At 35.1% G+C, this 72,089-nt stretch overlaps 2 protein-coding genes and 1 long non-coding RNA gene across 3 annotated transcripts; all 3 read right to left on the bottom strand.

Annotated features, from left to right (window-relative positions):
- Positions 1 to 16,450: 16,450 nt before the first annotated feature.
- On the bottom strand, positions 16,451 to 20,303 carry LOC148780106 (uncharacterized). The gene is made up of 2 exons (XR_016043161.1): positions 18,650 to 20,303; positions 16,451 to 16,829 (listed from the first exon to the last, which is right to left on the bottom strand). It is a non-coding gene; the product is annotated as an uncharacterized LOC148780106 (long non-coding RNA).
- A 1,142-nt stretch (positions 20,304 to 21,445) lies between these two features.
- On the bottom strand, positions 21,446 to 22,553 carry LOC18424928 (DNA-directed RNA polymerases IV and V subunit 4). The gene is made up of 4 exons (XM_020661795.2): positions 22,422 to 22,553; positions 22,219 to 22,296; positions 21,970 to 22,003; positions 21,446 to 21,878 (listed from the first exon to the last, which is right to left on the bottom strand). The coding sequence occupies exons 1-4, from the start codon at positions 22,544 to 22,546 to the stop codon at positions 21,774 to 21,776; spliced, it is 342 nt and encodes a 113-aa protein (XP_020517454.2). The 5' UTR covers positions 22,547 to 22,553; the 3' UTR covers positions 21,446 to 21,773.
- Positions 22,554 to 35,241: 12,688 nt separating this feature from the next.
- On the bottom strand, positions 35,242 to 50,291 carry LOC148780105 (chitin elicitor receptor kinase 1-like). The gene is made up of 6 exons (XM_088850549.1): positions 50,082 to 50,291; positions 43,184 to 43,306; positions 38,460 to 38,549; positions 37,038 to 37,131; positions 35,469 to 35,560; positions 35,242 to 35,337 (listed from the first exon to the last, which is right to left on the bottom strand). The coding sequence occupies exons 1-6, from the start codon at positions 50,289 to 50,291 to the stop codon at positions 35,242 to 35,244; spliced, it is 705 nt and encodes a 234-aa protein (XP_088706675.1).
- Between the last annotated feature and the right edge of the window lie 21,798 nt (positions 50,292 to 72,089).

Raw genomic sequence — 72,089 nt, 5'->3', positions numbered from 1 at the left:
CTCTTGCCGAGCTCGAGTGGTCCCAAGTTGAGGTCAAACTCGGGGTTCTTAAAAAAAAATTAGAAAAAATTACGTACGGATCGGGAAAAAGCTCTGGAAATACGATATGCTTTGTATATACCTCGAAATTACAATTAAAATAAGTCAAAACAACTTTTTTTTGACAAAATTACCCCTTAGTCTGAGGATACTCAAGCTGCATTTTAATTTTAATTTTTTATTTTAATTTTCACTGGCAGGGCAGTGCCCTAAGGTTTGGGGTACTCCCTGGCGGTCCAAGGTTCGAATCCTTGGACCGCTCTTTCTTTCTTATTTTTTCAGAGAAATAGCAATTTGAGGATGCCATCCACGGATTTCTTACTATTTGAGAAAAATAGCGCCATCTTCGAACCGCTCTTTATTACTTATGTTTTAGAAAAATAGCGGTCCGAGGATGCCTTCATCGGACCGCTATTTATTTCTTATTTTTTGATAAATAGCGGTCCGATGATGCAATTCTTGGATCGCTCTTTCTTTCTTATTTTTTGAGACAAACAATGGTCTAAGGATGCAAACCTCGAACCGCTCTTTCTTTTTTATTTTTTGAGAAAACTAGCAATCCGATGATGCCATCCTCATACTGCTTTATTTCTTATTTTTTAAGATAAACAAATAGTCCGAGGATGGGGACCTCGGAATGCTAAGCATTGGTCTGAGAATACGAACCTCGGACCAATTGGGAACTTCCCTTAAAGCTTAGGGCATTGCCCTACTAACAAAAAGAGCTTAAAAAATAATAATTAAAAAATGATTTGTGGATGGAATCCTTAGACCGGAGGGTAATTTTGTAAAAAATAAAAGGTCGTGTTGACCGACCTTAATTGTCATTTCATGGTATATATAGAGCATACCATATTTTCAAAACTTTTTCCAGTATATATGTAGAAAACTCAAAATAATATAAAAAAACAAAAAGATAAAATTGTACCATGTTTAATTTTTCTATTGTTTTGGCAAATATTGGAAAGTATTTTGTCCATGAAAAGTTATTTATATTTTCTTAATATTTTTGAAATTTTTTTAGAATACCCCCTGTCACAAACTCATTCTTAAAAATCTATCTTTTTTTTACTATTTTTGCCACAATTAGTTGCGTTTTGTTAATCTTTACTTTGCACGTATCCTTCCTATTTTTTGAAATTTTTGTACTTTTTATTTATTTTTTAATAGTTTTCAGCTGCTATGGTGCTCGGCCCCACTTAGGCCGAGTTACTCGGACTCGGGTGAGGACTTAGCTGAGCATGGGCCGTGTAATCCGGCCGAGCCGACTTTTGGAACACTTTTTTAAACATGGAACCGAGGATTGAAAAGTTAGGCTTTACAAATATTTAAAAAAAGAAAAAATTTATATAGACCCGAGGTTCTAAATATTCAAATTAGAGCATACATCGAAAATTTCACTAGAAGAGGATATTTTGATGCTCAAATATGCTCAAATTGATCATGTCGACATCAAGATACATGGACATAATGGATTTGCAGATTTTGGAAATAGTGAAAACCCACTTAACAAAAAAACACCGTCAAATGATATATGAGAGCAGTGGTTTAAAAAATGGATCGATGTCCCGGATCGAGCACCCAAAAAACCCATCTGGACCATTGAATCGATGTTTCGGATCGGGAATCAGGTGGAATCGGTAATTTTTGTCCCAAAAAATCTCTAAAAAATCACTAAAAATCTCTAAAAATAGCGTTATTTTATTTTCTAAAAGAATTTAGGAGTGGTGCATTACGTAATTTCATTACTTTGTAAAAATAGGTGATTACTGAAATGTTGTTTTTCTATTTGGATGTCTGTATAATTAAATTAAATAAATTAATAAATAAAATATAAGACTTGGTTATCATTGTAATTAATATAATTATTAATTACAATATTATAATAGACATGATTCAAAACATAAGGGTATGACCCTCACAAATAAATAAATCTAATATATAATAATTAGTGTGGATAGAAATATAGAATTTAGAAATATAAATTTATAATAATATTTTAATAAAATTAAAAAATAAATAAATAAATTCATACTTGCAATGTGAGGTAACTAGTTACACACACGTCCATATTATAAGATTAAAAAAGTTAATTTCCCACATAAATTAGTATCACATCAAAATATCAAACATTTATTAATTCGTTTTACGAATCCAAATTTATTACAACCTAACTAACTATAATAATATATATTGAAATTGAAGTGGTTGGTTTATAATTTTATATTTTATAATTATTTTACTATACAAATGAAAATATAAAATGTCTTATAATATCATCTAATTTAAAAAGTCTTATTTACAATTATAAGAAAAAATAATACACTACAAAATTTATAATATAAATAAATTAATAAATAATATTTAGTTATTAATAAATTAAAAAATTCATATTAGCAATGTAGGATAATTGATAAAGCAACTTGAAATAAATTCTAAAGTAGTATGAGTTAATGTTATTTTTCTCTCTTAAAATATCCTCTAAACTAATTTTTTTTAATATTCAATATACTATAATTAGTAATTTTTTTTATTTTTTTAATATCGTATGAGCTAGTACTAATTTTTAATCCTAAGTAACTAATTAATTAATAATAATCATATAATAAAATAATCCCATGAGATAATAGCCTAATAGAGTTTCTATGTTTTGTTTGGGGTAAGTAAATTTAAACTTTTTTGGTGAAAGATAGAGGTGATGGGCACCCAATTATTATTTTTAATAAATTTTTTCCTTTTTTTATCGTCTGATTTAATTTATACCATTGGGCGTACACCCTTCTTACTCTTGATGGTCGTACACCGTTGTGCGTACACCATCGCGCGTACCCAATCGCAATCCAATTTGTTGTTCTAAACATGTTTTAAATGCTCACTAAATAACCGCTAATGAGCGTGTTAATTAATGATCCTATTGAGATGATGTTTTGAAGCTCATGAAATTTTCGATCGTTGTAATTGAATTTAGACGCTCATTTAATACGCTAGCGGCTCTTTGTAAGTTGAATAAATGCACGAATTGTCCCAAATTACTCAACGGAAGCCTAAATTAGCCATATAAAACCCTAGACCCATGCCACTGAAACGGTTCCTTGTCGGTACATTTCTTGGTTCTTGGGGGAGAAGCGTACAACAACACGTCTAGCGCGTTGTGTCGAACACGTAAGCGGAAGACTAAGTTCCACCTTGCGATCGATAAAGAGGTTGTGGTAGTTGGATATTTTTACTCTCAATTCAAAATCTGACCGATTTTGATTTGGTTCAAATAATTGGGAATCGGTTTGTTTTGATTCGATCGATTTTGATTTGGTTCAAATAATTCGGAATCGTTTTGTTTCGATTTTGATCGAGTGTTTATGATTTTCAATTCAAATAGGTTGATTTTGATTCGATTCAAATCGGTCGATTTTGATTCGATTCAAATCGTTCGATTTTGATTCGGATCAGGTAAATTTATACACACCGCATAAGAAAGATTATTAGATTAAAAATAATGTTAGATTATTTCGGGATGGGAAAGATGATGGTGGGGCCTATAAAAATAATGTTAGATTATTTCGGGATGGGAAAGAGGTTGGTGGGGCCTAAAGAGATTATTAGATTAAGTGGGAGATTAGCAACCTTTGGGCTAGGGATGGGAAAAGAGGTTGTGGAGGTCCTATTCGTGATTCCCAATTCAAATCGGCCAATTTTGATTTAGTTCAAATAATTCAGAATCGGTTTTTTTTTATTCGGTCGATTCGGATCGAGTGTTTATGATTCTCAATTCAGATCGGTCGATTTTGATTCGGTTCAAATCGGTCGATTTTGATTCGATTCAAATCGGTCGATTTTGATTCGAATCGAGTGAATTTTTACACACTGCATAACAAAGAATATTAGATTAAAAATAATGTTAGATAATTTCGGGAAGGGAAAGAGGTTGGTGAAGCCTATAAAAATAATGTTAGAATATTTCAGGATGGGAAAGAGGTTGGTGGGGCCTAAAGAGATTATTAGATTAAGCGGGAGATTAAGAACCTTTGGGCTTGGGATGGAAAAAAAGGTTGTGGTGGTCCGATTCTTGATTCCCAATTCAAATCGGTCGATTTTGATTTGGTTCAAATAATTCGGAATCGGTTTGTTTTGATTCGGATCGAGTGTTTATGATTCTCAATACAGATCGATTGATTTTGATTCGGTTCAAATCGATCGACTTTGATTCGATTCAAATCGGTCGACTTTGATTCGGATCGAGTGAATTTTTACACACTGCATAAGAAAGATTATTAGATTAAAAATAATGTTAGATTATTTCGGGATGGGAAAGAGGTTGGTGGGGCCTATAAAAATAATGTTAGAGTATTTCGGGAAGGGAAAGAGGTTGGTGGGGCCTAAAGAGAATATTAGATTAAGCGAGAGACGAAGAACCTTTGGGCTTGGGATGGGAAAAGAGGTTGTGGTGGTCCGATTCTTGATTCCCAATCCAAATCGGTCGATTTTGATTTGGTTCAAATAATTCGGAATCGGTTTGTTGTGATTCAGTCGATTCGGATCGGGTGTTTATGATTCTCATGTCAGATCGGTTGATTTTGATTCGGTTCAAATCGGTCGATTTTGATTCGATTCAAATCGGTCGATTTTGATTCGGATAGGGTGAATTTTTACACACTGCATAAGAAAGATTATTAGATTAAAAATAATGTTAGATTATTTCGGGATGGGAAAGAGGTTGGTGAGACCTATGAAAATAATGTTAGATTATTTCGGGATGGGAAAGAGGTTGGTGGGGCCTAAAGAGATTATTAGATTAAGCGGGAGATTAAGAACCTTTGGGCTTGGGATGGGAAAAGAGGTTTTGGTGGTCGGATTCTTGATTCCACATTCAAATCGATTTTGATTTGGTTTAAGTAATTCGGAATCAGTTTTTTTTGATTCGGTCGATTTGGATCGGGTGTTTATTATTCTCAATTCAGATCGGTTGATTTTGATTCGGTTCAAATCGGTCGATTTTGATTCGATTCAAATCGGTCGATTTTGATTCGAATCGGGTGAATTTTTACACACTGCATAAAAAAGATTATTAGATTAAAAATAATGTTAGATTATTTCGGGATGGGAAAGAGGATGGTGGGGCCTATAAAAATAATGTTAGAATATTTCAGGATGGGAAAGAGGTTGGTGGTGCCTAAAGAGATTATTAGATTGAGCGGGAGATTAAGAACCTTTGGGCTTGGGATGGGAAAAGAGGTTGTGGTAGTCCGATTCTTGATTCCCAATTCAAATCGATCGATTTTGATTTGGTTCAAATAATCAGGAATCGGTTTGGTTTGATTCGGTCTATTTGGATCGGGTGTTTATGATTATCAATTCAGATCGGTTGATTTTTATTCGGTTCAAATCGATTGATTTTGATTCGATTCAAATCAGTCGATTTTGATTCGTATCGGGTGAATTTTTACATACGGCATAAGAAAGATTATTAGATTAAAAATAATGTTAGATTATTTCGAGATGGGAAAGAGGTTGGTGGGGCCTATAAAAAAAATGGTAGATTATTTCGGGACGGGAAAGAGGTTGGTGGGGCCTAAAGAGAATATTAGATTAAGCAGAAGATTAAGAACCATTGGGCTTGGGATGGAAAAAGAGTTTGTGGTGGTCCGATTCTTGATTCACAATTCAAATCGGCCGATTTTGATTCGGTTCAAATAATTCGGAATCGGTTTGTTTTGATTCGGCCGATTCGGATCGGTCGTTTATGATTCTCAATTCAGATCCGTTGATTTTGATTCAGTTCAAATCGGTCGATTTTGATTCGATTCAAATCGGGTGAATTTTTAAACTTTGCATAAGAAAGATTATTAGATTAAAAATAATGTTAGATTATTTCGGGATGGGAAAGAGGTTGGTGGGGCCTATAAAAATAATGTTAGATTATTTCGGGATGGGAAAGAGGTTGGTAGGGCCTATAAAAATAATGTTAGATTTTTTCGGGATGGGAAAGAGGTTGGTGGGGCCTAAAGAGAATATTAGATTAAGCGGAAGATTAAGAACCTTTGGGCTTGGGATGGGAAAAGAGGTTGTGGTGGTCCGATTCTTGATTCCCAATTCAAATCGGTCGATTTTGATTTGGTTCAAATAATTCGAAATCGCTTTGTTTTTATTCGGTCGATTCGGATCGGGCGTTTATGATTCGTTATTCAGATCGATTGATTTTGATTCGATTCAAATCAGTCGATTTTGATTCGATTCAAATCGGTCGATTTTGATTCGAATCGGGTGATTTTTTACACACTGCATAAGAAAGATTATTAGATTAAAAATAATGTTAGATTATTTCGGGATGGAAAAGAGGTTGGTGGGGCCTAAAGAGATTATTAGATTAAGCGGGAGATTAAGAACTATTGGGCTTGGGATGGGAAAAGAGGTTGTGGTGGTCCGATTCTTGATTCCCAATTCAAATCGGTCGATTTTGATTTGGTTCAAATAATTCGGAATCGGTTTGTTTTGATTCGGTCAATTCGGATCGGGTGTTTATGATTTTCAATTCAGATCGGTTGATTTTGATTCGGTTCAAATCGGTCGATTTTGATTCGATTAAAATCGGCCGATTTTGATTCGGATCGGGTGAATTTTTACACACTGCATAAGAAAGATTATTAGATTAAAAATAATGTTAGATTATTTCGGGATGGGAAAGTGGTTGTTGGGGCCTAGAAAAATAATGTTAGATTATTTCGGGATGGGAAAGAGGTTGGTGGGGCTTAAAGAGATTATTAGATTAAGCGGGAGATTAAGAACCTTTGGGCTTGGGATGGGAAAAGAGGTTGTGGTGGTCCGATTCTTGATTCCCAATTCAAATCGGTCGATTTTGATTTGGTTCAAATAATTCGAAATCGGTTTGTTTTGATTTGGTCGATTCGGATCGAGTGTTTATGATTCTCAATTTAGATGGGTTGATTTCGATTCGGTTCAAATCGGTCGATTTTGATTCGATTCAAATTGGTCGATTTTGATTCGGATCGGGTGAATTTTTACACACTGCATAAGAAAGATTATTAGATTAAAAATAATGTTAGATTATTTCGAGATGGGAAAGAGGTTGATGGGGCCTATAAAAATAATGTTAGATTATTTCGGGATGGGAAAGAGGTTGGTGGGGCCTAAAGAGATTATTAGATTAAGCGGGAGATTAAGAACCTTTGGGCTTGGGATGGGAAAAGAGGTTGTGGTGGTCCGATTCTTAATTCCCAATTCAAATCGGTCGATTTTGATTTGGTTCAAATAAGTCGGAATCGGTTTGTTTTGATTCGGTCGATTCGGATCGGGTGTTTATGATTCTCAATTCAGATCGGTTGATTTTGATTCGGTTTAAATCGGTCGATTTTGATTCGATTCAAATCGGTCGATTTTGATTCGGATCAGGTGAATTTTTACACACTGCATAAGAAAGATTATTAGATTAAAAATAATGTTAGATTATTTCGAGATGGGAAAGAGGTTGGTGGGGTCTATAAAAATAATGTTAGATTATTTCGGGATGGGAAAGAGGTTGGTGGGGCCTAAAGAGAGATATATTTCGGGATTCGGATCCGAACAAGTCCAATGAAATGGAACTTGTTCACTTCAAGTCTGAACCATAGTTAACTGGGAGCGTCCAATTAGGGTGGCGCTCGCTCCAGAACCTAGCACTCAGTAGCCAAGATTTGGATCGCTGTAGGCGATCCTTGATTCCCAATTCAAATCGGTCGATTTTGATCCGTATCGGGTGAATTTTTATACACTGTATGAGAGAGATTATTAGATTAAAAATAGTTTTAGATTATTTGGGGATGGGAAAGAGGTTGGTGGGTCCTACAGGACATATTTCGGGATTCGGATCGGTGAGTTTTAATTTCCCGCATTTCATTGGACTTGTTCAGATGTGAACAAGTCCCAACCATAGTTATCGAGAGCACCCAACTAGGGTGGCGCTCGCTCCAAAACCCGGATCAGTGAGTTTTAATTTCCTGCATTTCATTGGACTTGTTCAGAAGTGAACAAGTCCCAACCATAGTTACCGGGAGCGCCCAACTAGGGTGGCACTCATCCCCAAACCCTGGCACTCAGTAGCCAGGATTCGGATCACCATAGGCGATCCCTGATTCCCAATTCAAATCGGCTGATTTTGATCCGGATTGGGTGAATTTTTAAACGCTGTCTGAGAGATTATTAGATAAAAAATAATGTTATTTTCCCGCATTTCATTAGACTTTGTGATGGGAAAGAGGTTGGTGGGGCCTACAGGATTATCAATTAATGCGGACAAACTTGATTCTCACGGAGCCCGAGATATTTCGGGATTCAGATCGACTGATTCTGATTCAAATCGGTGAGTTTTTAATTTCCTGCATTTCATTGGACTTGTTCAAAAGTAAAAAGTCCCATAGTTACCGGGAGCACCCAACTAGGGTGGCGCTCGCTCCGGAACCCTGACACTCTATAGCCAGGATCTGGATTGTTGTAGGCGATCCCTGATTCGGATCGGTGAGTTTTTAAACACTATATGAGAGATTATTAGATTAAAAATAATGTTATTTTCCCTCATTTCATTGGACTTTATGGTGGGAAAGAGGTTGGTGGGGTCTATAGGATTATAAATTAATGCGGACAAACTCGGTTCTCACGGAGCCCGACATATTGCAGGATTCGGATCGGCAGATTTTGATCCGGATCGGTGAGTTTTTAATTTCCCCCATTTCATTGGACTTGTTCAGAAGTGAACAAGTCCCAACAATAGTTACCGGAAGCGCCCAACTAGGGTGGCGCTCACTCCGGAACCCTAACGCTCTGTAGCCGGGATTCGGAACGTTGTAGGCGATCCCTGATTCAGATCGGCCGATTCTGATCTGGATCGATGAGTTTTTAAACACAATATGAGAGATTATTAGATTAAAAAATAATGTTTTATTAGATTAAAAATAAAGTTATTTTCCTGCACTTCATTGGACTTGTTCCGAAGTCCCAACCATAGTTATTGGGAAAGCCCAACTAGGGTGGCGCTCTAGCTCTAAAACCCAGCTCTGGCACTCCGTAGTAGGGATCTCGATTGGAACTCGTTCCTTACTTTTTGGGAGCTCACTCCTATTTTTAGGATTCTTGATCCCGCTGACAACGGAGCACGCTCCCGATATTGCACGACATGTGTTCCTTAAATTTTAGGATCTTGTTCTTGAATAAATTAGATCCCCGCTCCTAGAGTTTTAGAAGTGCAATCCCAACATTTCCGAAACTCCATCCCTATTTTTCGAAACATCCTAAAATAAAATTCTTAAATAAAATTAATTTTAAAAATAAAATAATTATATTTTAAGCTAAATTTTTCTAAAAGTGGAGTTCTACCATGGGAGTGTGGACTAATCATGCACAGAATGTGATCCTTCCCTGGATGGAGCTCGATCCTTTCCAAATAGGAACACGATCATTCTTAGATGGGGGCGCGATCCTGTTATCGATGGGAGCACGATCCTACTGAATATGAGAACACGATCTTATTTGACATGAAAAGTGTTCCCATTAAATAGGGATCTCGATACCGATGTATTGGGAACGCGCCCCCTACTCATATAGGATCTCAATTGGGTACTTTTACCCTCACCGGATCTCGCTCCCTTGAGCTGCGAAGCTTTGGGTAGACGTCGCTCTGACACTCCAGCTCCCAAAACCGGAGCCACTCCCGCTTATGATAACTATGGCCTTATTGGAAAAAATACGGTCCAACGGCCGAAGCGGAAGCAAAATAAAATAACTGAAAATCGAGTATCATACCTGAGTGCTCGCACAACAATTTTGGTGAACAAATGTGGAGTGGAATGATCAACTCACATAGGCACGTTCGACAACTACTAGAGTTACCGAAATCAATTCCACACCGTAAATCCTAAGAGAGGTGGAAACTCATGAACACTTCGATAGATGCGATAGGAGCAGTCCAAATTTGACTCTCACGCACAACTCTTTATCACTCAGGGCCGGATCTCTATTTAGATCTTAAATGGGAAGAAGATTATACTCTCTCTTATACTTTTTCTCCGTCTCTCAAGAGGAGTTCCCACACCTTTCTTGTGTGTGTTGCAGTATATATGGAGACTTCCACCCCTCCCCCTTTCATAATGAGAGAAAATGCTCTCTCATGAAGAGATGTGACCTCATGAAGAGGTATAACCTCATGAAGAGATGTAACCCCATGAAGAGGTGTAACCTTTCCCCACCTCCTTTCATGTTGTAAGTCAAACATGCAGTGAGTGAGGTCCACTTGGGTGTTCCCTCACACTAAGGATACACCGACCCTCATGTCTACATCTCTCACTCATCCCATATGTGGGAGGGTTATGTGCCCAAACAAGAGTTGTCACATATTATCGCATCATGAGTATTCTTTCATACAAAGGGAAAAATGTGGTGTGTGACCTACTGTAGCGAACATTATGTTAGAGAGAACCATACCAAGTTTCCAACCAACTGGCATGGAACACCTCATCTGTCAAATACCTGCAAAACAAAAAATTGTTCCACTTACCAAAGACCTGATTTGACCACACCGGACTAAGTTCTTAACTAATCCCTCATGAGCCCATCTTAAAAGATTACTTAGCCCATTCATACACAATCACTGTCAATGTGCACGTAATGTGTATTGTTTTCTTGTGGTACCAAAACAAAGTGTGATATCAAATGGTCTTCCTTTACAACATACATTATTCTACTCTGTCCCTGACCATTGTCTCAGCAATGTCCCATACGGGCCTCATACTTGACCCTAAGGAGTACATTCTAAAGTGAATGATCGAAATAAAGTTTCCTAATGCAGTGTAAGGTCCATAAGGGCATCACGGGTCACTTACTTATTAGTCTCACACAGTGGCAAAAAAAAAAGAACATGATCTTCTTTTTCCACACGAATAGATGTTTAGGTCACTTATATAATACATGTGGTATGAATCACACGTCATGGTGGATCACATCAAATGTGTATCGGAATCAACGCCATGCAGATTATAATCATTTCACAACGATGCAACTGGTCGCCACCTAGCACCCCACAATCACATCCATGTGTCAACTTGAACATCCTTGATGTTCATCCCTGGCTACTTACAGGCTACTTGACCTTCGGGATGTCAATTTGAACTGATTATGTCAATTCTCTTATGGAATCTCATCTCAAACACTTGGTTGAGGCGATAAATACACCACGTGTATATCTCATCCTCCAATATCCCAGAAATTGAGGGTAGCTCATGCGAGTAGTGAGCTTTGGCCTGCCGATAAATTAAATGTTAATCTCGCATTATTATGCTCCCTGTGTATTAAAGTGTACAAACCATCCATAAAATAAAATCCATATTTAATTATAGCAGGGTACCAAGTGTAACATAAACTCATAGGGTCCTGAGTCCTATAGTTCTTACATGAGTCTGATGTGCGGTCCTGACAATTGTCTTAATCATAGGAGCCACCACCATTTTAGTTGTAGGAATATGAGTTAGTACCACATGTTCATGTGCAGTAATATCTTGAATATAATGATCTCTAACATCAATATGTTTTTAACTTTCCGTGGTACTTTGGATCTTTTGCAAAAGCAAGTGTTGTTGTATTATCACAAAATACAGTGACAGGCTCATTACTAGTTGTGATGACACCTAAGTTCCTTAGGAATCTTCTCAACCATACAACTTCTTGTATTGCTCCACTACAAGCAATGTATTCAGACTCCATTGTGGAGAGAGCAACACAAGACTGCTTCTTGCTACACCATGAGACTGCATCGCCTCTTAGCAAGAAGACATAACCTGAAGTCGATTTACGCTCATCTAGGTCTGCTGCCTAATCAGCATCACTGTATCCTTATAACCGCAAATTGGTTCCTTGAAAACATCACATCTGACTTGAGGTTCATTGAAGGTATTAAAAAATCATCTTCACTGTTTGCCAATGACCTTGTCCTGGGTTATTCTGGTATCGGCTAACATAATCCACTGCATAAGCAATATCTGGACATGTGCAGAGCATCGCGTATATCAAACTACTAACTGCACTTGCATATAGAACACGAGACATTTTGCTCCTCTCAACATCTGTCTGCGGACACATGTCAAGACTTATAGTATGCCCTTTCTCAACTAGAGTATATATGGGTTTCGAGTCTTGCATACAGAATCGCTCAAGAATCCTTTAGATATATGTTTCTTGTGACATAGTAAGAAACCTTGAAGAGCAATTTCAATGTATCTTAACACCGAGTATGTAACTCGCCTCACCCCTGTCCTTCTTCTCAAATTTGGAGAATAACCACTCATTCGTAGCAACAAGTGGCTTTAGATCATTCCCAGCTAATAAATTATCGTCAACATACAAAGACAATATCTTGATACTTTTCTTATACTTCTTAATGTAAACACAATAGTCTTCTTGAAGCATTTCAAAATTATAAGTCATTATAGCCCTATGAAATTTGATATACCATTGTCTTGATGACTGTTTGAGACCATATATAGACTTCTTGAGCTTGCACATTTTGCGCTCAAGGCCAGAGGCTACAAAACCTTTAGGTTGCTCTATATAAATCTCTTCCATCAAGTTGCCATTTAGAAAATCAGTCTTTACATCCATTTGAAAAAGTTCCAGGTCCATATGTGTGACGATTGCTAGGATTAGGCGAATCAATGTCATTCTTACCACCGGAGAGAATGTTTCACCGTAGTCCAGTCCCTCAACTTGGGTGAACCCTTTCACCACTAAACGGGCTTTATACTTATATATAGTTCCATCTGCCTTTCTCTTGATTTTCAAGACTCACTTGTTTCTAATTGATCTTCTATTAGGCGGCAGATCCACAAGTTCCCAGACTTGATTCTGCTCCATAGAACTAAGTTCATCTTTCATAGCAGACATCCACTGGTCCACAACAGGAGAATTCAAGGCCTCTTGGAATGAGCTAAGTTCATTAGCATCACGTGAAATGCACGTGAGACTCTTTACTTCAATGTGTCTACGAGGAACTTTCCCATATTGACTTTTTTGAAGTTCAACCAGCGATCCACTCTCAATAGGTATCTCTAGTATGGTCGGTGACTCAATATGGGTTATATGTTCATTCTCAACCAGTGGCTCACTCTCACTATCATTGATAATCATGGGAAGACTCCCACCATTACCCTCAAGTGAAAGAGCTATCTCAACGTCTGTATGAGATTCAGGCTCTTCATAGAGCTCTTCAGACATATGAGACCGCTTCTTGTTAGGGAATTTTGTCTCTATAAAATATACATTGCGAGATTATATTACTTTCATCCCACCACCATCATGTTCTTAACAGAACACATATCCCTTCGAGTGCTCAGAATATCTGATAAAAATGCATTCGAGAGACCACCTGTCTAGTTTCCCTATCAATTAAGAAGGGATATGAACATGTGTAGCTGACCCTCAAGGACGTAAATGAAAAAGATCTGGCTTTCTACTTGTCCATAACTCATAAAGCGTATTGAGAACGGATTTTGATGGCACTCTGTTTAATACATATATCGCAGTGAGGAGTGCATCTCCCCAAATTGATATTGGGAAGTTGGCTTGAGCCATCATAGACGTCATCATGTCCAACAGAGTACGATTCCTTCTTTTTGAAACACCATTTTATCTTCGGATTCCCTTGTTCTCACAAAGCTTCTTAAATTGATCAAATAAGTATTTTTACCCTCGATCAGTACGAAGAACGTTAATTCTTCTGTTCAACTGATTTTCAACCTCTAGCATAAAATGGTGAAAGGAATCGATTGCTTGCAATTTATGCGAGATTAGTTAGGTATACATATCCATAGCGAGAATAATCATCGTATGTAATAGAAGAGGTGGAAAAGGATGACGATGTCATATAGGTAGAAGGAAGGGAAAAATTAATATCCAAAATAAATAAGTCATTAAAAATCTGGCCATAACAGTGAAAACCATATGGAAATGTAAAAGTAATATAATTAAGCAAGAAACTAATTAAGCAAGCGTCTCTAACTAGACATAGAATTGAAAGCAAACTTTTTCTCATTCCAGGAGCATAGAGGACGGCATGGAGACGTCCACTTTGAAATCAAAATTGGTAAGTTCCAACCCTTAGCACATCCTCTGATGTGTAATTCCACATGAAGATCTTCTGACTTCTAACCAGTAAAGTTTGGAGCTCAACGAACCCTTCTTGATCCTTTGCTATATGCATTGTCGCTCATGAATCCACAATCCACCTAGTAAATTGTGAATGAGCAACAAGTACCTGAGAGCAAGCATTTGCATAGCTAGGGAAATTAGTTCGTATCTTTCTAGGTTCAGGACATTCATATGCATAATGGTCATTCTTCTCGCAATTGTAGCAAGTTATTTCTGATTTGTCTTTTGTGCGTCTCCCACGTCTATGCCTGACCTTTTTTCTTTTCCTCAGCCTATTTCTTTGGTTGTTCCTTCCTTTGAGGTGCCCCATTTCTAAACTTACCTCAAGGTTTACGGCCTCGAGGCCTACTGGATTCGGCAATTAGAGCGATTCCAGCTTTAGAAGATGAGCGGAACTTAGCCTCTATCTCAAGGTGATGAGAAACTTGGGAAAAAGTTGTTACAACTTCACATTATGCAACATCAATGACTTTATGTTTTTCTAAGATTCTAGAAGAGACCTAAGCAATTTGAGCATCTATTGCTCGTGACTGAGTTTGTTTCCAGCTGCCTCTAGGTTATGTATCATTTGAGACATTTTTCAGACATGGTTTGCCATCGACACATTTGGAGGCATTTTGTGTATCTCAAAAGCCATAGATAAGGCTCGTAATCGAGCAAGGAAAGTGCCAGCATACTTCTGCTGAAGTGCATCTCACATAGCCTTTGCCGTGGTGAATCCCTCGAATTCACGAATGAGGTCATCAACCATGGCACTTAGCAAAGTCAAGCGAGTGGTACGGTCAACATTGTCCCATGCCTCATATTCACGGACAAGTTCTTCAGTGGCACCTTGTTAAGGTTTTAGCTTAATGGTAGTTAGGTGTTCAAGTGTACATTGCTCATTTAGAAGGTATTGCATTTTCCTATGCCACATAGGAAAATTATTTCCATTCAACTTTTCACCTTTAGTGAGATCCGCAATCATATTTTTAGAAGTCATTCTAAGTCTAAACAACAAAATTGCACCAATTAATATGGATATCACATGGTTTGTTTGGTACATGATGGCACTTAGATTATCATTTTTACGTTTGCTAATTGTCTTGCTACTTGAAAAAACTTGACATTTAAAATTCTTGATATGAAAATTTCATGTGGCCACATTGAACTCTTGCTTTTAATCAATACCAAATTTCTTTCTTGGATCTAGTATCTCAAATAACTCACAATTTGCAAGCGGTACACATTTCTATAAGCACTCCTACAAAAAATAAAAAATAAAATACCCTTTTTATGTGGCCTTGACATATAAAAAAAAAGAGTAAAACCCACACAGCTTAGCATATGAGGCCTATCAAGATTAGTTAGCCATGATGCCCCAACTTGCATAACCCATGCATAAAGCGAATACGACTATGAAGATTGCATAGTGCACATGCTTATGGTTTTAATACAACCATTATGTACACTTTGCAACATCATAGGCCAACCACAGCCAAGCCTTCACGAGTAAAGTGGGAATGGTTATGCAAGCACAATCGGAAACCCGACTTCACGATGGCTCTGATACGAATATTGAAAAATAAAATAACCAAAAATCGGATATCATACCTGAGCGCTCGCACAACAATTTGGTAAACAAATGTGGAGATAAATGATCAACTCACGTAGGCACATTTGACAACTGCTAGAGTTGCCGAAATCAATTCCACACACAACTCTTTATCACTTAGGGCTGGATCTCTACTTAGATCTCAAATGGAAAGCGGATTATACTCTCTCTCACACTTTTTTTCTGTCTCTCAAGAGGAGCTCTCACACCTTTCTTGTGTGTGTTGTAGTATATGTGGAGACCTCCACCCCTCCCCATTTTATAATGAGAGAACGTGCCCTCTCATGAAGAGGTGTAACCCCATGAAGATGTGTAACATTTCCCCACCTCCCTTCATGTTGTAAGTCAAACATGAAAGGAGTCTGGTCTACTTGGATGTTCCCTCACACTAGGGATGCACCCTCATGTCTACAGGTCCAAAGGCCCACAGAACAAACCCTTCTACTTAATTGCAGAGTAATTGCTTTCAAGAAACAGGAAAAACATCTACTGATCAAGGAAAAAGGAAAGTATACTATACACCTATAGTGTATGATTTATGATACAACAGATCATCCAACTCCATTTCCCTAAATGGACAGTGGTGATTAACTGTAGTATGATGAACATTCACATAGTAATGTTGATCTCTTACAACCATTTAAGGCATAAACACATGTGTTCTCTCATATATCACAAATGATGTATGTAATACAACAAAAATAAGAATCCATTAAGCAATTCAACATATCTCTGGATAAAGGATCAGCCATCTATTGGGGCAATGCTTGCCATCAACGTCAGCTATTTGATAAAGCTTAACATCTAAATGGTCCCGGTCTTACAACAAAACCTGATATGGACCATCCATTGGGATGGTATGGGTTTAGAGTTTAGACTAAGAGAAAGCATCCCATTCACTGTTCAGGATATGAAAACTATACATGAAATATACAAAATGTGCAGTTTCAATACCAAAAAACCTTCTTAATGCGATCTCATTCGTGAGCCATCTTTGGTAAGCTTCGGTGCTGCAAGTCTGATATCAAAAGTTCACAAGTATAAGGTGGCATACAAAAGAATTGCAAACTCATACCAAATGAGTACATGCACATGTGCAATGGAAGGGAGGGAGAGAGAGACCTTTGAACTACATAAAGAATTGCAAACTATATAAAAAATGCATCAAAAAAATATGAACTCCGTTTTCTAGAAGAACCTTTGACAGCCAAAGATTATTTATGTATCCACCAGAAAAAAGGACAAAAACAGAGTCCAAGACGAGTGTTTTAAAATAAAGAATGCGGCCAAAAGAGCTGGGGGCTGATGCAGCTCGATGCGGCCCTGATGCGGGTGCATCATCGCGATGCGTTCAATAAATATAAAATAAATCTTAAAAAAATCTAAAAATATAGATTAATGCAAAGAAAAAATAGGGAGGTGATATATGTGATAATAAGTATTTAATTTATTCATTAACTCCAAAAGCATTTGCTGTCGAAGATTCTGTATCCACTATCCCTTGATAGAAACTAGAAACTTGAAACTAGTAGCTTCATAAAACATTCAATAATCAACTACCATAAGCACAAATCTGCAACCACAAACTTTAAAATTACAAAATACTACAAACTAAAAGTCCATGAAGATTAAAGAGTTTAAAAGCCAAGCTCAAGAAGAGTCAATACAATCATCATCATTTATCAAGTCTTGAAAAACTTCAACAAAAAAAATTGAAGAACCAAGCATCAAATCAACATCCACAAGATATAAATAAAAAATCACGCATCAACAAATGGACAAATCGAAGAACTTCAACAAATAAAATTTCTGCCCAAAATATTTTTTTTGATTCAATCGCTCCAATCAATGTTGTTATATTCGCTTCGCTCGGATGAAGCAACCGAAGTCTTCGGATTTCCTCCTATCACCGAAGCGAAGCGAATAGCAGCTATAATTTCAACGTACACCAAGTACCACCTCGCCCCACATGACCCGATCCCTCTCAATTTGTCATTCCGAATAGCACCTTGCCCCATCTCTCATCTTTATAAAATTCGACTACTGTCCTCTTTTACTTTTATTAAAAGAAAATAAATTTTTACCAAGCCACCTCTTCGTCATGTACATCCTCACGTACATCCTCACAGCATAAAATAAATTGAATGTATTTATTATCTTTATGTTTTAGTTTTTGATTTTTTTATTTTGATTTTGCTTATTATTTTAATGTGTTTGTTTATATAAATGTATATTTAATTTCTATTTATATTAAATTTAAAAAAATCCGAAATCTTCCTCCGAATTGGCCGAAGCACGGAATTACTTTATTTCCAAATCGAATCTAACAACATTGGATCCAATAAAAGCCACGGATGTGGCTAAAAAATGATTTTTCCCCAATTTAAAGGTCAAAATGACTTTATTACCGCTGCCTGAGGGGTTCAATATCTAAAAAATTGGCCGACAGATTATGTGGCCCGATGCGTTCAATGCGGAGAGATGTGCGCATCTCTCCAAACCACATATGCGGGCATATGCAAGGCGCTGGGCAGCGCATAGCGCTTGATGCGGACGCATATGCAGCGATGCGGCCGCATTTTAAAACACCGTCTAAGATCTAAAAAAACATCATCTAACAACTAGGTTTTTGCAATCTCATAAAATCACAGCATGATGCGGACATAGTGTGCAAGTCTCCCATGTGAAAATGAAGAAAGCAATAAACCTAGCTGGAAAACAAGATGAATCCTGCTAAATGTAAATATACACCATATTTCCAAGTGAGGTCAGTCAGACAAGCATAACCACATAGCAGATAACTTTTAAACCACAACAAATGGGAAGATTTTATTTTACCAGGGATCTTGAAGGGAGCCCTGTTGGGAACTTTCTATCTCTGCAAGGTCAGACAACATTTTACTGACTGATCCACGACTCACATGTTTCTTTGCCTGTTAACAATTAAAAAATTATGATTAAAGAAAAACAGACAAGAAGATTCACATAAGAAAGTGGTGAGTTTAGTTTTGTTGCAAAAGATTGACATGGACAAAAATAAATACGTTGAATATAATCAGGGAAGGGTTGTTTAACTTAATATTTGGCAAATAAAAAAGTTTAATGACTGATCCTTGGCTCAGGACTTACTCTGGTTCTGAGCTATACTGGCAAAATGAGTACTTTAAATATTTCCAGAAAAACATCTAAACCATACACCAGTAACTTTTCTGATTTCAAGGATAAGATTTTACATTTCACAAATCACAGTTATGCAGGGTTGATTTTTTTGGGACAGGGTCACAGGCACAATTCAAAATCAGTCACGTTATTGTATTGCATCCCCTCCACCAAAGGGTACAGAAAACCGGTACAGCTTGCCAAAATTCTCCACTATTCAGAGACCACCTTAGAGTATTTTCATCTCATGATCCCCAGTGCTATTGTTACTCGCTTCCGTAAACGATCACAAATTTTGTAACTTCACTATCAACTGCATTCTAGTTTGAACTTCGAAAATGTTATCTTCTCGGAAAACACAAGGGCCATATGGAATAATAAACTTCTTTTAAAAACAAAGCACTTGGTTTTCTCATCCAGCTAAAATGTAATTGCCCAAACTTTTAAATTATTTCTGCAGTAATTTGGGTCAAATCAATTGCTATCTCCTATAAATGATTTCATATTTCCTAAGAGAAAAAGTAAAAACCATGCAAGTCCACCACCGAATTGTCTTTTCCAAGCTTGAAGCCTCTCTTGACACCCAACCGCAGACCTCAGCCAAAAACTCTGCTAAATTTGTCCACAAAAGCACCATGCCTACTTCACTGGAAGAACCCATTCCTGTTCCTGATCAATTTTGCATGTGCCCTGTAAAATACCCCCAAATTTGAGAGATGTATAAGAAAGCAAGGGCTTTTTTAGGACAGCTGAAGAGTTCGATCTATCTAGTGACCTTCAACAATGGGATTCGTGAAAGAGGTTCAAATTGCAGGGCCAAGGGCTTTTGTGGTTTCCAAATCGCCATTAAGAAAGAGCCCCTGAGATAGGAGCGCATTGGTTGCAGAGAGCTCTGGGTTAGAGAGAGACTGAGATAGAGGGCTCTGAATTGGAGAGAGAGTGAAAGAGCTGTGGGACAGAGAGAGAGTTGTGTTAGAGAGAGAAAGTTCTTAGAGAGATAAGAGAGTATGAGACTGAACAGAGAGAGAGCCACCACCAAACTGTGTGCATTTTGTGGATGAAAAGAAGAAGAGGGTTAGATCTCTTTTTTTTCAATCCATGGTTTGGCCCTCTAACCATACGATTGTCATGCGACATTGGGCATTCACAAATGCCATATATTGTTAAACCGCCTTTTTATTTTAACCATGGTTTGAACCTCTAAAAATGGTCTGAAGTGGCAACCCAAACATGCCCTAAAGCATAGGTCAATAGAGAATAATCAATAAATATATAGGTAAAGATACAGAGAAATATAAGAGAGACAAGGATATTCATCCAAATTTGCTAACCTTGGACCGACCATCCATCATTAAATGGGATTTTGAAACCATTATATTTAGAACTTTCTTTTTCTGTTGAAATATAACATACATGGATTTGCATCAATATTTCTTTTTTTTTGATTGACATGCATATAAGACTTTCTTTTTCTTTTTTTGTTTTTTTTTGGGGGGTTTAAGAATCTCTTTTCCCCATTGCGAAAATTATTGCTATTGTGATAATATCATTGAAAACTTTTATTGGGATATTATCAGCTTGGTCTTTTTGTCGGATATTTATTGAAATTTTACTGGAAATTCAATATATTGAAATAGCATACTAATATTTCTTATGGAAGTATACCTTCCAACCGACCCCAAATTGTTGGAAAAAAGCTTTTGATGGTGATGATGGAAGTATACCTTTCCCATAAAAAAATTTATATAAGACTTTCACGCGTTCTCTTAGGTATGATTACTTTTCAAATTTCAAAATTTTGAGATAACTTTAAACTTCTTCCAAAAATTTAGCCTCCAAAAAATGATAAAAAATAGGATTTTGATGGAAAATAATTATGTAAGGGTGAGGCCCTAAACAATCAAATAAGGTGCACATCACATATTCAGTAGAAGAGGATGTTTTGATACCCAAAAATCCTCAAATCGATCATCTCGACCTTAAGATGTATAGACGTGAGAAAAATGGATTTCAAGTCTTGAAAATAGTGTATCTTGTCGTACTTTTTTCGGACCGTTAATTTTCAATATTTTCAAATTTTCATAGATATGCCCGATCTGCCCTATTTTTGAAGCTTTAAATTTCTTAATTAGAGATGAAAATAATTTTCAAGCCATCATAAAGATTTCTAGTATTGAAACATCTTTCAACATTACTTTCACCTTACTAACTATGATTGTTTAGGGCCTAGGCCCTATACAAACCACACCCTTCTGAGATGCCTTTTAGCCATATGATATACAACTAAGTAAATTGGCTATTTTTTAGTTCAGTTTTTTCGAAACTTAATTTTTGAAATGCTATATATTGTTATTGTAGATCATTTTTTCTCAAGATAAAATTGGAGATATTATTGGCCATTGATTTTCTCATGATAAATCCGGCTATTATCGGTGATAATTGTCATTAAGCTTTTCCCTTTGGAAAACTATATAGGACATGATTTGGGAACTTTATTATTACTTTGCTTTTTTTGATTGACATGCTTTTAAGACGTTTTTACCTAAAGATATATCTAACATTGCTGCGATTCTATTGACCGATCCCTAAGGGATTGGAATCATGTTCCCCCAATATGGGGCGGGATCCACCTACAATCTAACTCTGAGAATGTGTGATTGTTGCTTGGTAGGATCACCACCAAGTTGGGCAAACCCAGTAATAAGTTGCAAATGTATCAAGCGGGCAACAAGCCATTAAAATAGACATAAAGGGATGCCTCAACCCTGGTTCAATTTAGAAAAGCAGTATTTTACCAATCAGACTATAAAAAGGAAAGTTCGAAATGTACTAGATTCAACTTAAAGGATGGAACGAAAGAGTACACTTCTTCAACTATTTCTGGGTGAGCATTAGCAATCAAACATGACTGCAGGAAACAGTATTGAGTTAGAAAATATTGTATTTAAAAGAACTAACTTAAGCTCCAACTCGACTCCAAACACACATGATTTTCATACCTCAACATCTGAGAGCTGGTATCTTCCAAGAAGTCTAACTTGAAGTTAAGATTCCAATTACAAACTCAGAATACAATACAGCGACAGATGTATCATGCACAATGAAGACTAAGAATAATCCAGAAACGCAGTCTTGAGAAGGAGGAAAAAATATGGTTGACTACTAGCCATATAAAATGCCAAGCCTAGCCATGCAAGTATACTAAACTAATAAACAACCAACAGTAACTTTATCAGAAGTAAGGATACTCTCGGACTTGTTTCACAGACTCAGGTTTCTTATAATAGGTGCAGCTCTTTGCATACTTAAATCCTAGGTTGAAAGATCTGAAACAAACAAGCTTCTTACAAACATTCAGCATCAAACATGCACTAGCGTTTGCTTGAAATTATAAAGGGAATTTTCTATAATAACAAACTGAAATAAGCACACCAATTGTAAGTTGTCTTACTGAGGAATTTTGATTGCTGGATCATTAGATAATGTCCGCAGCTGCTCTTCAATTCTCGCTAACATAATGGCTGCCTCACAGTCCATCAGACATCTTGAGTCACTTGGAAGTTCTGCAATAAACATACATAGAAACCACAATAAGTTACAATTTCAAACAGAGAGAATCTTATTTATTCCTGAAGGAGAGTCTAATAAGAGAGAATCAAAGTCCTCCAGGAAGCTTTGGGAATTTCAATGTATAGTGAAAAGCCCATAGCAGGGTTGACTTGGGGCTTGAAGTATACATGGTTGAAAAAATAAAGTTGGCAGTCATTGGAGCCACCATATCAGGCATCGTATCCACCGAAACTCTTCTCTGTTTATATGGGAAATTTACACTAATATCCTCTATAATCTGAGGAATTAAAAGCGTCCCCCCATTTTTATCATAATGTACACCCGTATCCCTTTGTAACGATCCTAGGTGGATTAAGCACCTAACTTTCTGTGTTTCCATCACCCAAGGGTTTTGCAGCGTATTAGTTAGGTACAGAACATTGGTATCAGAGCAACCACTGAAACCCAAGTTCAAATCTTAGGAAAGGGCTACCTGTGGAAATGGCTACCTATGGAAAGGGCTACACGAATAAAATTAGAGTGCGAGCCGCTACAGAGTGAGAGCCGCCGAGGACGTCGATCCTAGGAAATGGCTACCTATAGAAAGGACTACCTATTGAAAGGCCTACCTGAACAGAGTGACAGCCACCATAGAGTGAGAGCCGCTGAAGACGTCGACTGCAAAGCGTGGTGGTATGTAACGATCCTAAGTGGGTTAAGGGCCTAACTTTTCACGTTTCCATCACCCAAGGGTTTTGAGGCGTATTGGTTAGGTTCCTAACACCTATTTTTGTTTCTTTTATTTTATTTTCCCAAAATACCGATACTTTAGAAATTGAAGTCTTCCTTTTTTACGCGTGAGAGCTGGTTTGGAACTTGAAGTTCTATACTAATGTTTGCATAACTATGATAGTTCAGAACCTGAAGTTCCGAAGTTCCCAACCAATGCTTCACGCTAGAAGAAAAAAAAAAAGTGGAGCAGTTCGGCACCCTTGGTATATTCCAGCGTAACAAATTGTATGGAGTGCTCCTGTGGGGGCACATTATACACTCTATCCCTCAAATAAAATATCTTTCTTGTCAAAAATTTAAAAATTTCTTCTCAAAAAAAATTCAGGAGAATTTGGTCACGTAGATCTTCTATTCCACGGGCATTCGTTGATTCCGTACAAATTTACAATGGAAAAAGTCATGTTCGTTTTAAGATCACTAAAGGAAAGGCTGGTCATAAATATGGAGAGTTTGCTTCTACACAGAAACGAAGACCTTTGAGAACAATTATAGGACCGGAAAGATGATTGGGTGATTCTAAAGTGAGCCCCAAGATTTTTAAATTAAAAAAGTATAGCTACCCAATCAAATATGTATACAGTGTGCGACTACAAAGCGCCTGTAAAAAACAAAGTTTTTAGGTGAAAAATGGTGGCTGCATTTAACGAGATGGCATCATCTAACTAGCAACACCTTATATTTTTTTTTTTTGTTACAGGTGCTCCTAAAACAACACACTACACTTACTCCCTCAGGTAAAATATATTTTTTTCACTAAAACTTTAGGATCCACTCTAAAATCATTGAATGATTATTTTCAAATAACAAAATTTAAATTCTTCATTAAAAAATGTATTTTATTCAAAGGGCTAAGCATAAAATGTGCTCCTGCTGGCGAGGAGTGTAGTACTCTACTGTGGAGCTGCAAAAAGGGCAGTTTGGAACTTGCCACTCCTTCATTCATAATTTATTTTAACCTGAAGGACCAGTTCCGAAATTCAATTTCCGAACTGACCTGGTCACGAAAAAATCAGTTCCTCATTCAAGCCCCAAACTGATCTCTCAGCCTCAAGAAAAAAGTGTAAAAGGAAAAAAACAAAAAAAAATCAAAAAATAAAGAACTTAAACTTCTTACTCAAGGGAATTTGCCAATTATAAGAGATATTAGTGTAAATTTCCCCTAACTATACACGTCCAGAATTCCCGAATTAAAGCACATTGGTCATGGAAAATTGCATGTATTAGGCATCCATATCGTTTCATTTCGTAGTCACCAAACAACTTTTGCTCCTGTAACTTCATTTTCAAGCAACTCGCCTCCTAAGAGACGCTTTGCCACATCCATTTCTCACGGAAACCCATATTGATCTCATTTTCCATACTTTATTCTCTATAATCAATGACATCATTTCATGTGAAGGAAATAAGAAATCACAGAAAAATTTCAAAACCAAACGTTTGGAGATCATGAGGCCAAGGTATGAATCAACAAAGACGAGAAAAGAAAATGATAAAGAGAAGTTGATGACAATTAAAAGAGACAAAAACCTTGCTCAAGGTTTAGTTCCACAACTTGTGTACTTTTATTACCTTCTCGTGACGACACGAACAGCCCTTACCGCTTTTCCTGCCTTGTCCCAATTTTCTTTCCCTACATTTGCATCTACAAACAGCCATCAAAACATAACAAAACAAGAGTGCCCACAACTAGAATTTCAAATTGGTAAAGAGAATAAAAATTCACCAAAAATGGAAATGAAAATTCGTTAGAAAACCAAGAGCCAAGGATACGAACCTTTTGCTGCGGTCGCCTTTCCTTTTGCTGATGCTGAGATAAAGAGAAAAAAAGAAAACAAAAATTCAAATAAAATATTATAAGTAGTTTAGATAGTGCTTCCTATACAGAATCAAAACATTGTGACATTACAGAGCAATGTAATATCAACCAGTTTAATGCACAACGAATTAGATATATTTTTTGTTAGAATGAAATCAATGATAAGATTCTACCAGCTTCAGATCATGAAAAAATAAGAAAACAACTAAAAATAATTATAGCATGAACAGAAAGAAACCAAGAGTTCAACGTCAATAATAGATGCATCAATAATTCCTACTGAGTATGGGCAATAAAGACAAAAAAATCCGCTGTCTTGAGAAAATTTGGTCTAAACTATCTGAAATTTGAACAGAAATCCCAGAAAATTTCACCCAAAAACCTCCTCAAGCTTTGGTTTTTCCCAAACCGAATACAAACACTGAACCTGAAATTTCAAAGCCTAATCAAGTTGCAGTTTTTCAGAGCCAGGGCTAGGTGGACATTGGACTGTAATGAGAGTCTTTTGATAGAACAAACATGATGGGCATCCATTTAATGTCGTATTTTCCCCGAAAAGGAAGCATGCATTTTCATTCTTGCATGCAAAAAAACCACCACTAACCTCCAGCTGATTCAGAAAAAAAGACCAAGCTTTTCTTTTTCTTCATAAGGTAAAACAAATATTAACGTGCAACTGATACAAATTCCAAAGAAGTTCTATCACAACAAAGAGAGCTCACATTTCCAAAAAAATAAAAGCATTTTCCAGATTCAAATATCCAAGAAAATCCCATCCCATCCCCCCCCAAAAAAGGGGTCTCCTTTTGAATCCTAGCCATTGATGCAATGATTTCCCGAAAATAGAACACGCATTTCAATTGTGGATGGGAAAAAATGAGACCAACCTGAACTTCGAAGAAGCTTTTCCCCCATTTGAAATAGGAGTAGAAAACTTTCCCGTTATATCCGCCATTGATGCACAAGAGAAGGTCTCGACTTAGGGTTTTGCTGAGCCTTTCAAGTTAAAGGAACTCAACTGCTAATTAAGAAAGGGTGTGGTGTCTATAAGGTTGCAACCTTAACCAATCCGATTAAGGCACACCTCCAAATTTTATCATAACATGTAATTTTGTTGTAAAAAAATCTATTTCCACATCTAATTATAAAAGTTTAAACTAAAGAAATGGTTAAAATCAAGTAGATCTATAAACATATGAAAATCTTGAAAAGGGACGATCTAGATAATGTGTTGCAAGATGCACTATTTGAGGGACTCAAATTTTTTTTATTTTTTTTTCATATTCATACATCTTGATGTCGAGATGATCAATTAGAGGGTTTTTAACATTAAATCAACATTTCCGTAGATTTTTGAGGTGCATCTGTAATTTTACATTTTAAGGTTGCAATCTTATATAAACGTTTTCTATTAAAGGCCCTAAACAATCAAAGTAAGGCACACCTTGAAGATAAAAGTTTATATAAGGTTGCAACCTTACTTTATAGCTATGGAGACACCTCAAAAATCCATCAGCAAACAGAGTTTTAAGGGAAAATACCTCCATGGACCCATTTTCAATTTTCATTTCTCCATTGACCTAAGGTTGCAAAACTTGTCTGACTACACAGATATTCACTTTATTATATCTCCTAACCCCCTAAACATATTTTTTTTATTTTTTACTAATTTTTTTGACTAAAACAAATTTAAAAAAGACATTGTTTTCTAAACCCCTCCTCTCTTGACATGATTCCCTTTCTCTCTCCCCCTATCAACCTCCCAAACCCCTCTCTCTCAACCCCCAAAAATTACCGCGTTTTTCAGCAAACCTCTGGCCACTTCCGGCCATAGCCAGCTCATTTCCCGATGACCACAGGAACCCTACCCTCTTTCTTCGACTTAGAATGAGAGGAAGGCTTTGGCTGAAATTCTCATTTTTTCGGCAATTCCTAGCAAAATTCCGGCCATTTAGGCTTTTAAGGGGAAAAATCCAAGGAAGTGGGGGGAAATTCCGGGGAAGTGGGGGGAAATTCCGGCAAATTTGGGGCAAATTCCAGCGATATTTATGACGTGATGAGGAGGCTTGTTTTTTTGTTTCCTCTCATTGACCTAATGCCAAAAGAAGGCTTTGTGAGCTATGAAGAGCTTGAGGGTTGGAACGTGTTGAGCCTCCTCCACTCACTGTTGCTGAGCCTGCCTTGTTTGCGGTCCATCACCACCATACCCAACGTAAGAACTGGGAGGCCCATTGGCTTGAGGGACCCCATAGCCTTGAGCATTACCTTAAGAAGAAGCATCAGACCTCCAAAACCCCGCATTCCCATTCGAATCACCATATCCAGTTCCCATATGGCCCCACTACCTTGCTCACCACTAGCTACACCACCTGCACTTCCTCCCGAAACACTAGTCCCACTCGATACACCAACCCCATGACCACCAACAACACCATAGCATGCTGCCCCACCATACGCCCCATCACCCCCACCATACGCCCCATCACTCCCACCATAACCACCATACCCACCATAACCCGGCTTCCACCATTGTTGAACTGGAAAGACATGGGTTGCAGAAAGAGAGAGGAAGAACAGTCTTGAGAGAGAAACCCCTTTCCGTTCATCTTCCCGTTTCCCTAAACCCAAAACTTTTATCTTCCCCTTTCTGCTCATCTTCCCCCTTCTCTAAACCCTAGAATCTCATCTTCCCCTTTCTCTAAACCCTAAACTTTCATTTTCCCTTTTTTGTTCATCTTCCCCTTCCCTTAAAACCTAAACTTTCATCTTCCCCTTTTCCTTCAACAAAAAGAAAAAAGAACAGCAATTAAAAAAAAAGAAAAAAAAAATGTAAACCCAAACCCCGTTGATGTCGATCTTGACAAGGGGCATCCTAGGACTGTTCGATATAAAACCCTAGGTGTGTTTCTAAGGGTTCCGTGTGAAGAATGTCATGCGGATCTTTTGTTAGTGTAGCAATGCTACTGTGTGTGTGTTTTCCCTTTCGAGATCAAGATCTACAGAGGTTGTGACCTAGCTTCGATGATAGCAACATTGTGATGCTCAGCTGCGTTTAACGTGGTGTTGTCCTAATTTATTCAAGTGTGAGAACATGACCAGATCTGAATGATAAGTATCTCTCTCCTCTTGATGTGGTTTCCAACATTGTACTAGGCTTGTGTAAGTGACTGAAATTTGCGATCCTGGTTGTACTCTTTTCTTTTATTTGATATAAATAAGGAAATTAAATCTGGAATCCTTGGTCTTCATGAAGTCGATTTATATTGTATGGACTGAATCTATAAATGTATCCCTTGGTGCAAGGTGGAAACGAAAATACTTGATTGAGGACAAGCCTAATAAATCTGATAGTCCGTATGAAGAATGGTCATATCTATGTAGTGGTCATATGTGCATATTGTTCATAGTATGCACCATGACACAACATGTTATAATCTATGCGCGCATACTATTCACAAAGTAGCCCCATGTACTACATACAGTGTTTCAGAGAATACACAAAGAAAAGAGAAAAGGAAAGAGAAGAAGAAGAGACAAGAGAAAAATATGAGAAACATGAGAGGAAAGAAAAAGATGTGAGGTTCAACCTGCCCTCACACACCTCTGAAGGTTATATTTTATTAAAATTTATGATATAGACAAAACTGCTACCATACAAATATAATTAGGACACTTAGGTCCAAAACTTAGAGAACAAAGGATTTTAACACTCCTCAAGAAGAAACATAAATGTTGCCCATGCTCGGCTTGGAACAATTGTTTGGAACATATTACGACCAAGGCCTTTGGTGAAAATGTCTGCTAGCTGATCCTTAGATTTCACATAAAAAGTAGATAGCTGGGTACAAAAAACTCTCTTAGATAAAATAACAGTCTACTTCAATATACTTAGTCCTTTCATGAAACACCGGTTTACTGGCTATATATGTGTCAGCTTTGTTATCGCAATAAATCTTCATGAGTTCAGAACAGCAAACCCCATATCCTTTTCAGCTACATCAATTTAGATATAGTGTGCACCACTGCTCGATATTCAGCCTCGGCACTAGGTCAAGCCGCAGCATTTTGTTTCTTACTTCTCCATGTTGCCAAGTTTCCACCAATGAATGTGCAATAACATGTGGTAGACCGCTTGTCAGATGGTGGTCTTGCCCAATCAACATTTGCATAATCTTCAATAGACAAATGATTATTTGGCTTGTAAATCAGACCTTGGCTTGGAGCCCCCTTCAGATACCTTAAAATTCTACAAACAACATACTAGTGAGGAATCCTCTAAGCATGCATAAATCGACTCACAACATTTTTTGCAAAAGCAATATCAAGCCTGGTTATGGTCAGATAAATTAGCCTGTCAACCAGTCCTATGTACCTTCCTGGATCCTCAAACGACTCCCCTTCACCAGCCAATAATTTCACATTTGAATCCAATGGAGTACCACTGGTCTAGTACCCAACATTCCAGTTTCTTTCAACAAATCAGTAACATTTTATTTGAAACAAACTAATGCCATACTTTGATTTGGCTACTTTATTTCCTAGAAAATACCTTCGCTGGCCCAAATATTTAATCTAAACATATTGTTTTAGATGTCTCTTCAAATGACTAATTCCTGATCATTGCCAGTAATAACAGTAGACAACTAAAACAATTATTCTAGAGTCTTGTTTCCAAAGAAACACTGAACGAATTGCATGAATGCACCAAAAATTAATAGGGCTATAACAATTTCATTGAACTTTTCAAACCATGCTTTTGGAGACTGTTTCAAGCCATAAATGGCTTTCTTCAACTTACACAATTTATCAGACTCTCCCTGAGCAACAAACCCAGATAGTTGCTCCATGTACACCTCTTCTTGTGAATCACCATAGAAGAAAGCATTTTTGACATCAAGTTGCCCCAACAACTATCTTTTGTTGGCGGCCACAGATGTAACCACTCGAATTTAATTAAGGTTAGCAACAAGAGTGAATGTTTCATTAGTAGCCAATGCCAAATATTTGTTTATGTCCCTTGGCTACCAATATGGCCCTTAATCTTTCTATAGTGCCTCCGGTGGATATTTTACTGCATAAACCCATCGACTCGCAACAATCCTTTTTCCAGCTGGTAAGCCATTTGGTTTCCTTGTACCATTTGAATGAAAAGCATCCATCTCCTCTTCCATTGCTCTCTTTCACCCAAGATGAGAACGTTCCTCCTAGTAGCTCTTAGGAACATGAATAGATGAAAGCGCGCTAAAGCAAAATTTTGATATGATAGAGACAAATTTGTGAAGGTAATAAAATGTGTAGTTGGATGATGAGTACAAGATCTGTTACCTTTACGAATGGCCATAGATAAATCATCATCACAAAAAGGAAGTGTATCAGCAAACGAAGATGATGATTGCAAGGCCAGCTGAGTTGGTGGGGGATATCCAACTTGGATTTTTCTTCTGGTGTAAACCTTTGTAGGCTACTCTTGAACAGGAATAGAAAGAGAAAATGGAAGGAGAGGACTTTGAGACTTCTTTAGAAGTATGATAAAATTATTTAAATCACTCACATGACTCTCTTCTGAAAAATATGGAGTAATTTCAAGGTAAAATCAGCACAAGAAACTTTCTTTTGTAAATCAGGATGATAACAACAATAACCTTTTTGGAAATATGATTACTTGAGAAACAACGAACATTGGAGCATAAGGAAAGAGAACCAAGTGAGGTGTTTTTCCATTTAAGACTGAAGAAGGCATACGATTAATTAAATAACATGCGGTCAATAAGGCATCTCCCCAATAAACCTTTTGAACATGCATATTAATAATCAGAGAACAAGCTACTTCAAGTAAGTATTGATTTTTTTTCTTTCAGCAACTCCATTCTATTGAGGACTACGCGCACAAAAATTTGGTGTAAATTTCTATGTTTAATAAAATAATTCTGAAATTCTTTAGAAATATACTCTTTAGAAATATTAAAACTCAAAATACACACATTCTTATTGAATTGAGTATGAATCTCCTTGTAAAACAATTTAAAAATGGAGAAAATCTAAGATCTTTCTTTTATTATATATGGGAAAATTGTTTCATGAGTTAGCAAGCGCAAGAGCCCGCTGACTTACAAACGTCCATCCTGAAGATGGACGTTATCTAAAGTGTATTGTCCATAAATAAGATATGGACGATGCATAAAAAATACTAAAAAAATTCTATTTTTAATTTTAGAAGTTTATTTTTCTTTTCATATTTATGATCATCTTAGCCTAGATAATGAATCTACAAAATCAAAAACAAAAAAAAAAAAAAGAAAAACTATCATCTACAATGAATTTTAGTGGGGACTGCACACCTACATATGAGTCAGCCGACTCATAGAAACCCCATCCTTATATAACCATGTCATTGGTGTATAAACATCCATGGAAATTACAAAACAAACTTTGCACTCTCGCTGGACCCCGTATAATATAATGAACCACAATAAATGAAAAATCTACGTATGTCGACTCTAGGACGAAATGACACCCTATAATGTTTTCCCAATTGACAAGTTTCACACTCTAAAGCAAACACTTTGGGTTAATTTCATCATCAGAGCCTTTTCCCAAGTAATTAGCGTCAGCTACATGAATCTTGATCTGTCATTCTGCTATATTAAGGGTCATACTCTCAGTGAGGCCATAATTCCATATATCTTTTATCACTACTTCCAACCATGTCCTTTTGGGCCTACCCCTTGCCCTTTTTTAGCCTTCCACTTGAACTAACTTGTACCTCCTAACATATATACTGGGTTTGCACTACACATGACCAGCCCACCTAAGTCTACTTTCTTTCATCTTATTGCCTATTGGTTCCACACCTAAATTCTCTAAGTCTACTTTTTCTCATCTTATTGCCCATTGGTTCCACACCTAAATTCTCCCGAGTAATACTATCCCTTCTTGTTTTACCACTCACCCATCTCAACATCTTCATCTCAACTACACTCATTTTATGGATATGTTGTTTCTTGACTTCCCAACATTCTACCCAATAAAACAAAGCTAGTCTCATTTGGTTAATTTACTCATAAATAATAAACTAAAGGGAAACTTTAGGGCGTATAATACAGATGGCGTAGAAAGGGAAGTAGAAGGCACAATCAATGATCAAAAAGTCATCCGCCTATCCACCTAAGCGGAATTTTGAAGAAAACACCTAAGCATTCTTAAGGCAAACACTATTAGGTGGCCAAAACAAGGCACCCTCCTAGGAGGTCGAAAAGGCAGGCAAAGGAGGCCGCCTAGGTGGCATGCATGAGTTTGGCAAAAAAAAATCGAAAGGGGGCAAAAACTGTCATTTTACCCCCTTAAAAGGGGGACCAAGGATTCAGGGGGCCATTCTTGCCCCAAAAAACAATTTTAGTGAACTTTAGAGTGAGAAACAACTTGTAAAACACTAGATTTGAAGATTTTTTGAGAGATCAAATTTTTTTTCGAAATCCTCGAATGGTCACATATTAAAGGATATTCATCCCCAATCTTTTTTAGGCTTATAGGGTTGTAAAAGAGGAGATTTGGGATTTCAAACATTTCGGTTTGGCCCGAAATCGAAGTCCACTTCAAGAAGGTTGGTATATTTCAATAGATTTCATTAATCTTTGTATTTTTTTGTGTAATGCTGTTATTATTTGCTTAATGCTGTTATTATTTGCTATCTGTATTTTTTCTTTGATACTTTGTGATATATGTTTGATATGTTATTGTCTATTGGAGTTATTATTTTATTAATTAGTATAATAATTGCTTAATTCTTAATTTCTTATTAAATAATGTATTTGTAATTTGTTTTTTCGATGTATGATTCATAAAACATAACTATTTTATTAGTTAATTTAATATTTGCTTAATGCTCATTAAATAATTGCATGTGTGATATTGTTTTTCGATTTTGTCTTCAAGCTCAACTAATCTTCGAGCCTCTGCTTTCTTAGTCACCACCTCTGCTATCTTCTATGCTGCTTCCACTTTTTCTTGGCAGCTTTATCTTCCTCATCTCAAGCTTCTTTCTCTCTCGTCTCAGCATCTGTTGCGCTCTTTCTTGCATAACTGCTCTAAGCTTGCAACCTTGATTGAAGGGGCCTCCTCGAGGATTGCTTGGGGAATAGTTGCAAAGAACACAATGTTCAAATCCCTAGGATTTCTCAATGGAAGTTGAAGAAAAACCTTGCTAAGAAATTATGAAGTTGCTCCAGAAGTGGTGGTTAAAAACCATAAGTTGTTTGTGGTTAGTGCAAAAGCAAAGGGAAAAATACATGAGATTAATAATAGTAGTCTGTAGCAGTTTCTCTTCATTGGGGGCCAGGATATTTTAGAGAAAGAGAGAGAATGGGGGATGTTCTAGACAACAGCGTTTTGGCATCACCACAATTAAAGTATCTTGGTTATTGTTGGTAAAGGTGAAAGCAAGGCCGACTACAAAAACTAGAAAGTGAATAGCTTACAAGGGCATTAAAACAAAATGATAGCATTAAAATAATATTAGTTTAGCCATTTAAATTATTAATAAATCAGTAGTCATAAATTTTCTAATATTATTTTTTTTAATTTTTAATTTTTTTATAAACTTAGAAAATCATTTTTTAATTATTAATCTTCCCCCGAATCAGCCAAAGCACATAATTGCTTCATTTTTCAGACTGAACCAAAGCAGGCCTCTAAGCGAATTTAACAACATTGGTAAAAGCAACTTAGAAAAGTGAAAGATACTTATCACTCAGATCTGGTCACATTCTCACACTTAAGCAAATTAAGGCAACACCACATTGAACGCATCAGAGCATCACCATGTTGCCATGGATCTTGATCCGTGTACATGGGATTCTAGCATGTCACTGAAGCACAATACTGTAGCACATTATTATAGTTTGAGGATTAAAAAAAAGGAAGAAAGGGGAAGATCATGATTTCTCTCTCTCTCTTTTTACCCTTTTTTTTGATTAAGGGAAGGGCTAAAAAAAATATGATGAAAGGAAAGGAGAAGAGAAAAAAAATAAAGAATTCAATAAAGAGAGGATTCAACAAACATAAACGATCAGCTCTGATAACATGTTAAAGAATATAGAGAGAAAAGAGAAAAGGAAAGAGAAGAAGAAGAGAGATATATGAGAAATATGAGAAGAAAGAAAGATATGAGGTTCAACCCACCCTCACACACCTCTCAGCCTTATATTTTATTTAAATTTATAATATGGACAAAACTGCATAAACAAATATAATTAGGACACTTAGGTCGAAAACTTACATAACAAAAGATTTTAACACGATGAAAGCAGCATGAGTGCATATATTAAGTATGCTACGGACTAGAATGGAATTTAGGGATATATTTAAAAAATCCACCATTTCTCCTCAACCATAGGTCGAATTGAGGTACTCCTTGGACTGTTGGAAAGGTTTTGAGATTTCCTATTGTTTGGGGACAAGGTTTTTGGTCAGTTAGGTTCTAAAATTCTTGCGCAAAAGTTGGGTGTCTATAGTAGTCAATAGATTTAAATTTGGTAAGCAAACAATCACAAATTTTGTGTTCTCCTTCAAATGGTGAAATATACTAAGTTAAATAGAGGCAAACAAACCCACAATTTGATAATATAGAATCACAAGATGAGAAAAATCAGCAAAGCCTTTATAGCCTTTTGAAATTTTATAATTTTCAAATTTTATTTGTCAAACAGACCCAAACAGCACAGTGAAGAATTTAAAACATCCTAAAATCTAGTTATCTAACAATTACAATCAAAGGTAACCAATCCATAAACAAAAGTGAAAAGGCCGATGCATGCAAATCATACAAATGTGATGTAAGTCTATGCATTTCTCCATAATTAACAGGTATAAGTAGACAGGCATGGTATGAATGCAAAATAATCTGCAGGAGCACAAATGCCTTAAAATCATTCCTAGGATAGAAGTCTTTGTTTTTATCCATAGTGAGCAGGCATAAAGGAAGAGTGTCTGCATGCAAAAATCCACGGGAGCACAAGTTCATACCCCTCCCCACTACAGGTTGACAACTAAGTGGTAAGCAATCATAACCCATTAAATAATTCAAGAGAAACCTATCAAAAATAGAGTACTTTGTATCTTACTCAGGAGGCATATATCCAAAGGTGCACACAAGGCGTGTTGGAAGTGAGGAACATCCAACTTCGGTTAGTTTCGTTAATCCAAAATCAGCAACCTGCAAGGGAGAAAACATTACGACAACATCAAGGAATCAAAGAGATCTTATTTCAGTCTTATAAATAGCTTTCCACGAAAGTTTTTGTCAATTAATATGTTGGCTGATTTGATATCTCTATGGATATATACAGGTACAGTGTGTTCGTGAATATATTCGAGACCTCTTGCTGAGTCTAGTGCAATTTGCAATCTAGCTGACCATGGCAGTGGCTCTCTTCTGTCTGCAAATGAAGTCCAATAATAGCAACAAAGACAATTACAACAGTTTATAGTTACAAAATCACTGATTTGAACTTAAAATGTAGTGTTGGATTAAGAAAATTGATCAATCAACCAGTCCAGAGAAGTCCTCACCTGATCCCCATAGATGTGGACTCATATTTCCATTTTATTTGAACTCATAAACAAGAAAAAGACAAGTCTCAGTGCAGAATCCTATCAAGCGAACCTACATCAGGTTGTTAAGAAAACAATTAGGTGGTTTTGATAAAACCAGTATATCCTCTAGGGAAAGAAAATCATAGGCAATACAGAACTTTCATTGACATGTCAAAGATAAAGAGACCAATCAGAAACCATGCATGATGTAATCAGTGTTGCATAGACAAGCCTACTTTTGCTGGGTCGTGTGTCGGCACATGTTGAAAAGATAAAGAGACCGATCAAAACCTATACATCTTATAGTACTTGTGAGTGTATAAAAACCAATTCTATAAACTTGGACTACAATGTAGACAAAATACAAGCCAATATACCTTTAAATTTTCAAATACACTTGATAAAACAACTTGCAAAAACAAATTATAGCAAGGTAACTGTAACTACAGTGAGTTATTGACTTCTAAAATCAATCAAAAGAGAGGATTCAACTCATTAAGGGTCCCTTATACATGAACAAAACAAGCCACAAAAAGAGATCATAAAACTACACATGTATAGTATGTATTTGAAAACTACTCAAACTTACAAAAAAAATTATACATCAATGAACTTATAAAAACTCATCACAACATAATCTCCATTACATCAACATACATATGCTCAAGTGTGTAATGCATCATGACCATGAGAAGCCAATCAGAGCTCTCGGGTGCTTGGTTTACGACCTTGGGTTTTAACTATGTGCCATTGGGTAACATACGATGGAATACCTCAAAATCGGGCCAATTTATCATATAACAAGGGGGAAGCCAAGCATCTACCTGATACACACTTACAACATAGCAGGATTTGTAGAGATCTAAAGATCCAATCAAGTGGGAAAATCGTGGGACAAAACCGGGCTCTTAAAACACAACCGGATCAATTGAGTTCACTGGTTCACAAAATTTCAGCGAAGTCTCCTCTTATAAAACCAACAATTTAAGGGGTCAAAAAAAAGATTTAAGTGACTGATATGATCATGAAAATCTCAGAAAAATATCAGCCAAAATTACTCTAAAATTCAAGGAAGAAAGCTCAAGGAAACTACGTCAAAATATGCATGGATGAAGCCCTTAACTATATGGGTCAAGAGAGATTAATGAGTTATAATTCTTTCATTTTTCAGTGATCTTTGAGTCTTTGTAAATTGAAATTTGTGGCTGCAACAGTGAGTAAGAGTTATGGAATCTTGTGTATGAAATTGTTGCTTGTAAAATTTAAAGTTGAGTATCAAGCTCAAGTGTTGAACAGAGAGCTCCCTAGACACTACATCACTTTCAATAAGATGCTGGAGTTCAAGGCCTTGAAAGGCCACAACTCCAACAGATTGAACACCGAAGTGATAGCCTGGGGAAAAATCCAAAGCCTCCTAGCAATTTGGTTCTAAAAGAAGTTTGACAACAAGCTTCAAAATGCTTCTCACCCCAACAACAATTTGGGTCCTATTGCAAGAAAGAAACCGGTGGGTGAAAGAAAATCATCATCACAACATTCAGGGGATACTAATGGAGACGATATGGAAAATTCGAAATAATGTCCCAAAAACAAAGATAATCCACTAAGGAATGAAAGCATTAGAATCATATCATCATTTGAGCCTCATCCCAACTATTTGGTGAAAGACATAAAATATATAAATTATGGGAAACACAAAATTTCAGTGGATTTGACAGTGAGTGATATCTAGAAAATGTGATGAGGTCATTGCGTATATAACGTCATAGAGAGGGACATGAAGTGAGGCGCATCATAAATGACACATAACACAAGGTCTTGCTCCTCATCTATTATATGTTTTCATAAAGTTAAGAAAACAGACGGTGTACCTACACAAATCCCCACTAGAATACCAGGCAAAAAAAAAAGATTATTTTACCTGAAAAAAATATTTTGAGATATCTTAGTGACATTATTTGCCTGGGGATCATAAGTACCAAAGAGGGGAAATAACTAGAATCCCATATAATAGAAAAGATTAAATGAGCGGAAAATACTGATCAGAAACTACTGGTAGTATCAAAGTACCCTTAACAATGTTACCATATCACTATCATAATGTGCATCAAGCTTCTCCCATCCTTCAAGATGGTAAATGGATATCCATCAAAAAGGCTTACTGACCAAGGTTACAATCTATAGTCCAAAATAAATTTCACTATTATTAGTAGCAACTTGGTCGCTGCTGTCAAATATATGATTCTCAGTAACTCTAGATGCTTCAAAAAGAATATGATTTGTTCGCTCATTATGACACTGAATTTGTAGTTAGATTCTTGTGGATATTTTGTGGCACATTCAAACATTGTCTTTTCATAACAATGAGATTTCTGCTTCAGGAATACAAAGCATTGTCCTTGACCTTTTTCCAGTAAGACAACCACACTCAACATAAGATCCAAACAAAAATACATTGGCAAAAATAAGAGCATGATGATTGCGTATATAAACAATCTGAAAGGAGTCCACATAGATCCTTCATAGACTAGCACCTATACAATAATCATACTGCAGTTGCCTACACATACACCCTTCTTAAGAAGTAAGGCCTTTCCATTTCACATGTTTTCCATGAAATACAAAAACAGTCTCAGGAAAAACAAACATCCAAATAAGTAAATCTCATTCAACAAGATTAGAAGCACAGGTTAAATAGACAATATGAAAGAATAATGCACATGAGTCGGAAGGGCTATTTACCAGGTTCAAGTGATGAACACGGGTCAAAACCTTCAATTCAGTTAGAAATTCTCCAGATACTTGCATATCCATCTTTTTAATCACTGCCCTCTGCACATTAGTAACATATCAGGAAATTGTAATTTCTACGGAGGCTGATTCATACATTGAACATCAAGAAAACTATCATTCAATAGAATCCAGACTATAATGAAGAAAAATGGAGGCATTGACCCACCATAAGAATAATTTAGTTTTAAATGGTGATCTAGTCAGTAATGGAACAGTACAAACAATTTAATGACGTACTAAGCAAAGTTTTTCCGAGACACGAAACAAGTCTGATCTTCCAAAATTTCCTCCATGCGGAACTTCCAAATCCTAGAAAGACTATAGGATCTACATTCCATATAGAAAGTGCATCGCTCTGATTATCTAATGTATGACTGATGAAGTCTATTCTAGGACCACAAGCATCCACCCACCTACCCCCACACACACACACACACATTCATAAAGTTCTATGCGCAGATTGATCACTTCCACAAAATGACTGGCTAGCGTAACATACTTTTCCATGGCTATTTACCTCCAAGGCTCTATAATTTTGCATGTTCATTATTCTTAAAGAAATTCATGGTAATTAACTTAAATTTCTGATTTTGAAGAAGAAACAAATGCATGATATTCAGATCGATATCCATAAATATCTAATTCAATAAACATTATCTTCATGTCACATACTGAAATTAGGGTTTCATTCAAGAATGACCCACACAACTTTTATGTTTTTCTTCATCGATTTTGTTTTAAACATTAATAAAAATCAGTAAACATTATGTGAAAATCATGAAGGATTTCAAAAACACTATATCCAAAGTACGGTAGTGGTGCAACCTTCATAGTTTATATCATAAACCAAGGCAACAAGTCTTAATGAAAGATAAGAGGGAGAGAAGGCAGCAGCTCAGTTGATACATGACCAAGTGTGGAGATTACACCTCTTTAATTGCTTTTTATGTGTTGAGTGACAGTGGTACAACCGTTACATGTTATTAGCATTATTATAACTCATCTTGTTTAAGGACATCTGAACAAGCAAGTGGAAGACCACACCTTAATCTCTCTGAGCAAGTAGCATAGGAATTGCTCCAGTTACAATCAGAATGGTCTAGACTCTAAAGAATCCACAACCTAACCCAAGCAACTACTATGTTATTCATCTGTCTCCATCTCACACAAAGAATCAAATTAATGGCTTGTCTCTGATGTATAAACAACATTTGACATAGCTGACAAAGATCAGACACCAACAATGTTGGGAAACAGTTAAACACTTCAGGTGCAGTTTCCCACATGCCAAGGAGACACTTGCCCAAGCATAGAATGGGAAATATTAAAATGGTGACTATCTTGATTGTATACATTGTCCCGTAGGACACAAAAGGAAAGGAAGAAGATACAAGATTTGTAGAATCATACATCAACATGGAAAGAGACACTGAACATAATCTTTATTACTGAAGAGAACAATTCTCTCACTTTACAGAACGATAAGTGTCAACTTTGAAAGAACTGCATAGTTCAATAGATCCGCAACTCTTCCGCAAGAAACACATTTGTCTGTGCTAGTATGGGTTAAGACTTCTGATTGCGGAATGTCCACCAGTCGTACTCGAATTCTTTCACATTCTTATGCCGTATGAGTTAACTGCAATCACCATTGAGGTCTACAATAGACTGGTCATTGAAACCAATTTAGATAAGCCTTATAATTGGGTATTTCTGGGAAATTACGCAGTCTCCATTGAAGGTACAACAGAAAATAGGAAATATCAAAATTGTCAGCAGCGAACCATTTCCATCAAGATTGAATTATGTCTCTGTAATCTAGTGTCACACTTGTCATTATATTGCGTGGTAATCTAACTCAAAAACTGTTGTAATATGAAAGCTGAAATATTGAGGCATCTTGCTTCACAGCTTTAGTACTGAAAACATAAATCCATTTAAATATAGATAAGCCTCATAATTGGGTATTTCTGGGAAATTAAGCAGTCTACATGAAGATACAACAGAAATAGGAAATAGGAAATTTTCAACAGAGACCAATTTCCATCAAGATTGAAATTATGTCTTTGTTAATCTAGTGTCACACTTGTCAATATATTGCATGGTAATCTAACTCAAAAATTGTTGTAATATGAAATCTAAAATATTGAGGCATCTTTCTTCACAGGTTTAGTACTGAGGACATACATCCATTATATTCTTTGACTATCTAAATGAGAAACCACATGACTTTTTAAATGAGAAACCACATCAATAAATAGCAAATTTATTATCTTCACAAAGTGTTGGAATTATGTCCTTTCAAGGCCCTAAATTATTTCATTTTCATTAGCTCTTTACTTGAGCGGGAGTATAAAAGTGACATGACTCTAGGATCTTAGTGCATTAGGACCAAGAGTCATGGAACTCCGATTCAGTCATGAGGAGGATTGGTCGATATAAGGCACAGAGAGAGTTGAGGGTCACCTCTAAGTCAGGGTAGGTTGCTATGATATGTTTAATATGTGCCTCATGACTATGTGATAGGCCAGGACAATTTGATGTTCATACCAGTGTGATGACTGAAATTCCTGTATCGGAAGATTGGGCCAACAGAGGGCATTGGCCTAAATCCCTAACTCTTAGAACCTCCTTGTGGCATGTGCATATATAATTGCAATTCTTACGAAGCCTGCTCTTCCAAAGATCCACTGGATAGAGCTATGCACATGTACCAAGAGAGGAACCCCTGCACCTTGTTTTGTGTGCATGTCCTCTAGGGGGTGCACCTAAAATCCATGTAACCTTGGCGATTTAGAATCGCACATCGACTTGACTTTGATATACTACCAATGGGGTGTCCACATGCCAACCCCATGGGGCCCCATGCTCCCCCATGTGGAGATGATGTGGAGATGACATCAAGCCCATGGGGGACCCCCTTGCCATTTTATTTAATGTTATTTTATGTTGTTTTACCATGTATTTTAATTTTCCATTAAATGCTGGATTTTGGAAAATTATTTTTTGGCACATGTTACATGCCTAAAGCAAGTGGATTAGTGCACATGTGCGTGACATTTTAGAACTGGTATAGGGTTATTAATTCTAACCCTAAGGGCACATGGTCATTGTGCACATAACCACATGCCTTTTGTGGCATGTTATCATTGATCCCACATGCTCATGAAAAATGGAGCGAATTTTGAAATCTTCTTTTTGTTGGGATTTTGGTCAAAAGACCATAAGGGCATACCCTCCATCATGGTTTTATTGTTTAATAAAATATTTAGAGAATAGGCATTTTGATAACAATGGAAATTGGAGTGAACTAAAGGGAGGACAAGGGTCTTAAATCCATCCACACATTAAGATGGTTGATGGTGGATGGTGGGTTAGGATCATACCTCTCTTTGTAGCCTTTGGTAGATCATTTTTACACATGAATTTCTCTCACTAAAACCTCCTCTCCAAAGAGGCACGTCCTACTCTCTCTCCTCTCTCTCAAATTTGGCATGCCTAAGCTCTCTCTCTCTCTCTCTCTAAACTTCATCTTTAACCTTTGAAAGACAGCAGCCCCCTTTAAGGAGAATTCGAACTCCATTAATGGTAATCAATGGTTTATAGCTCATTCCATGGATCAACAAGTCAAGTGACCTTCATCAATCGAGTAAGGCTTTTCAATCTCGACCATTAAGATCATCTATTCTCTATTGTAATTCTGCAATTACAGCAGCATTACAATCTCTTTTGTTGATCATCTTTTAGTCATTTGATTCTTCTTTTGTTCTCACTTAATCCATGTTCAAATATGCTTCCTCCATGTGTGAATTGAGCTAGTTTTTTTTGAGCATTCCTGATTGAATTTTTGAACTTTTTATTGACTGATTTTTTTGAGCTTTCTAACTCACATCTCACTTAGATCACGTCATTACTACCTTGAATTGCCTGATTTTCTAAGCGAGATTATGCCGAATTTCTAAGTGACATTTTGTGAAGAAACTAGATCCGGTTTTGTATTCTAAAGCCTTGGATCACTCGCATATTTTTCTCACTTGCAAGATATTCAAATTTATGCAAAAACCTTCCAATGATTGATGAATTTATCAGTAGATGCTGGGCTTCCCATTCTTAAATAATGAATTGGCTAGGAATTTGAATGATGTCATCGCATGTCACCCATCGGTACATAGTTAAGACCCAAAGTAGTAAACCTGGTAGCCGAGAGTTCTATATGGCTTCCCATGGTCCTAATACACACTACACTTAAGCAATCACATGTATATGTAATTGAGATCTTGATTTGATGTATTTTCATGTGTCAATTGATGTATAATTTTGCATTATAAGATTGAGTGTACTCTTGTGTTCTATATTTGTGGATAGACTAGTTGATATATATAAGGGACCTAAATATCGTTGTATCCTCACTTTTAAAGTGTATTTTGAAGCCATTATGTCACTGTGGTAGTAGCAACCTTGCTGTAATTTCGATTCAAGGGTTGTAATTCAAGTGTATTGTTGAAATTTTGAAGTTGTATTGAGTAGTCTTTGTATACATTGTACTCCCTTGTATGTATTTTGGTTCCTTATACACTCACACAAAGACTATACGTAGTTCATACAAAAGGTACTGAAAATCATAATAGGATGATGCACAGACCTCTCCTCTAAGCTCCGCATAATAAACAGACCAAAGCCACCTTCACCAATTTTAGTAACCATGCATTTGTAGCTGAAGCCAGCTCCTCATAAGAGAACTCTACTGACTTGTCCATGGTAAGGCCAGTGAGCTCAGGGGGGCACCCCACCAACAACTGTAACCGATTCAGTACTTTTATCGTAAGCATTCAATGAACCTGCTATCACACAAACTTTCGTCACTAAGACATGTTCTAATGTCATAACATCTCACAACCTTGGCGCCTAAAGAAACTATATAAGAATATAAATAATAAAAAATAATTTAATTATTAGAATCATGAAAATATCAAATAGTACTACTACTTTTCTCATGATAAAATAAGAAAGAGGGTTTACACAAGAATAGCTTGGCATCAGTTCATCATAACCATAAGAACTAATTCACCCAAAATAATTGATAACAGTTGGTCAAAGCACACAATCTGCATTAGAATTCCTCAAATAGACAAATGGCAATACTTAATGCATTTGTGCAAGACATGTTCCTCACAATTTATGCAAAGCATTGGAAGAAAAAAATAAGAGGAAACATAAAAAATCAACAAACATGGACGCCAAACCAACTCAAAAGTTCTATTAACCAGTACATTTTAACATAATTGTTTAATAGATGTGCATAGAGCCTTCAACCTAACTGTTCAGACAATTTCTGGGAAAACATGTACAACTAATTTTAGAATGGTTCTCCATAAAGCTACAAGCTTAATGCTATGCCTTGTGGGTAAAGGGGTGGTCTGGCATGCCAGATGACTCGCTTATTCAGATACCATGGATAGCCCCTGACTAATTGATCAACATAGCAAGGGGATTCAGTTACTCAGTCCAACTATTTGAAGGACATTGTTATGACGTAATGGACCACTTCTATAACTAGTGTACAAGGAAATATTTTAGTAGGACAATTGAAATGCATAAGATACATATTTGAACCATATAAACTCATTGGCCACTTATCTCCAAGATAGCCCAAATTATCTCAAACTGCAAGTCATCGATGACCTTGGTTTTGAAAATAACTATCCTAAGTGAAGTCCCTTAAAGAAGTCCGCAATGCACATTCGCCCCATTTTGCTCTTGAAACACTTCCTCACACACCTCAATGGAGGAAATACACTAAGCCTGCTTCTTAACAGATGAGTTATCCACCCTACTATTTCCCACCTATTGTATGCTGACAACACCTTAATCTTATGTGGTACTGCCCCAATCCAATTGAACGTCTGGATTTTTCTGAGAACCTTTGAAATTTCCACAAGGATGAATGTTAATATGACCAAAATTAAGATATTGGAAGTTCAGATGGAGAACTCCAAAATCAGTCTACTTGTCGATAACCTTGGTTGTAGGACTGATAACTTCCCAACTAACTATCTTGGACTTCCCAGACTTAGAAAACATTTTTGGAACAAGGTTTTGGTGAAGTTTAACAAGAAGATAGCCAAGTGGAAGGGCAGGGTCCTTTCTCTCAAGTGTAGAATGACTCTCAACAAGGCCACTTTGGCTAACATTCCTATCTACAGATGTCCCTCTCCTAAATTCCCTCTTCTATGCCCCTGCAATTGGAAAAGCTCATGAGAAATTTATCTCAGGTTAGGGCCAGTGAGGGTTATAAATTTAAGCTAGATGCTTGGGAAAAATTGTAGGACTAAAAGGCTAGGAGGTTTAGCGATCAGAGAATCAAAGAGAATAATTAGCCTCACTGGGCAACTAATGGTGGAAATTCGCAAGTCCTAATGACATCCTTCAGAAGTAGGTGATCCAAGCCAAGTATGGTACGGGAGACAATGGTTGGTTTCCCAATACTCTTAGATACAGAACCTCCATAGCCTGAACAGTATCGCCATGTGCAAGACGGCTTTTAAGAATAACATTAGATTTAAGGTTGGTAATGGGGAACGACTCAAATTTTGGAAAGAGTTGAATGGGAGTAGAGCCCTTGGAAATCTGTTGTTCCTCCCATATGCTATTGCCTCTTCTATGTAGCGAAATGGAAATCCTTCAATTGTTTGGACCCTCATCTTTAGGTGGAACCTTTCCAATTATGGACCCTATCATCTCAACTCTCTCCTTCAATCCTTGTGTCATGTCTTCTTTCCCCTCACAGGCAAGGACACTCTAATTTAGTCTCCTTCCCCCCAAGTAAATTTGATGCCTCCTTCTATTCTATTCTTACCCCCACTACAGAGTCCCTCTCCTTCTAAAATAGGTTCATAGTTACCAAATCTCTCACCGAAGGTCACGATCCCTATTTTGAACCTTGATTCGGCAATTCCGACAAGGAATCTTCACGAAACTCGTTTTCGTGAAGTCTATAATCTTGATTCCTTATTTTAAGAATCTCGATTCCCATACTTATAAAATCTCATTTTCAATATTTACTGATTTTTAATTCTGCAATTGGTTAATCTCGATTTTACACTTATTAACTCTAGTTGGTTTTCACATTTACCGGAATTCTACCACTCCTCCCCCCACGTTTCTTTTCTTTTTGCTTGTTTCTGAGAAGTGATGGTTAGAAGTTTTCAAGGCATCAAAGTACTTGAGCTAGACACCCAATCTCAAGCTACAAGGTATAGTCATCTTTTTTGGCATGAAATAACCAATAGAAACCAAAATGGTGGCCCTCTTTCTTTACTTAATTCTTCAAAATATGCATGGTATTGATCCAAAGGGAAGACTGCAACTCCAAGATGTTAGAAATAATGTAAACGTGCATGTGTGACATGTCGGTCAATGAATGGCATTGAGACATGTATCGTTTCCCTCTTGGTTCCCTCTCAATTCCAAAGATGTCGAAATCTCGACTCCATAAATGAAGGAATTTTGATTCCATATTAGTCATTTATATCTAGGTCGGAAACTATTCCAAAGAACCAAGAATCTAAATTCTATCTATGTAGGGATCTTGATTCTATTTTAGTCTAATCTTGATTCTTAAACATAAGAATCTCATCCCCCACGTACGGACGTCGATATCAAAAACAAGAATGTTCCAGGCGGCGATTCTGCTCTTCCGATTCCTAAATTGATTTGGTTTCTTAATCGCTTCACGTACCTATGAATAGGATATGGTTGTTTGCTGCTGTACCACACAAGGTCCAAGATTTTGTGTGGTTCTTTCGTGATGGAAGCTACTCCCCATTGACAAACTCAAAAAAGGGGGCGTGTCAATGCCAAATCGATGTACTCTATGTCAAGAAAAGGAATTTGTCTCCCACTTGTTTCTTCATTGTCAAGTAACATACTCTCTCTAGTCGTATTCCCTCCAAATTTTTAGCCTTCAATGGGCTACCCCTCCTTCCATACCACAGCTGTTTTTGGCTTTCATGTTCCCCCCTTTCTTAAAAGTGTTAGGAATTTGTGGATCATAAGAGTCTTCACCCTCTTTTGGGCAATTTGGAAGGAAAGGAATGCAAGAATCCTTCTTAGTACATCAAGACAGTTGCATTCTCTCAGAGATTCCTTACTCTCAGACATTTACTTTTGGGCTACAACATAATTCCAGCATATTGTAATATTACAATCTCCCATGCCCTTTAATGATTAGGAGACTTTATTGTCTTGGCCAATATCTCACCTAGACTTAGCAGTGTCGGTTCCTCCTCCCCCAGGTTTCTTCAAACTCGATATTGATGGCTCCTCCCTAGGTCACCGAGTCCCTCAGGTTATGGTGTCACCTTAGCAAATTCCAATGGAGTTTTCATCTCTTTCTCAGGCTCCATAAGTGTCACCAACTCCACTAAGGCTAAAGCAGTGGCTGTACTTAAAGGCATAGAGAGAGCCATTCATCTAGTATCCCAACACTATGGTCTTTCAGTTGAGGCTGATCCAAGAAATGTCATAGCCTGGGCATTCAGCCCCTTTGGAGGCTATCATGTATTTACTTTAGATAGACTGGCTGAAGAAGAAGCTCAAGAATTCGTAAGAATAAATGTCAACCCCATATGACTTCTTTCTCTCTATGTCTTTCCACATAATATACCATCATTCCTCTCTCTCTCTCTCTCTCTCTCTCTCTCTCTCACACACACACACACACACAAAATTTCAATCCTTTTGTCTCTCTCTCCTAGCCTACAAATCCTTTGCTCTTTTCCTTTTCTCTTACCCTTACCACTACCAAAGAAAAAAGAAGGAAAAATAGATAAGAAAAAAAAGAACAAAAACAAAATATAAAAGGGGAAATAGAAGACACATAAATTTAAGTTGTTATATAGGATATTCAGGGAATAGAAGACACAAAAATTTTACTCTTTCTTTCTTTTTCCCCTCCTTTACAATTACTTTACTTTTTCATGTTTTCTCTAATTGTATTGATGTATCTTCTTCATGTATCTTCTCTTTCCCTCTTTTCACTTCTCTTTGCTCTCATGTTCTTCCTTTCATTTCTTTACATTGTCACTAACTCATACTTTACCACTACCTCATTTCTCTCTCTTCTATTCTTCTCCCAGTTCTTTTTCCTTTATTTTTTATTTTTTTTGGGGAGTACAAACATGTAATCCTTTCCTCAAAAAACAAGTAGAGTGATGATATACATACATATATATATATATATATATATATATATATATATATATATATATATATATATATATATATAGAGGAATATGTTTTAATAGGGCTGCAGCCCAATCAAAGAAAGTAAAGCATCACTTTAACATTCATCGAGAATTGCAATTCTGACATCTAAAAAACCTTAAAATCGATCTTCACAGTTTTGACCATTATGATTGCGAAAAAAAATTAGGATTTTAAACCCTAAAAATAATGCATATTCTAATACATTATCTAGACATTCCATTTCACCTTAAAAATAAGTGTTAATAGATCCACAAGATCTGTACTATTTTTTTAGCTTCAAATTTCACAATCGGTATTGGACATTGATTTTGGAGCAATCATGGGAATTTCTGATGCCCAAAGTGCTTTCCAAACAAGGATTCACGGTGAGCTTTACTTTGTTTTCATAAAGCTTAGGCCTTATATAAATTGTATCCATATATGTACTTTGTGTGTGTAATGAAAATATGAGATGTGTATAAAAATATATAGGCGATTTAACTATGAATCTTCATGACGAGACCTTGTAGTTTACCTTTTTTGTGGATGACATCATTTTGATTGATGAGACTATTAACGCAAAGTTAGAACCTCAAAAGTTTGCTTTAGAATCTAAAGTTCTAAAATTAATCAGAATAAGAACATATATAGAATGCAAGTTTTGTAATAATTGGAGTAGAAACAAGAAATTAGTTAAGATTAATGACCATGAAGCAATTAAAATATATTATTTTTGATATCTAGGGTCGATTCTCCTTAAAAAATGGGAGATTGAGGAAGATGTTGCTCATAAAATTAGAGTCGGGTGGAGGACATGGGAATATGTTTTTGGAGTCTTATGTGATCGTCCCATACCAATGAAACTGAAGATGAAGTTCTAGGGACGGTTATAACACCAGTCATGTTTTTCGGACAAAATATTGGGCAGTCAAAAAACAACATAATATCCATACAATAAGGGCGTGTTTGATAACAGGAAGTTAGAAGAAGAAGAAGGAACTTTACCTATTACTGTTCATGTTATGTGTTTGATAATTTGATAACTCCCCTTTACTGTTGAAGTTCCCACCCTTTTAGGCTTGAGTAAAGTTCCATGGTAAATCATGGAACTTGAAAAGGGAACTTTTTATTTTGTCATATATATATATATATATATATATATATAATATTTTATTTATAAAATATATATTTATAATATTATATAATAAAAATATATACAATATATAATATAATATAATATATTATATTATAATATATATAATATTATAAATTTATAATATATTATTATAATATATTATATATAATAAAAGGAAAATGACCTTGTGAGACCCTCTCACATTCATGTGTATAGGACTTCAAAAGATCACCATTAAATTTGACACAAATCTCTAAAAAAGTCAAATCCCATACCCATATGATCATTTTTCTAGAGATTTGTGCCAAATTTAATAGTGATCCTTTAGGGTCCTACACACATGGGTGTGGGAGGGTCTCATAGGATCATTACTCATAATAAAAATATATTATAATATATTATATTATTTTATATAATATAATATAATTATATATATATATATATATATATATATATTAAAAATAAATATAAAATACTGTACATCATATATTATAACATGTTATAAATATTATATATTTCTATTTAAATTATTATCTAAGTAAATATAAATAAAAATATTTACCATATATCTTAGGAGTTATCAAACACAGCAACTATGAACTTCTTAACTTCACAAGGAGGTTATCAAACACAGAAACCATTAACTTTTAATTTATAGTTCTTAGTAACTTCCAATTTTCAGTTCATGTTCTTGCTTCCTGTTATCAGACACACCCTAAGTGTAGTTGAGATGAACGAGTGGCAAAACAAGGAATGATATAATAATACATTCGAGTGAACTCAATGATAGCTCCAATAGGGGATAAAATGAGGGAAAGAAGATTTTGGTAAACCATCGACCTACACCAGCACTGATTAAGAGGGTTGATTAAATTCAAGCGGAGTGATCTACAAAAAAAGCTAAGGGAAAGGACATAGATGGAAGTAATAAGAAAAGATATGGTGGGTCTGACTGAGAGTATGGTCCGTGATCGAGAGGAATGGCGCAACAAGACTAATGTAACCTGAGAGTATGGCCCATGATCGAGAGGAATGGCACAGCAAGACTAGTGTAACCTGATGATGATGAAAATTAAATTACCAAGTAGAGCAATGAAAATCACCACCATGAGAACAAAATAACAAAGCCCATAAATAATAATTAATTAATTAAATGACTGAAAATAATGATTCCAGAAGGTTCCATTAACCACATCAGCAAGCAAGAAAAGATGCTTGGAAGGATCATCAGGCGATAGTTGGGTAGAGAGAGAATGAAGCTTTTCCTGACTTCTGGAGCACCCAACAATGGTGTGGCCCCTTTTGGCCATTTCTAGAGCGAGAGCGCGCCCGAGCCCTCTGCTAATGCCCGTTATCAGCAACACCTTTGCTGACATGCCGGAGTTCAACGTGTTCACCATCTTATTATGGCCTGCGAGGGAGAGATTGGGTTGTGTTCTTAGTTATTGAAAAGGCGGGGGGGAGAGAGAGATTGGGTTTTGTTCTCAGCAATCAAAAATGTCAGATAAAGAAGGGAATGGGTTTTATTCCCAGTTGCCAGAAAATGAGAGAGAGAGGAGCCAGAGAGACTGATGGGTGCAGCTGCAAGAGTGAGACGAGTGCATGATCATCTCGACCTCAAAATGCATAGACATGAGTAAAAAAAAAGATTATAAGTTTTGGAAATAATATATATTTTAATATATTTTTTGAACTATCAATTTTTAAGATTTTTAAATTTTCATGGATCTATTTGATCTACACTATTTTTTAAACTTTACATTTTATAATTAGAGATGAAAATATATTTTAAGATTATCAAAAAAATTTCAGTATTGAAACCATAATTCTCGACACCATTTGAAGGTACATTTTACTTTGAATGTTTAGAGCCTCGGCCTTTTACAAACCGCACTTTTTTAAAAAATCTTAATTTTTTTGACATAATCTTTTAAATCCCATATGCCATATCAAATGAAAAAGTTTCTAATTCCTTAATATCAATAGAACTTGTCTAATTTTTTAATGGTGAGATTCAAGTGTTAAAAAACTCAAAACTATGGGAAAAAAAAAATCTTTTGAATATAACCAATCTATTGATATTAGGTGGCTCCCAAACTTTCAAATCAAAAAAATATTCCAAAAGTAGTTCTCTATGAGAGGGAGTAAACACTCAGTTTTGCTCCAGTGAGAGCATAGTATACACACTCGAGGGACAATAAAATATAATCAACAAAACCATATAAGCTGTAAGTATGTGACCATCTAATCATTTAAGGAAATGAGAGGGAGTAAACACACAGTTTTGCTCCAACGAGAGCACAGTATACACACTCGAGGGACGATAAAATATAATCAACAAAACCATATAAGCTGTAAGTATGTGATACCATCTAATCATTTAAGGAAAAAATTTATAACAGGTCGCAACCTTAAAATGTAGAATTAAAGATGGTCCTCAAAAATCCATCGGAAAATGTCGTTTTGATGTTGAAAAACTCTCTAATTGATGATCTCGACATCAAGATGTATGAATGTGAAAAAAAAAAAAAAGATTTCCCATAAGTAGTGCACCTTGCGACACATTATCTAGACCGTCTATTTTTCATATTTGCATATGTTTATATATCTACTTGATTTTATCTATTTCTGAAATTTAAAATTTTATAATACGATATGAAAACAGATTTTGAGTTAACCTTAATATTTTTTTTTCATCAAAATTACATGTTATGATAAGATTTAGAGGTGCAACTAAATTGGATTGTTTAAGGTTGCAACCTTATAGGAACCACACCCATCATTTAATGGATGGCGATGAGGGAGACAAAAAAACCAAACATTTGGTTATGGAGTTCTTACTCGTGTATGGTGGTGGCATAGGTGACTTTGGGTTCTCAATTGTTATGGTGGTGGCATAGGTGACTTTGGGTTCTTTAAATTTGCATACATATGGATCCCATTGGGGAATGATTATCGTCATAGCCTTTTTCCAACTAATTGAGGTCGGCTATACGAATTCTGGTTCGTCATTTTGCTTTACTGATATTCATACCCTCAGTGATGCCATGAGTCCCCATATCTCTTCTCACTACTTCTAACTATTTCTTTTTAAGCCTACCTTTTTCCCTTTTTTAACCTTCCACTTGAGCTAACTCATAATATGTGTTGTACACCCCCTAATAGGTGTTTTAGTGGGTATGCGCCGCATATGGCTAACCCCACCTAAGTCTAATTTCTCTCATCTTAGCGTTCATTGGTATCACACCAAAATTATCTCAAATGTGTTCATTTCAAATTCTATCCCTTCCAATCTTGCTACTCATCTATCTCAACATCATCATCACAACACTCATTCTATGAGAATGCTGTTTCTTGATCACCCAACATTATGCTCCATAAAGCAGAATTGGTGTCACAATTGCCCTATAATATAGATTCCAGATTAATGGTAAATTTTGACAAAGTTTTACATTGGTTGCCTACCTACCACAACCCACCTCCTTTACCTGGGCTTCGAATGGGTTAAAATAAAGTTTAAGGTCATAACCCTTCTTAGACTACCCATTGGGCGAATAGAATTAAAAAAAAAAGGACTACAATAACAAAAAAAGAAAAAATAAATAAAACTGAGCCTACCATCTGAAATGATAGATTTCGATCATTGATAATTGACTTTTATAGTTATCTATTCTTAAATAAAAATATGTAATAGATATTGTCACAAAAAAAAAAAAGTCAGGACTCACGAGAATGACGCTCAAGACTCTTAAGATAGTTATATATATATAGAGAGGGTTTGTGGAATAGATAGAGAGAGAGAGAGAGATGAGGTGAAGAAGAGAGTGGTAATCCAAGAATCTAGGTGCAATAGATATAGATATGTAAACTTAGATAATAAGCGGATTATAATCCATTCATTTAAAATTAGTAGATAAAAGTGTTTAAAAAAGATAATCCACATGATTTTAGGAAACTAATCTGTGTAAATTTAAATGTCAAGATATATATGTGCAATGTGCAGGTGGTATTTTAATTTTTGAAAGAAAATTAACATTTAAAATAGAAAAAAATAGAGGAGGAAAATAAAGTAAGTGGTGTGCTTTTATTTTTATTTTTGAAGAAAAAGCAAAATAAAAATTGTAAAAAAAAAAGAAAGTATAGAGAAATAAATGAAAGAAAAAATCGAAAAAACAAAAATAAATAAATGAAAGAAAACGTGACGTGCAATATAGAAAAAGACTACAATTATAGAGAGAGGGGTTGAAGAGTAGAAAGAGAGGGAGAAGAGACGGACAAGAATTGTGGCAGCATATGTATATTACTTGGAAAGAGAATAAGTCGGCAGAAATTAGTGTAAAATTAGAAACAATGGACTCCATTTTAAATTAAGAGATAAAGGTGGATAAAAAATATATCCAAAAAGATTTTAAGAAAACTAAGTCTATAAAAAATTTAAATACAATTATCATATTTCCACAAATTATTATAACCAACGTAAATCTCATATTAGTTTCCTGGCCCTAATTTAAATGTAATTAGAAAAGTATATGAATTAGGATGCATCCTAATATTAACCGTAATTTTTATTGCCAAAATCAAATTTATATCCAGAATTTAAATGCAATTAGGAAAGTATCTTTATAATTAACCATAGAATAAACATAGTTTGTAAGGAAAATTACAAAAAACTCCCAAGATGACATTTTCTATGCAATGAGACCATTTACCTTTTGCACATTTCACATGGAAGTCCCAATTAACCATAGTTTGTAGGCTCCAGAGGCTATATTTCGAGGTTAAAAAACTAGGGATTGTATACAATGCCACGATTTACGTTTAGCACATGGAGGTCACACAATTACTTACCACCATTCTAGCCACTCACTTTCACATCTAATGGTCAAGATTAATTATGACCACCTTGTATCAAAGGTAAATGGTCTCATTATATATTTTCCAAAAAAGATTTTCTTATATGAGTTTTAACGGAGGGAGTAAATACGCGAACAAAAAATCTTTACATCATTAATAGCTTGGAATTTAGTTTTGAGTTAGTAGATAAAGCGAGGTTTGCAAGGAGCTATTTAATCCATTTAGACGCAATAGACATAGATAGCATTGTGGCAATGGTAGTCAAGGATGGGTAGGCAATGACCTTTTTAGTTCATTAAAAAGGCAATGAAGAGGGAGAGGAGGTGTAGAGAGAGAGAGAGACTGCAATCAATTAATCATTAATTAAATAATCCTAGTAACCACCCACTTTGATGGAAATAATTTACTAATAATAATTTGTGTTATTAATAATAAATAATGATTCACTATATCAACGGTTCATTTGCAGTTTTTATATATTTTAGTTTATTTTGTTAGTCGGAATATTTCTTTTTTGTTTATGAGATTGGAAAGGGTTTCCTACCGGTAGTTGGAGTGGAATTTAGGATGTCGTGTTGCGGTAGTGGTGGCAATGAGATGGGTCGGATCCAAACTTGATCCGATTTCACCATAGCCAATCAAAACATTAAAATATTTATATATTTAATTATGTTTTAATATATTGGAACCCAAATATATATATATATATATATAAAAAGATTGTCGGACCGAGATCCGTACCCTAATAACGTTCGAGTCTAAGATTTGGACCCAGGCCCAGTCCAAAATATTACCTAAAATTTTCCATTATTATTATATAGATTTTACATCCGTTAGTACAACATTTTATCAGTACTTCGAAAATATGCCATCATTGAAGATATCACCTTTAATAGAGCAGAATAAAGAACCAGGATTCATGTAGCCGACCCCGATTAATTAGGAAAAATATGAAATGATGATGATGATAATAAGTACAACATTTTGTCAATATTTTTAAAAGATAACCAAATTACCCTTTTCATATTTTCAAGATCAATTTTTTTTTTTGAATGAACTAAGTATGATTGAATTTTTCAGATTTATAATATCCAAAATTTAAAATTTTTTGGATTTAAAAAATCCAAAATTTTTAATTTTTGGAAAAATCTAAAAAAGATTAATTTACAGATTTTAAAATCCAAAAATAAAACATAAGGAAAATTAAGATCCGAAACTAGGAAAATTTCAGACTTTGAAAGTCCAAAAATAGTTCAAATCAAACCAATCTATAGACTATGAAATTTTAAAAAATGGACAGTTTAGATAATGTGTTGGAAGATGTACTATTTTTAAGACTTGGAATAGTTCTTTCTATATATGGAAAGTTTAGAAAATCATCATCTAATAATCGAGAAAGTGCAACCGAAAAAAAAGAAAGGGGATTTCTCACTATTTTAAAATCTTTTCCACTAGATAATCTATTATCCTTATGCATGAAGATAATAAATTCGGTCATTGTGGTCCGACGCTATTATGGATTTATTACCACATTCTCTATAGGGCCCTCTTATCTCTTCCTTCTCCAAGCTCGAGTTATGGAAGAAGGAACCAAGAAGGAGGTATCAATCTCTTTTTTTCTCCATATCTATACGTTTCGATGTCGAGATGATCAATTAGATTCAACACTAAAACAACTTTTTCCTAAAGATTTTAGAGGTGCACTTTAAAGAGTATGATTAGGCCTCTAAATTTTGGGATATAATCTCTTCAACTTAGAGACCAACCTCCAAAGAAAAAAATAATAAAAAATGCATGATGTATGTCGGAAAAATAATGTCCTACAATTGAACAAAGATCTTGAATTTTCGAACAATCTAATCTAATTGTTTAAAACCACAATTAATATATATATATATATATATTTATTTATTTATTTATTTTATTTTTATTTTTATTTTTTTATTTTTATTTTTTTAAAATATTCATGTTGTTCTTAAGCAAATCCCAAACTTTCGGATTAAAAAAAAAATCCTAATATCACCCAAGAGATTAAGCATTCCGTATGCTCTCCATGAATCGCTTCAAAAACAAAAAAAAAGTTAAACTATTAGATTTAAGGAAAACTAATTGGACAAATTTAAATGTAAAGATACCATGTGCAGCTGTTATTTCTATATTTTTGAAGGAAAAAAACATTAAAAATAGAAAAAAATTGAGGATGGAAGAAAGTAAGCGTGGGGTTTTTATTTTTGTTACTGAAGACATAGAATGAACAAATAAACCAAAAAAAAAGGGATTTTGATGCACTCTCGTTTTAAAACCCGTGGATTTCGATGCACCGTCGACTCAATACTTTTTTATATGCACCTCCACAAACAGCTCCTACAATTTCTATCTAGCTACATGAACAACCAATTCGGCACTCATTCCCTCAACAAATCTGTCTTTCTCTAGGCAACAATGAGGATAAAAAAAGGGACTCAATTCCCTCTAAATGCATCAATCCAAACTTTCTCCAACTTTTTTTAAATCTTCTCTTGCAACCTTAGTTCTAGAAAACCCATTTCATTGTTATTCTGCATCTTTAAAGCTAAGCCCAAAATTCAAGTCGAAGCCAATAGAAGACAATTTTTATTTTCTCCTTTGTCATCAGAAAATCACAGTCCAATTTTGGGACTCCATGACTGATCCAAAAAACACAGAGATTCCATGACTGATCCAAAAAACACAGAGACCAAAGAATTGTATGATTAGAAATTGTTTTAACACTCTACTCTATGGTCTTTTCCGGGTCACTCACAAGGGAACTGGTATCGACATACCAGACAAAAATTTCTCAGCTCGAACCACGTGAATATGCAATCCTTATGATATATGTGAGAGCAGGGCAGCACCGTCGCATCACCATCGCAACTATTGATCTTCGACAGGCAGATAATGCAAAGAACTTCTTCATCTACCCCGAGAACCGCCGTCGCCAAGGACTCTATAGCCATCTTAGCTGCTGGTCTTGGAGGACAATCCTACGGTGATGAGGCCTCAAGCACTCTAAGAAATTCTGGATCATATGTTTGGCCGATAACATCTCCCTCCTGTTCGGTGGCCTTATTTTCAATTTCTACTTCATGGAAATCACTTTCGATCGGTTCAATCTCTTCATTACTAACATCCACAAACACATTCAGTTCCAGCCCATGGGAGCCACAGCAGCGAGCCTCGACACACACACGATAGGCGATTTCCGAACAGAGGCTCGGAATGATCTGCCATGGTGCTTGTGCCTTCTGCAACTTCTCCCAGATGAAGCAATTTGCGATATCCATGGTTTGTAGTTCTCGGTTGGAAGCGGCTGCATTGGCCAAGCCACGAACACCCATCAAATTTCATGAAGGGATTTCTTCGCTCCCCATCATATTGTTCACATCCATCCACTCAGTAACAGTAAAATTGAAGTTCATGTTCCGATGGAGATACGCTGAGTTGGGCACTCTGTCTACCCTCACTGAAAGGATGTAACTGATGTTGCTGTAGGATCCCATTGAAAAATTTTGAAGAAATTGTTGCGTAATGAAGACAGAGAGAGGGAGAGAAGAAGCACCAGCTACAACAGAGAGTTTAAGGAAGAAAGAAGAGGAGAGAGAAGACAATCGATAAAGAGATGCAAAACGTCAGGAGAATGACACTCTAAAACTTACAGTTATAGATTCTAAGACAGGAATATATAGAGAGAGTTAAATTAGGAGATAAAGATGTTAAAAAACAAGATAATCTACTAGATTTTAGGAAACTAATATGCATAAAATTAAATGTAAAGATATCGCAGGTGGTATTTTAATTTGTTTTTAAGAAAAGGAATATGTAAAATAGAAAAAAAATTAAGAAAGAAAAGAAAGTAAGTGTAATGCTTTTATTTTTATTTTTGAAGAAAAAGCATAATAAAAATTGAAAAAAAAATTATGGAGAAATAAATGAAAGAAAAAATTGAAAAAATAAAAATAAATAAATGAAATAAAAAGTGAAGTGCAATATAGAAAAAGACTGCAGTTAGAGAGAGAGATTGAAGAATAGAAAGAGAGGGAGAAGAGACATACAAGAGATATAGACTTGGACAGATAGTGTAAGTACGTAGAAATCTAGGTTAAATTAAAAATAAGGTACTCCATTTTAAATTAGAAGATAGAGCAGGATAAAAAATATATCGAAAAAGATTTTAAGAAAACCAAATCTATAAAAAATTAAATACAATTATCCTATTTTCACATATTATTATAACCAACATAAATATCATATTAGTTTCTTAGCCCTAATTTAAATATAGTTAGGAAAGTATCAAAATTAGGGATGCATCCCAATATTAACGCTAATTTTTATAGCCAAAAACAAATTTATAGCCCTAATTTATTTAAATGCAGTTAGTAAAGGATCTTTATAATTAACCATAGTTTGTACATCCCATATCCAGTTGGGCTTCTTTTTTCTTTACAAAAAAAAATAAAATAAGAAAATTGATTTAAATGTAATTGGGGAAGTTTCCTAATTACGAATGAATCCTTAGAATTAACCGTAATTTTTATACCCCAACATGAATTTTATATATTGGGTTCTTAGCCTAATTTAAATGTAATTATGTATCCTAAGTAAACATAATTTGTCGCATACCCACATGGATTTGTTGTTTTTTAAAATAAAAGACAAGAAAATTGAGAAATGACATATATTAAGTACACCCTAATTTAAATGTAATTAGGGAAGTATGTATCCTCGTAATAACCATATCCAATTTTTTCTTGAAAGTAATCATCTCGTTCTTAAGCATATCCTGAAATTTGGCTTGAAAAAGAAATCTCGCCTAGCGACTAAGCATATAGTATGCTCTCCGTATGCTCCACTTTTTGTATATGAAGACCAAATGATAGACATAAAATCCTTCTCTTGCACAATTATCCTACGTATGGGCAAAATCTCTCTCTCTCTCTCCTTTATTTTTTTGGCCAAGAAATCTATCCGCACGTAAAATCAGTAGTCTGGAAAAATAATCTCAAAACAATGCATTAAAAGCAAAGAAAGTGCATTTCAAGATATTTGAATATAACACGAAGATATTGCATGCAAGATATCTTACACATTTTTTTTTTTTTTTTTTCCTAGCATAAAGCCAGGCTTCAAATTCTTTAACAAGACTAGAGAGAGGGATCATATTATACTTACAGGTAAAACAGAAAACAATTGATAATTATAAGATCACAAAAAATGAATAAGAGATGATAATCTTTCCTTAGATGGTTTTTCTCAAGAAAAGATGAAAATCCATAAGAACGAAAAGATTTGCCACGCTGACCAAAGCTACCAACAATATTGGTTTATGGGTAATCAGTAAGGTGATATTCGGCCCGTGTTAACACAGGTAAGAAGGATGTCCAGATTGGTCGACCATGGAGTAGGGGTGGGAAACAGGGCAGGTTGGACAGGCCCCATGGAGCCCGATTATTGGGCAAAGGTCACTTGATCGGGACCCAGCCAGAGCTGGATCAAGGTCCAAATCAAATATATATATATATATATATATATATATATATATATATATATATATATATATTTATATAGGAAAAATCTTAATAACGTGAATTTGAATAGCATTAAACCCCACAACAAACATAGCATATCTGTTGCGGTTTATATTGAAAAACCGCAACAGCCCTATGACAGTCTTTGTGGGATCCTGTGTTTTGTTACGTGAAAAAGCGTCAGTGGCAATCTTTTTATCCACACAGTTTGAAAAAAATCAAACTGTACTGAGCCTATCGACAAAAATACTGTTCATTTTCGCCCATAAACATTACATAGTTAGACAGGTCGGGTCCCAATCCAATCAACCCAGATCCATCCTGGGTATTGATCTAACGTAGACGCAGTGACGATCATGGAATACCCTATGGTGTACAATATATACCACAGGTGTATGGTATCCGATCCCCTTAACATAAACACTCCATGCATTCATGGAATCGAAAGGGATAGTTCATTTTGAGAATGGAATCGAAAGGGATAGTTCATTTGAGAATGGAATCGAAAGGGATAGTTCATTTTGAGAATTCAAAGTTATCATCCAACTTGTGATCATCAATAGAAAATGTACACCAAAATATACATAGAAGTACAGTCCATGGTACTTCAAATATTCGTTTTTTCTTCTTCCTTTTGTTTTTTTTTTGTTGTGGGCCCCGAATATCAGACTGTAAGAGATGCATCATTATCTTGTGAAGTAAGACCTAGTATCAAAGTAGCAGCATTTGGAGCCCTTATGAAATAAGGAGAAGACCAAATTCAGATCTTTTTCACAAATTATTAGTGGGAAACATGAGAGAGAATTAGAAATTACCAAGCATAATATTTTACACAAGGATTTCCAGAACAATGCATATGTGATAATAGAAAGATATTCAGGAAAAAAATTTCATTTGAGATGAATCAATTACAAATTAATAACAGTAGCAGTTGGATGATAACAGTTTAAGACATTTACGAGTAAGAAAAGGGAATGTTATGGAGATGGCCTAAAAATAACAAAAGAAAACTCAAAAAGCAAAAAGGAAATTTTTTTTTGAAAAGATCCATAGCAACAAGAGATGAAACACCAGAAATTAAAGTAAAAAAAAGTATCAATCTAAAAAACATGCATTCCAAAAGATGATCAGGCCCGCCATAAAACAATGTGGATTACTTCATATATTATTCAAATGGCAGAAACAATACATTGCTTTCTTATATCTCAAACTTTCAATAAAACACATCAATATACGGTGTGTGATTGTAACATGCCCCTCATAAGGCAGGCCCATCTACATATCTGTAGTCATGCGCCAAGGAGGACGATAAACAAAGGAAATCAAATAGATATTTTGAAGGCATCCAAAAAGGAGAAAACCATTTAAAGGATGTGTTTGCTACAACTTCCCTACCAATATATACTTCTCCCATTAATGACTTCAGCATTTATTAAAAAATTAATTGGCCTGATAACTTATTATTTCACCCAAGTTAAAAGAAAACATGTAATTACATATGTTGCCTTGCTACAAGATGGATGAGGATGAAATTGGTTACTAGAAAAACCAGTACCTAATAACCCAGATTTCTCCCACCACCCCTATATCACACTGGTCTAAATAGATCATATTGCAAACACCGACACCCCTGTCTTTCCTAAGTGCCACAACTCCAAATGGGAAAACTTTCCAGAGTTCCAGATGTTATCATTATCCAGGGCTTACATCTAGTTTTGGTGCCACTTTAGCTAGGTAAAAGAAAAAAAAGAATGGTATTGGTAGCATGAATTTCATTTTTTAACATTTAGCGATGCATATTAAATGGTGACTATATGGAAACTAGCATGTTTAATAGAATTATTTCTCCTTTTTAAAATCATTATAGCATTTCACTCAGTGTAGACAGCAAAGTTTTTCACATTACGTGTAAGCTCTTGATGTGGATCACCATAGAACGTTTCCAAGCAATCTCCAGCAAAAGAACAGTCAAATTAATGGAACATCCATTTTATACCTTGCAAACCATTACAAAATACTTATACCGCTCAAAATAAATTTACAATTTCTAAGGGTCCTTTTATATCATTCCAAGGCAGTCATTTATACCCTTAGAGAATGATATAAATTGACCATATACAAAACAAAAAAAATTGCAACTTCATCACCAGCATTTGACCCTTAACCCAACTATTTGAGGTCAACCATATGAATCATCTTTTGCTACTTTGCTCTATCAAGGGCCTTACCTTTACACCGTAAGTCCCTATATCTTTTCTCACCACTTCCATCCATTTCTTTTTTAGCCTTTCCCTTGCCCCTTTAGAACCTTCTTCTTGAACTAAATCGCACCTCCTAACCAGTGTTGTATTGGGTCTACATTGTACATGGCTAGCCTGCCTACTTTCTCTCATCTTATGGCCTATTAAATCCACACTTAAGTTCCATCAAATGTATTCATTTTGAATTCTATCCTTCATTGTCGGGCCACTCATTAATCTCAACAACCTTATCTCAGCTACACTCATCCTATCGGTATGTTGTTTATTAACTTCCCAACATTTTATCCCATAAAACAAAGCTGGTCTGACAGCTTTTCAATAGAACTTCCCCTTCAAATTCCATGGTATGCCGCAATAACATAAAACTTTGTTTGTACATCTCCACTCGCCCACCTAGCTCTATTCTATGTGCAACATCTTCTCCAATCTCTATTTTCCTAAATTATCAACTCAAGATATGGGAAGTACTTTCTTTTAATAATTTTTTGACCATCAATCTTAACTTCTTCCTCATTTCTACTCTTATTATTACTAAACTTAGATTCCATATATTATGTCTTAGTTCGGCTAATTTTGAAACCTTTAGAGTTTAGAGTATCCCTCCAAAGTTTTAACTATGTGTTGACACCGCTATTAGTCTCATCAATCAAAATTATGTCATATGCAAAGAACATACACCACTGTACTTCACCTTGGGGCCAGCATGTTTGGCAAGGGGCCGGCCAAGGGAGAGTTAAAAAATTAAAAATGTTCCAACGCATACTTGAAATTTGAAATATTATAAATTGATACACACACATCTCTAATATCCCAGATTGGAGCTCTGGGCCATTATTTAAAATACATAAATATTTTATTTTTTTAGTTGGTCCGATCAGGGGTTTGGGTTCGGGTCCAGGTCCAACACTATATTTTCAGGTTTTAGTTCGTTGGGTCCAGGTTGCCACTATTATACAAAGAGACCATTTACTTGTAAAACAAGTAAGTCAGACTTGTTTGTGACCATCAAATTTAAGTCAAACTTATTTGTGTCCATCAAATTTCAAATGTGGTAGTTGTGAATGTGTCATTGACTAGACGCAAAGTTAAAAAAAACAAAAAAAAAATTTCAAATATTTTATTGTTCCCCAAGCCATGGGTCAAGGATTACCCGCCTAAATGAAATAGTTCATATGATGTATAACCTTTACGTAACAAAGGTAGACAAATTTCCAAAGTCCTCATAATGGTTTTTGTTATTGGAAATGTATTTGTGGATTCATTTTATATTGCGAATAAACTTTTGGAAAAAGTTTATATATGGGTGAGGCCTTAAACAATAATATTAGGCGTACCTCAAAATATCATTAGAGGATGTCGTTTCGACACCCAAAAATCCTCAAATCAATCATCTCGACCTCAAGATGTATGGACATGAGAAAAAATAGATTTAAAGTATTGAAAATAATGAACCATATAATGTATTTTCTAGACTGTCAAACTTCAAGATTTTCAAGTGTTCAAATATCTGCTCAATCTACTCTATTTATTGGAGCTTTAAATTTTAGGGAAAATTACATACATATTCATTATACTTTATGTTATTACAAATGTACCACATGTCTGTCCGTTTTTTACCTTTTATAACGTAATTGTTTTTAAAAAGATGACTTTACCCTTTTTCGGGTGTTCAACAACCAAATTAAGGATTTTTCGGATGTTCAACATCTGAAAATATGACTACGAAGTTTCATAAACCTTCTAGAATTTTGCAGTCATATTTTTGGATATTGAACATAAAAAAAAATGTCGCAATTTGGGTACAGTACCTTATGGCAACTTGACAGTCCTGAAGCATATATGGTTGACGACCAACTTTAGGGAATTGCCACCCACCAGATGCAACCCCTATTGAAGTTGTTAGATATACTCGAGCATATTTGCTCTTCGTCGTCAGAAAGCGTGACTGCCTCTTTTAATTATACAACATGTTTTTGGTTGTTGAACAACCAAAAACTCACATTTTCGGATGTTCAACATCTGAAAATATGAATTCTAGAAACCTTTTGGAATTTTGCAGTCACATTTTTAGATGTTGAACATATGAAAAACCATTCAATTCGGTTGTTCAACACTCGAAAAATGGTAAATTCATCTTTTTTAAATAATTATGTTATAAAAGATAAAAAACAGACAGACATGTAATAACAGAAACTCTTTGGTACATCCGTAATAATGCAAAGTACAACGGATATGTATGTAATTTTTTTAAAATTTTATAATTAGAGATGAAAATAAATTTGCAGGCCATCACAAAAATTTTCAATAATGAAACAACCTCTTTTGATACAATTTAAAGGTACGTTTTACTTTAATTGTTGGAGCCTCAACCTTATACAAACCACACCCTTTATTTTTAATGTGAATCCTAGGCCTTAATGACGCCCTTAATGGTGTCAACGATGAGGTAAATCGGATATAAGAATGACGGGCTTACTCTCTCAGCCAAAAAAAAAAAAAAGAAGAAAAGAAATGAAAAGAAATGAAAAGAAAAGAAAAAGAAAAGAAAAGAAGAAGAAGAAAAAGAAAAATGATGGGTTGCCAACTCTTAAAGTTAAAAATGACAAAAACTCACCTATTCTTATAAAATTTATTTAAGTGGAGCTCGTCATGCTTCTAATTTAATTTTAAGAAATACGCATATTTAGTTATCCTCCAGGACAACAAACTTAAATAGAGGGAAAGTATCATTTGAAGGGAAATCCCTTACTGACATTAAAGGGGTCAAAATTATTTAATTAACTATAAAATATTTACTTTTAAATTTTCAATTCACTTGAGTAGCTCACTAAGAAATATGGTCAAACTAAATTGCCCTTGTTCATGTTCATGAACTCTTTAAAAAACATGGGTGTTTCAAATATATGTCCTATCTAAGAGCCCCCACCAAATGATAGAAGTATTCCATGTTTTGTTCAGGATGCGTTAGTTACTGAAATTTCCCTATTCGATCAAGTTCGCCACCCTTGGAAAGGGCAATCTTAATATTTTTAAATATTTTTTAATGAGGTAGGCAGATAAATAAAACTTTAAAAAAACCACATTTCAAATTGATGGTAAATAAGGTGTATTTTCACAAAGAATGAGGGAAAGACGATTTAAGAAAACTGCATATCAAATCTCAGCCCTTTTAGGAAAAATTTAGAAATATGCATAACTAAACTTTTTTGGGTATTAAGTAGTATAAGAATCCATTACAACAAGGATAGTTCCAATCCTTTAGAAGGGAAGTAGTTTATATAAGGTGCCAATCTCCTGTTCTAAAAATAATGCGCACATTCTAATTGATCATCTCTTACCCGTAGTGAAATAAAAAAGGGTGTGATTTCCAATAATGCGCACATTCTAATTGTTGTATATATATATATATATATATATCCATTTGTTGAACTTCATAACAATTTTTTTAAAAACCCACGGAACCTACGCACTTTCAATTTTTCAAAAACCAAAATTATTAAAATTTCAATTTTTGAAAGAAAAACCGAAAATTTAATAATTTTAGGATTATAGGGTTTTTCACAAATTTTAATAATTTTCTTGTTCTTGGGAATTCAAAGAAATGAAAAATCTGTTACAAGAAATACTTAAAGACACATACATATTAATGTAAGACATGAGAGCGACCTCAACATTATGACAACTTTCACTGCCTAGCACTGTACTCCATCGACCTCAATAAATCCAAGAAACTCCAGATCTGCCTCCTGCAGGGAGGAGGCGATCGCATGATGAATCAAAGAAACTCGAATTCATCTCTTTCTTTGAACTCGCCATCAACAATGTCTACCTCAGTGAATCCAAGAAACTGGAGATCATCTGCTTTTGTTTCTACAATGTCTGCCTCCTGCAGGCTTGATTCCATGGATACAAGGAACTCAAGATCATCTCGGAACTCGCCATCGATAATGTCTACCATGACCTCAACGAATTCAGAAAACTCGAGATCATCTGTTTCCTTTTCTTTTTCTTGTAACTCGCCTTTCGCAATGTCTGCCTCCTGCGGGGAGAATTCCATGAACTCCCCATCAATTATGCCTTCCTTCTGTGTCTCATATTCGATTTCTTCGTCACCGTACTCTCTTTCGACTATTTCTCTCTCTAGATTGATAACCACAGAGGCCCACAGCTCTAAGTTTACAGGCGACTCAAAGAAGGAACCAACCTCTAAATCTAAGTAATGATCGATTTCCCAGTTGAGAGCCTCCACAAGGAAGTAGTCGGCGATTTCCCAGCTGAGGCTATTCATCACATGAAAGGGCATGGGAATGTGCTGCAACTTCCCCAAAATCAATAAATACGCCCTTTCCAGGGTTCGCAGGTCTTTTATCGAGGTAGCCACAGTGACCGAGCTACTATAGATATCAACGAAATCCTGGACACCGACATCTCCGGTCCTAATCACCATACTGATCTCCATCATCTCTCTTGTCAAAAACTCGAAGTGAACATCGATATTCCGGTGGTGTTCTATAGGTTTTGGAATTGAACTCGCAAGGATCGAAATTTTGTAATCCATGTTACTGTAGAGAGTATTTGTTTCGAAAAAGAGGAAAAAGCAACTATGTGACAATCGGATAAAGAGAATTGAGAACTGAGAATAAGAGAATGCTTGGAGAAGGAGGTTAGTTTTCAGAATAGAAAGAGAGGGAGAGAGTACGTAGAATACAGTTACAGAGAGAGACTGAAGAAAGAGACCGAGAAGAACACTGGCAGTATATGTGGGTAGAAACCCCTCTTAAATTAGAGATAAGGGACTTCATTTTAAATTTTGAGATAGAGGTGGGTAAAAAATAGGAAATTTTAGGAAAATTTAATCTATATCCAAAAATATTTGAAGAAAAGATATTTATAAAAAGATTTTAGGAGACCTAAATCTATATCCAAAAAATATTTTAGGAAATTTTAGAAAAACCAAATCTATATCCAAAAAGATTTTTAAGAAAAAATGGATCGAAAATGATTTTAGGAAAAAACAAATCTACGCATATTTTATCCACATGCAGGTGTTTTCTTTTTGAAGATAGGTAGTAATATCGTTAAATTATATACATTGGGCTCCATTTTAAATTAGTAGATAGAAGTGGTTAAAGGCATATCCAACATTTTAGGAAAATTAAATCTACGCAAATTCAAGTATAATTAACATATTCCAACAAATCCTTATCATAAATCTCATATTAGCTTCTTGGGCCCAATTTAAATGTAAGATCTAATTAGGAAAATATCGAAATTAGAAATGCATCCTTATAATTAACCTTAAGATACAAATTTCAAAATAGGTTTGTAGCCCAAATTCGAATGTAATTACAAAAGTATCCGTATAATTATGCATAATTTGTCCCATATACATATTGATTTTTTTTTGAAAAATGAAACATAAGAGAATTAATTTAATAATAAATGGGAAAGTCTTCTAATTTGGAATGAATCTTAGAATTAACCCTAATTTTTATAGCCCAACAAAATTTATATTGGGCACTAAGCCTAATTTAAATGTAATTATGTAACCTTATTAAACATAATATGTCCCATATCTACATGGATTTACAAAAAAGACCGAAGAAAATTGAGAAATTAGATATATTGTATTCACCATAATTTAAATGTAATTAGGAAAGTATGAATCCTTGTAATAACCATAATTACACATTGATTTTTTTTAATGGAGGAGAAGAATGAGAGAGAGACAAAAAAAAGGAAGGCATAAACTACACTTCTAAGGGAGTTGTGTATCTACTCTCTCACTCAAAATGACCTAATTGGGCGGATTTTTTTAGTCCAAAATTTTTGAAAACCACCTAAAAATTATTAGATAAGAATATTAAAAAAATAAAAAATAAAAAAAATCATATTCACTTTCTTTTAAAAATTATTAGATAAGAATATTAAAAAAGTTAAAAAAATCATATTCTATTTCTTATATGCTTGATAAGAATAAAAAAAGACCGTTAAATTTTCATATTATCAAATCTAAAGTTTTGGGAACCCCAAAATTGAAATAATTTATGGATATACTCATCCAATGAAACTAAGGTAGATTGCATAATTTCAAATCTAAAACAATCTTTGACGTACATCTTTTGCTTGTAGGACTAAATGTACATTCTTCGCCCTAGGACCAACTTCCAAAGGTAAGAAAAATGAATGTTGTATGTCCTAAAAATAATATCCTAAAGATTGAACAAAGATCAAATCATCCAATTTTCAGACAATCTAATCTGACTGTTTAAAAACACAAAATCCAATTTTTCTTTAAAATATTCATCTTGTTATTAAGCAAATCCCAAAATTTTAGATTAAAAAAAACAAAAAAAAACTTAAGCATCACCCAAGAGAGTAAGCATTCAGTATGCTCTCCATGTACAAATTCATATGAAGACCAAAAGAAATCCCTTTTTTTTTTTAACATTCCATAGCAAATCCTTCTCTTACACAAATTATCTACGTTTGCGCAATCTCTCTTTCACTTTATTTGGCCGAGAAATCTCTCTCTGTGCATTCTCTCTCTACGCTTTTGGCCAGGAAATCTTTCTCCATGCGAAATGCACGTGAGTGCACAAGAAGCAGTTATCTTGAGAAATATTCTCCAAGTAATGCATTAAATGCAAAGAAATTGCTCTGAAAAATATCTTAATATCTCAGCAGGGTACCAGGTTTTTCCTTAACAAGCTTCAAAGTTCCTTAATAAAACTAGTTATTGGGGTAGCGATATAGTTACAGGGTGAAACATTATTTAAAGGGTGAGGTTTTTATAAGGTTGCAAACTTAAACAATCCAATTACGGAGCACTTTCAAATTTTATCATACCATGTAATTTTGTTGTAAAAGTTTTTTAGGATTATCTTAAAAACTATTTTCATATCTACTTAGAAAAATTTAAATTCCAAAAATGGTTAAAATCAAGTAGACATGAAAATCTTGAAAATGGACAATCTAGATAATGTGTTACAATATGCACTATTTTTTGAACTCAAAACCAATTTTTTTAATATTCATACATCTCGATGTCGAGATTATCAATTAGAAGGTTTTTCAACATTTAAAAAACCTTTCCGATAGATTTTTTGAGGTACATCCATAATTCTACATTTTAAATTTGCAGCAGTATATAAACGTTTCCCTTATTTAAAACACCACAAAATTAACATTCAAGGAAGAAAAATGATAAAAAGCACACACAAAAACTGAAAACTGTAACATAACATAATGTTGTGAAATTAAATAAAAAGAGGAGATTACATGTCCATGAGCGGAAAAGAGAGAAAAACGAAGATGAAGATAAGAATGATTTCTCTAGCGGCTGACAGAGCACTCTTCAGGCAATTGGTGCTGGCATAAGGGACATGAATTGCTCAGCTCGAGCCACTTTAATATGCAACTTGTTGAGGATTGATGTCCTGTATAATGAGGAAATAGATTTGCTAAGGTAGAGTCAAAGAGACGACTCCGGAAGGCCGTTAAAAGACCGGAGGGCCAAAAGGAAAAAATGCATGTTGTATGTCCCAAAAATAATGTCTTAAGATTGAACGAAGATCAGATCGTCCAATTTTTTTCAGATAATCTAATCAAACGGTTTAAAAACACAAAAATCCTATTTTTATATCAAATATTCAACTTGTTCTTAAGCAAATCCCAAAATTTTAAATTAAAAAAAAAGTCTTAAGTATCACCCAAGAGACTAAGCATTCAGTATCTTCTCCATGCACCGTGAGTGCACAAGAAGCACTCATCTTGAGAAATATTCTCGAAATAATGCATTAAAACCAAAGAAAAACCAAAGAAAGTGCCTTGAAAAATATGTTAATATCTGAGGAGGGTGCCATGTATTTCCTTAAGAGGCCTCAAAGTTCTTCCACAAAACAAGTTACAGGCATATAGGTACAGGATGTAACATTATATGAAGCACTACAACATTAACATTCCAGAAAAATAAATAAAACACACACCAAAATTGATATCTATATCAAAACAGAATGTTTTGAAATCAAATAAAAGGAGAAGATTACATATCCATTAGTGGAAAAAAAAAAAGAAGAAAGAAAGAAAAGAAGAAGATAAGAACTGATTTCTCTAGCGGCTGGCGGAGCATTCTTCAGGCAATTGGTACCGGCATATGGGACATGAATTGTTCAGCTCGAGCCACTTCAATATGCAACATTCATGGTACCTGTGAGAGCAGGGGAGCGCTATCGCATCACCATTGATCTCAGACAGACAGATAGTGCAAAAACCTCTTCTTGCACCCCGAACTAGATGCAATAAATTTAGATATGGTAATCCAAAAGAACTGGGGTGCAATAGATATAGATATGTAGATTTAGATTTAGATTATAATTCGTCCATTTTAAATTAGGAGATAAAGGTGTTAAAAAAAAAATCTACTAGATTTTAGGAAACTAATCTGCGTAAATTTAAATGTAAAGATATCCATATGTGTGCGGGTGGTATTTTAATTTTTTTTGAAGAAAGAAAATATCTAAGGAAAAAAAGAAAGTAAGTGTAGTGCAGTTATTTTTATTTTTGAAGAAAAAGCATAATAAAAATTGAAAAAAAAATCATAGAGAAATAAACAAAAGAAAAAATCGAAAAAATAAAAATAAATAAATGAAATAAAACGTAAAGTGCAATATAAAAAAAGACTGCAGTTAGAGAGAGATTGAAGAATAGAAAGAGAGGGAGAAGAGATATACAAGAGCACCATATATATATATATATATATATATATATATATATATATATATATATATATATATATATATATATATATATATATATATATATATATATATAGACTTGGATAGAGAGTGTAACTACATAGAAATCATGGTTAAATTAGAAATAAGGGACTCCATTTTAAATTAGAAGATAGAGGTGGATAAAAAGTATATCCAAAAGTTATTTAAGAAAACTAAATCTATAAAAAATTAAATACAATTATCTTATTTCCACATATTATTATAACCAACATAAATCTCATATTAGTTTCTTAGCCCTAATTTAAATGTAATTAGAAAAATATCAAAATTAAGAATGCATCCTAATATTAACCTTAATTTTTAGAGCCAAAAACAAATTTATAGCCTTTAGAAAGGGAGACGGCAGAGACTAACTGCCTCGACTTGAAACGAAAAAGAGGCAAAGGATACGAGAATAGGCAGTTAGAGAGAGAAAATCCGTGTTAATATTAAAATAGAAAAAGTCCTAACCCAAGAACCGTCTAGAGAGAGTGAGTATTAGTTCCTTAGCCCTAATTTAAAGGTAATTAGGAAAGTATCAAAATTAGGGATGATATTGACGCTAATTTTTATAGCCAAAAACAAATTTATAGCCCTAATTTAAAAGCAATTAGTAAAGTATCTTTATAATTAACCATAGTTTGTACATCCCATATCCACTTGGGCTTCTTTTTTTTTACAAAAAAAAAAAACCATAAGAAAATTGATTTAAATGTAATTGGGGAAGTTTCCTAAATATGAATCAATCCTTAGAATTAACCATAATTTTTATACCCCAACATGAATTTTATATATTGGGTTCTTAGACTAATTTAAATGTAATTATGTATCCTAAGTAAACATAATTTGTCGCATACCCACATGGATTTGTTGTTTTTTAAAATAAAAGACATAAGAAAATTGAGAAATTACATACATTAGGTTCACCCTAATTTAAATGTAATTAGGGAAGTATGTATCCTCGTAATAACCATATCCAATTTTTTCTAGAAAGTAATCATCTCGTTCTTAAGCATATCCCGAAATTTGGCTTGAAAAAGAAATCTCGCCTAGCGACTGAGCATATAGTATGCTCTCCGTATGCTCCACTTTGTGTATATGAAGACCATATAAAATCCTTCTCTTACACAATTATCCTACGTACGGGCAAAATCTCTCTCTCCCTCTCCATTTTTTTTTGCCAAGAAATCTTTCCACGCGTAAAATCAGTAGTCTTGAAAAATAATCTCAAACAATGCATTAAAAGCAAAGAAAGTGCATGTCAAGATATTTGAATATACCACGAAGAAATTGCGTGCAAGATATCTTACCCAATTTTTTTTTTTTTTTTTATAGCATAAAGCCAGGCTTCAAATTCTTTAACAAGACTAGAGAGAGGGATCTTATTATACTTACAGGTAAAACACAAAACAATTGATAATTATAAGATCACAAAAAATGAATAAGAGATGATAATCTTTCCCTAGATGGCTTTTTTCAAGGAAAGATGAAAATCCATAAGAACGAAAAGATTTGCCACGCTGACCAAAGTTACCAGCAATATTGGTGCAAGGCAACATATGTAATTACATGTTTTCTTTTAACTTGGGTGAAATAATAAGTTATCAGGCCAATTAATTTTTTAATAAATGCTGAAGTCATTAATGGGAGAAGTATATATTGGTAGGGAAGTTGTAGCATACACATCCTTTAAATGGTATTCCCCTTTTTGGATGCCTTCAAAATATCTATTTGATTTCCTTTGTTTATCGTCCTCCTTG

The sequence above is a fragment of the Amborella trichopoda genome, chromosome 10, assembly GCF_054954075.1.
Source record: "Amborella trichopoda isolate Santa Cruz 75 chromosome 10, AtrichopodaSantaCruz75HAP2 v2.0, whole genome shotgun sequence".
Classification (NCBI taxonomy): Eukaryota; Viridiplantae; Streptophyta; class Magnoliopsida; order Amborellales; family Amborellaceae; genus Amborella; species Amborella trichopoda.
The sequence above is the reverse complement of the archived record's forward strand: the minus strand, read 5'-3'. Positions and strand labels throughout refer to the sequence as shown.

Excerpts from the sequence above, each read along its gene's own strand:
- LOC18424928 (XM_020661795.2), bottom strand. The coding sequence starts at position 22,546 with ATGTTTATTGCAGAACTTCCAAGTGACTCAAGATGTCTGATGGACTGT. Across the intron at positions 22,004-22,218 it reads TCTGTGAAACAAGTCCGAGA|ACTTCTTGGAAGATACCAGC; the intron begins GTATCCTTACTT and ends ACTTCAAGTTAG. Across the intron at positions 21,879-21,969 it reads ACCAGCTCTCAGATGTTGAG|TCATGTTTGATTGCTAATGC; the intron begins GTATGAAAATCA and ends TGTTTCCTGCAG.
- LOC148780105 (XM_088850549.1), bottom strand. The coding sequence starts at position 50,291 with ATGGTGAACACGTTGAACTCCGGCATGTCAGCAAAGGTGTTGCTGATA. Across the intron at positions 43,307-50,081 it reads TTTTCTTGCTTGCTGATGTG|TTGTTGGTGGGGTGCCCCCC; the intron begins GTTAATGGAACC and ends AATCGGTTACAG. Across the intron at positions 38,550-43,183 it reads AATTGGTGAAGGTGGCTTTG|AGGGCAGTGATTAAAAAGAT; the intron begins GTCTGTTTATTA and ends ACTAATGTGCAG.